The sequence below is a fragment of the Aptenodytes patagonicus genome, chromosome 2, assembly GCF_965638725.1.
Source record: "Aptenodytes patagonicus chromosome 2, bAptPat1.pri.cur, whole genome shotgun sequence".
Taxonomy (NCBI): domain Eukaryota; kingdom Metazoa; phylum Chordata; class Aves; order Sphenisciformes; family Spheniscidae; genus Aptenodytes; species Aptenodytes patagonicus.
Genome location: NC_134950.1, coordinates 98,882,272 through 98,954,360, shown reverse-complemented (window position 1 = coordinate 98,954,360; position 72,089 = coordinate 98,882,272).

The following is a 72,089-nucleotide window of genomic DNA, read 5'->3' as shown; positions in this document are numbered from 1 at the left end:
TTCTCCGCGTTGAGGAACCCCAGACCCGCGCTCCTGAGGACAGGAGTTACCGCGGCTGATCCTCCTACCCAGGCAAGGCGAGGGCGAGATTTCCCACCCTTTCCATCCCCTTTTCAAAACCAGCCCGGCAGCAGCATCTGGCGCTGGTGCGGTGAGAAGTGCCTTCAGCTGCCCGGTCCCCCGGTGCTTTCCGCAAGCCCTTGCTCGGGGGAAATCGCCGGGGAAGCCAAGGGGAGTTCTGCTGGCGTGTGGGGGATTTGTCCCTCCTGCGCCGTTTTGGCCAAAGCAGGTATAATTTACGGGGAGAGCTGATCTTACACGGTTTCGCTCTTCCCGGATCCTACGTTATCGAAGAGGGAAAGGCGAGTAACCTCTCCCGAAGCAATACCGGACGCCAGTCCGGGCATTTCACTCCTCCGGCTCTCGCCAGGACGCCTCCGGCGTGCTGAGAGCCGAAGGACGCCTTGCGTTTCGGCACGCCAGCCCCTTCCCTCTCTACGCCCGGGCTGCCCCCCCCCGCCCGACCCTTTAAAGTTGCCCCGAGAAGAGCAACGCGACGTTTCGGAGGGAGGTCAGCACCCCTCCGTCCTCCCTCCTCCTCGGCCCGCGAGCCAAACTTGCTGCCGAGCGGCCGGGGCCGGGACCCGCTTTCCTGGCTGCGGGGCGGCATCCCCGCCCATCCCCGCCGCCTCCCGCCTCGGGAGGGGAGGCGGGCGCGCAGGGGACACCCCCCCCCCCCCCTTCCCCGGCTCCCCGAGACCACCCCACCGGCCCCGGGCCACCCGGTCCCGCCGTGCAGCCAGGCCCCAGCGCCAGGCTGGAAACAGCTCAACAGCTTTATTGTTATTATCGTTATTATTGTTATTATTACTATTAACCCGCTCGCAGACTGCTCTGTGCGGAATCGCCGCCCCCCGTGCCCGCGGCGAGGAGGGAAAGCCACCCGAGAAACGCGTGGGGCTGCCCGGGAGCCGATGCCTTCCTCGAATCGGGCTGGGCGTTTCCAAAGGTTTTGTTCTACACGTGCCGGTATTTTTATTAAATCGTCGATGCAAGAAGGTGCCCGAGAGAGAAAATCTTTGGCTAAAGAGAGAGAAAGAGACCTCCTCCCCTTTCATTAGCTTTTTAATTTTTTTTTTTCTTTTTATTTTCTGGAGCTGCCTTAGTCAGGCATTTGGCAGATTTAACGTTGCAAAGGAGACAAAGAAAAAAAAAGTAATTACATTTTTGGAAAACAAACAATAATTACACGATACAATCGGTATAACAGTAAGTGAAACACAGCAGCGGGAGTTAGAAACAATATTCTAGCCATGGAGATGGGCTCCGCCGCTGACTCAGCGGTTTTGAATACTCCAAATTATCCTTACATCGGATTTCTGTAGCGTAGTTCAGCTGCAGACTATTGGCTTTTAAATTAAAACGTATCTCGCTGATTAGGCACGTATTAGTGCCTAAAAAAAAAGAAAAAAAGAAGGAAGCAGGTTTCCCAAGGTAAAAATAATTCTGGTGGATCAGGAATATTTCATGAGCCCCGCTTCCCTTTTTGTGTGTAAAGCGGGGGAGCCGCGTTCGCAGGGGCAGCCCCCGCTCCCCGGTTATTGATGCCTTTGGCGGGGGCAGGAGGGGAGCGGCTCCCTCGCATCTGAATTGCTGCAGCACCTGCCACCTGGAGAAGTTGTGACTTCACATGCCCCGCGGCTGTGACTTCACGTTGGGGCGCATTATTCCATCACCGAGCGGTGTTGACATAAACACCCCCTTCCCCCCTGATCTTCTAGCCCCCCCTCCCCCCGTTTGCCCGACTTTCGCACGAATATTTGGGATGATCGCTAGGATGGCAGAAAAGTTGTGGGTGTCTATTTGGTTTTTTTCTAATTAACTATTTTTTCCCTATTTTTTTCCGATTGACTCAATTTTATTTTAACTGAGAGTCCTTAGGATTAGTTGTAATGATATGAATGGTTGAGGTGGGAAGGGCTCAAGGCTGGAAAATGCTCTCTCCTCGGAAGAAAATATCAGACATCCCACAGAAATAACCGTGCAGAGTGTAGGTCTTATGCAGATGGAAAGAAATCATAGGGCTGTCGGTGTAATGTGAGGCGTAAGTGAAATCTAGCGTTTGTTCAATCAAACCTTCATTCTGCTTCCCATTAACTGCCAAATCAAAAAGAAAAGGAAAAAAAAAGACAAAAAAGGAGGAGACGAGGGGAAAGAAAAAAAAAAAGACTTTGATTGCTCCAAAATGCTGATTCTCACTACTAAAACACGTGTATCCCGGGGAGAAAAGTTTTGAGCTGTGCCACTGCTCAGCCCCGGTTCTGCTCTCGGGACTCCTGAATTCCCAGGGAACAGGCGCACGAGCGACGACAGCAGCAGCAAATACGAGGCTCCTCGTCGCCTGCTCCTTTGAAAACAAACCCCATCTATTTTTGGTCAGGCAACCCCAGACAGAAGTGGCAACTAAAGCTTTAAACCCTTTGGAAATTCCTTTCTGATTTAAAGAGAGAGCCAGGGGGCTTTCGTCCTCTCCCCGCTGTTGGTTGCGAGGAAGGGCAACAAAAGAGGTAAAATGCCTTCTCCAACCAACTGGCTCAGCGTTTCATATGCATCAAAGGGAAAGCAAGAGCTAATCCGAAAATGACCACTTTAATGTACACGAACCCATGGCTACAGCAGCAGGACCGAGGGGGATTTTGAACTCTCCACCACAACAAAACCCTACACTTAATGTCATAATAACAGATATTAAACAAAGGGGAATGAAAGGATCTCACGCTGGTTTTTCTGCATTCTTGAGTCTAATTAAAAATATACAGAAAGAAGACATAGTTTGGGTCAAAATGGCATGAGAGCCGCCTTGTGCCAGTGAAGGGGTTGCAATTATCAGCTTAGAGGCCAGATCCGAGAGGTCTTATTCGCTCTTCAGCTCCAGGGGAGCCGAAAGCCGGCGCAGGGGCGAGGGTGGGACGGATGCACGCCCGGCCAGGGCTGGAAGGGCTGGGAGAAGGGGGCTGAGGGGCCCTCATCCTCTCCTTTCCCCTTCCCCCAGACAGCAAAGGGGGACTAAAACAAATACAGCAGAGCCCTGCAAGCCTTTTTTTTGGAGGCCACTTGGACAGCCCTTCTATTCAAATAGAGCCGAGGTGTTTACTTGGTGTCAGGTTGTGACTTGGCTTCTGCCTTTGGGGCTGGTGCCACCAGCTGGGAGGGGAAGCCTTCGGTGAGCAACAAGTGCCCTGCATGACAATACCTCCCCGGGGAGAAAATACCTTGCACAGAAGGGACCTTCTCCAAAACTGGAGACCAGAAGCTGGAGCCAGACAAATTTAAATGCGAGATAAGGCACATGCAGGCGATTAACCATTTGAATAAGCTACTGAGGGCAGCGCAGCGGGTCCGTTCCTTTCTGTATTTTGGCAGAGGAGTGGATGTCAGCACAGAAGATGTGACTGAGTCTAATCCAAGTGTCTGGGCTCAATATAGAGGTAACGCGGTAAAACACAACGGCCTGCAGTATGAGAGAGGTCAGATGAAGCCTTCACAGCCATGACTCGTGAATTACTTCAGGACTTTGTGATTTGGCCCCTTATAAATATCCATAGTGGTGTTTTGCTGGTATTGACGTTTGGCTGGTATTACTGCTATTTAACAGTAGGCAAACTGTCTTTTCCTTGGCTCATATGGAAGACAGCCTCTTTTAATGCTTGTTTATTTTATTTCCAGAGGAGCCAGACTTGGCTAGGTGTCAAGAAGACAGGTCTTCTGTGAAGAGTCATCAGTGTCACTGCTCTCCATAAACCCTTTTCCATCTTTGCAGGAGACTTCCTCGGTGCCTGCAGGCATCTTGAGCTGCACCCAAGGTATTCCCATCCACCAGTGCGGCAAGCGATGGGAAGGGGTTCCTTCAGCCAAAGCAGTTGAGGAGACCTACGGATGATCTCCACCGGTCCCCACCCCAGAGAAGGGACATAATTGGGGTGGCAGTCAAAATGGAGAGAGAGGGGAGCAGTGCTTCTCCCATCCCATGGCAATTACAGGGAGCAAAGTACACCTGAGCTCAATGTCCCATTTATCCCCCATCAACTGGTCTGATGGACCAACTCTGAGTGCCTCAAGGTATTGAACATATACAGACACAGCAGAGAGCACGCCCCACTCTTGCTACCAGCAGGACATGGATGGCCTGATGCATCCTTCTTTCTTAGGTGCTGTCTGTGCCTTGTCCTCAGAGGCTTCAGCTGCCCAGGCCGCCCTGGCCTTAGAGTCTGTCTCACAGAGAGAAGAAGGGTCTTTCCACCTTGCCTGGTGAGACCTTCCTAACCTGAGGGCCTTTCCAAGAGGCCCAGGAAACCTTCCCCCATAATTGTAGGGTGCTCAGCTCAGGTCTGCATGTGCAGTGCAATTATCGTTTACCAACACGGTGACTCCTACTAACCCCGCCGCACAGCTGCCTCACTGGAGCTAAAGGTTAAGTATTAATTACTGCCCGTAAATCCAAGAGGTCTTCTCCAGGCAACATCACTAACACTTCTGAGGCTGGTTTTATGCTGAGTTTTTGAGGAAAAGCTGTCAAACGGAGGTTTCAGCTAACATCACTCCTCAGCCTGTAAAATCGTGTAGGTGGGAGAAGAATATCTGATATTTGAGGGCTTGAGCTGGGGCTCTCCACCTTCTGTTTTCTTTATGGCTTTGGAGTGACACCTATGCAGTGGTGTTTGAAACATTTATGTGCTGTTTTCAGCGAACACCTGCAGAGCGATCCCACCACCCTTTGCAGGGAGCGCTGGCAGGACCGGAGAGGGAGGGACGCCATAGCTCGTTTTCCCACTTGCAGGTGTAGGTTTGCGCTACTTAATCCCACAGTGGTCTTTAGCTAGTACCCCCGGGGGAGCTGAACACCCATGTTTGGCATCGCTGGGGTACTCCCCACACATTCCCTGGAATGGACGCAGCTCTGCATCCCTCCAGGGCGTGCAGGCTCCTGCAGCGGGTTGATCAAAGATAAGTTGCCAGGGCAAAGGGAGAAGCCCTACTTCAGACAGGGCTTCAAGCATCCCCTGTGCTGCGAGGCAGCCCCGACACATGATGGCTTTCTTTGTGTAGAGTGCCCAAGAGATTTAGGAGCTGAGCAGGAAGCTATGAGGGTGCCCACAGTGCCCTGCCTGTCTCCTAAAGACAGTCTTTAAGTGAAGCTCACAGCCTAGAACACTCATTTTGGAGAGGCTGAGGTGTATTTCCTTAGTCCCCTTTGCGTGAGGCACAGTGTGGCGGTGTGGGTGCAGTTCTCATCAGGATGAGTACATTAAAAATAGCAACAGGCAGATGGATTTGAAAATAAAAGCAATTCAGTGCAGCAGCAGCTTTGTACACAATTAATTCCTTGAGAGAGTGACTTAAGTAGCTACCCTATTGTAAAGCCAGTTGGACTCTCGAGTTAAAAACAACAGGAGGAATTTGAATCTAATAATAAAATTATCATCATCATCACCTTAAAGGAAATGGTAAATAAGAGCCGGAAGGAGCTTGACCATCTTTCCCAGGCTAATAAAATAATATTCTGGTTAATTTTGCTCATATCTGATTAACATTGTGTCTAATTGCCATGCTGGTTGCAGTTCTGTTGCCAGCATAATTTTGAAGCATTTTACAGTTTTTTTGTAAAAATTTGCCCTCATGTGAGTCTTGGTTTATACATTATTCACTGGGAAGTGTAAATTTTCTTAACCAACATTATACACAATGATTAGCTAAGCCATAAGAATAAAGGCTGACATATTTAGGGCCCAAACTCGTCAACATTTCACTTTTATTAGCCTGAACACTCATGGCATGTTCTGCACAGGCACATTTTTAGTGTGGCTGCTCATTCACCTCTTGGCCAGCTTGATGGCTTGGTGGGTGTGCTGGGATGGGGATGGAGGTGATGGCAGTGGGGAGTCTGGGAACCAGACGGGGATCTGGGAGACCTACACTCTCTTCTGTTACTTCTGTCATAGGGAATAGGTAGGAGGAGATGGGATCATAACAAGGTACACAAGTACCATGCCTCTGTTGTCTGAGGAATATAATTGATTTTAACTGATTAGCACAGGCTCCTGTACTAAGATTGTCCCCAACACACGTGGCTGTCTGGTGTAAGATTAAGTTGCAAAACATGACTTGCAAGCTGTTGACACTTCAGAGAAACGAAAGGCACTGTGTGCCTTCTGTAATCTACAGTTTGTTCTTCACATTTTCCCAGTATAGAGATACTGGGATTAAATTCATGACTCTGTGCCCAGTTCTTCTGCACTGAGAGCAATGGGAAACAGCTAGGTGTCTCTCTGCACTTTCAGGTACTTCAGTGCCTTAAAAATCTGATCCCTGTGTGTCTATGTCCTTATCTTAAGATCAGCCTAACTGACTTGGAAGCAGGTGAAAATTTTACCAAAATTACTCACTGGCCTGTTTCTAAGTATAAGTTAGAAAATAAAGACAAAAAGTGTACTTTGAGTCTATGCTGTTCAAGCTTACACTTGTCAGGGGAGCATCTAATAATGCCAGAGAGCTGGATCCTGCAGATGATGATACATGGGACAGTCTGCACCCGTTGAGTTTGGGGGGATTCCTCACTTTAGGAAAGCCGCTCCCAGGCCTCGGCATTTGGAGATCTGGACAAAGAGGTTGAGCTGCTGAGGCATCGTGTCATTCCTTGCACTCTTATCAACAGATCCTTCTCTTCTGGTTTTACCGACAAAATTCATAAGAAGGAAAAATTCTCAAGGAAAGGAAGCAAACCCCACAACCCTGCTTCTAAATCACGCCAAGGTTTGAATGCAAAGTGATGGGAAAGTCACATTTTAAGCTGTGCCTCTGTCCTGGATTCACCCCGTTGAGCGAGAAAGCAGTACTGTCACTTCAGATTCCCTCCTCGCTGTCGCCCTGGCAGAGTCCAGGGTGGGAATGGTTGCATGCATCTACTGCTGCGTTTCTTCCGCGGCTGTGTCACATTTCTCTGGCTGCTCCTCAAAGGGGTTGTTTGTCCCTAAACTCAACGGCCTCCCTCAGACCCAGAATCTTGCTGGCAGAACGCATCCTGGCGGCCTTTTCCGTAGGGTCTTCTGAGTGATGGACAGACCTGTGGCTCCTCAACTGTTGCCCTTCGTCCTGTCCCTAAGTGCCTCCTGTGAACTTCCACAAAAGGACTCTGAACATAGCTGAGCAGCATGATATGTCTTGGCATCCCTGCCTAGGCCTCTTCAAAATGTGCTTCCCCTTGTTCATAGCAATCAGGCTATTTCCGATGATGGTTCAGCAATGCCTCCCAGGCAAGTGAGGGCATGATGAGTCCTTCTCCAAATTTTGTTCTGAGTGAGTCAGATAAGTCAGCTAGGCAAGGAGAGGCTCTGCAAGTCAGGGGAGAGCAGTGGCTTGCAGTGTTTACCTGCCCCTTACAGCCCTGCTTGGAGAGAGAAAATTGCTTCTGGAGCCATGCACCCGGGAGCCTCCGTGCTGCTGGGGTGCAGGGGCGTATTGCCAACACCCCGGCACCTGAGGCCCTAACTTGTGGAGCACAAGGTGGCCAAGCTCTGTAATTGCTCCTGTTTCCTTCCCAGTCTGTCTCCCAGGAAATTAGCCAGGCGGCTCCACTGATGTCGGGGGGGGGGGGTCTCGCTACCGGGAGACTTTGCTACTTTTTGGTTTTACCTAAAACTGATTGTAGGGTGGGTGATACAAATATCTGTCTTCTCTTAAATGCGTCTGTCTAGATCTCTCCGTGTTGGTCTAAGGTTATATTCTGGTGTCCCTGCCCCTAGGACTTTTGACATCTTGGGGCTAGGAGGTTGGCAGGCTCTGAATTTAGTGATTTTCATGGGTCCCTTGACTGTGAAAGTAGAGCTGTGGCTGCATCTAGCTGTACCTTCTGCAACAGTGTCGATACTGGAGATACAGCGATGTGTTAGTAAGAGTGTGAGGAAATCCAGAAGTGACTCCTCTGCCAATTATCGTGAAGTGGCCACCAAGTTAGGAAGGAGTTTTTACTCTAAAAAAGTAATTTCTCTTTCCACTGTTACTTGGTGTTTCAGTCAATCCATTCATTTTTCAACAGGAATCCTGTTAAGATTGGGCTTTATTTTATCCACTGTTAAGCACAGGACAGGATATTGTATGAAATGAAGACAGGGAAAAAAGGATGGGGTTTTCCATGATTATTTACTTTTGAGGCAGCAGAAGGCACACATATCCTCTCCTCTCCTAAAAAAAAGATCCTCTAGCTAGGCGTTTTGCGTAGTGATTGGGCAGAGATTTTAGGCAATTAAAGTGTCCACCAAGATACTTGATTAACCCCAACCACAGCTGAGCATGCTTCTCCTCCTCCTCCTCACATTGTAATAATACATCTTAGACAGGAGAGCTGATAAACTTCACCAGTGCTGGGGCTTACAAAGACAGAAGCAATTTCCCTGGGAAATGTATGGCCCGCAGACCCCCCTCAGAAGGCTTACCCCTAAATTAGCCTCTATTTGGGCAGTTCTTGTTAGCAGGAAAAGGCCTTGGGATCAGGCCGTCTGGGATCTAGGGCGAGGAGCAGCCTTGAAGGGAGGAAGCGGGAGCTTTTGCTGTTTTGCTTGTCAGTAGAGCAGTTCCAGCAGGAACGAAAGCCATATGAGCGCTGTGCATTTACAGCGCACGATACCTCCATCTCAGGCTTGTAGGACAGTGCTGATGTTAGTCCTTTAGTGAGAGGGGAATCAAAGCACCGAGTTGTTAAAGGAGTTGTTCAAGGCCAAACATCCCGCCCCACACAGAGCTGGAAAGAAATGCAAGCCTCTTGCCTTTCAAACTCTGGTGTAAACCACTTTTCTCTGCTCCCCCCTGTAGAGCGGTATAGGATTTCCAGTGCACTGGGGGAAATAAGCATGGTACAGATGTACAGAATAAAAGGAAGACACGAAAGAGTTTGCACTAGGGTGTGAATTTTCAGGAAGCAAACTACAAGTGCCTTGTCATTGTTTTTTTAGTTTATTGGGTGCAAAGGAGGATTTGGCCTGTATAGATGGAATAATGAATAAAATTTGCTTTAACTAAATCCCGCTAACGTGCCAGTCTTGTGTGCTTGTATTGCTGATATCAGAAGGTAGACTATAGTTATAAACTAGACATGCAGAAGTTAAATATAAGGATATTGCAAATGCAAAAGGTGTGAATAGAGGTTTCCCATTCAACTTTAATTCCTGCTTGATGTGTGAATTTGCAGTGCCTAAATGGTGGTGGTGGGTGTTTCTTTTGCACTGTTTGCTTTTTAAAGATGCAATTCAAATGGGATTGTAAAATCTCCTGTGTTTTATCCCAAATTCACCTAGTAGCAAAAGAAAGTAAGAATATGCAAGGAAACAGGTACCACCTGTGAGGCTTGCATTAACTGAACCTTGTGAAGCACTGGTCACCCGCGTTGCAGAAGGCACGGGTCCAGCCTTGCGGTCAGTGCCAGCGCTGCCCCTGAGAGGGCTGCAGGTGAGGAGCCTCCTGCACGCCAAAGTGCTGCTCCCTTTGTGAAGGGCTGGCGTGGCGTTCGGCAGCCTTGGCCCCCTTGTGCGAGCCACGGATTAGGTTGTCTGTGAGGGTCTCCTACCTCTCTCTATTGCTCAAATGAAACTCTTTGCAGAGCATGAGAAACCTTCAGTTTACACAGCCTGGGCTGGCTCCTTCAGTCTGCAGCAGCCACCGCTGCCATTCCCCAGCCCCGTCTGCTGCCTGGGCTACAGTAAATGCTTTATTAACGCCAGGATAAATTAAAATGCCTGCACAACCCAGGAGAAAACCTGCCTATATTTACCGTCTCCCCTGCTGCAGTAGGCGGCTCTGTCTCGCCTCCGCTCTGCCCTGCCGACGGGGCCATGTCCCCTCAGTCCCGGCGCAGGGCCCTGGGGCCGGGAGCCAAACCCAGCCGCAGCTACGACCCCGTCACCGCAAGTGAACCTGGTGGGGTTCAAGGGGACCCCCCCCACCCCCCGAAAGTTAACTCCGCAGCATTATCGTAAAAAGTATATGTGCATAAGGGGCTATTCTCTCAGCTGCGTTTATGTGGCTCTCCTGTTCATGCTAATAGCAGCGATGTTTGTATGTCCCGCGGTGGGAACAAACCTCTTAGTGAATAATGTAGTGTTAAATTCTGGGTAAGACATCAAAGTGTCAGTAAAACCAGCGCTATAAGATTACCTCTGGCAGCTCCAGCTTGTGACCAAGCTATTTTTAATATTATAAAATCTGTTGCTCCCCTCCCATGAATAGGCATACTGTATTTTGCTCTTTCAAGTCAGAACATGCTTTTGTGAATTTCTTTCTCTTCAGATTTCTCTTTTTTTGGATACTTCAATACTCTCCCCTGTCCTCTCAGGAGGACAGTAAAATTGAGAGTTCAAGGTTTCAGGGAAATTCAGACACTTATATTTTAATTCGTGATAGAGACCCTAATACTATGCTTTGAAGGCGGGCTGGGCGTTTGATGGAAACCAAGAGAAACTGTGTGCCTAGGTATGCTTGTACATATGGTACCTACAAATATCACATGCTTATTGATCTGGGGTCCCAGCAGTACCTAAGCATATGGAGAGTATAAGAACCATGAGAAAAGGCCATGGGAACAGGAAAAGGCCCTTTTAATTCCACCTTCCTACTTTTCCATCCTCCTCCCCCATCCCCTCCTTCTTCAGCGACAAAACTAGGTGTCTGTGGAACTCATTTACATGCTTTGCTTCCATTGCCTACTCCCCTAATTTTTTCCATATGTTTATTGCCCTTTGTGTGCAATAATCCTGCCTGTGTTCCCTATTTGCTCATAATTTCCTAATCTTTCAGGTTCTACCTCCTGTTTTTGTTTTTTTTTTTTTTCTTTTTGAACCTGCTCACCCATGTGTGATCTCTGTGAAATTTCTGCTTAAAGCAAAGTTAGCAGCAGCCACCAGTGCTACCTGGAGCCTTGGCAAAGTGGGGCTCCTAAAGCAGTCCCTTGTTCAGAGGTACTACGCCAAGACTGCAGACAGGATGGGACATACTGGGAGATCCAGTTAGTACGAGGCCTGCTTCAGCGAGTCAACGCTCCCCTTCTCCTCTGCTGTTTCGGGAGCCATGGCTTTCTAGAACGGGCCCATAAGGAGAGGAAATATCAAGACACCTCTCAGTATGTGGCTTGGTTTAACAAAATGCTGGCTGTGCACAGCAGCTCCGACTTGACAGAAAAATGCTCAGAGTCTGAGAGTATAATTTTGAGCCTGAGATTTGTTTTTGAAAGTATTAACTGCGCTGTTTGCAATAAAACCATGGTACTTGCCACTGCTGCAGTTCTTTTACGCCCTGATACTCATCAATGAACTTTTGTTTATGGGCAGGGACTGGGCAGCATCTACGCTGCATCTTGTGGATCCCACTCAAACCAGATGCGTTGATGGAGACCCTACAAGCATGATCCCAGCCACAAGACTTTCAAATGCTTGGGCATCTAGATGCCCCATGGGAGTTTTGCCTGAGCAGGACCTTTTGGATTTTCAATGAAACTGGCAGCTTTGTGCCCCTACACAAAATCTGGTGCATCCAGAAGTCCCAGACAGAAGCACGGGAATGCGGTACGTGATAGTGGGCACTCTGCAGCAAACACAACTTTGAGTGTTCAGCCCACCTATGGCAAGGCACGAGCTGCCCGCGAGGCTGGTGGGTGGATTTCAGGGTGTGATACACCTCTGTGGCTCTCACACCTGGCTTGAGCTGCTAAGCCCTCACAAGTCTGTGACATGTCTCAGCAGCCACAAAGTTCAGCAGGCAAAGAGCTGCTGCTGAGTTTAGTTAGCAATGCCTGTAACTCACGGCTGGTAGAAGAACATCAATTAATGTTTTTATTTTTTGTTAACTATGGTAAAACAAACAATAAATTTGGTGTGTGTGAACGCATGTAAGGGAGCATGTTAGCAAATTACCAGTTGGTTTCTTAGATATGATCCTTGGTTTTCTTCCCAATGACGCAAGAGTGCAAGTCTTTGTGGTTTTTTTTTTCTTGTTATCTTCAGTGACTCTATTTCCCTTTGGATGGAGGTGATTGCCTCAGTGATGGCTGAATTCTTTATGCAGAAGCACTTAAACTTGTCCTTAGCTTTAAACTTGGGAGTTATCTGTTTGACTGTGGGGTCAGCCCCATGGATTCTGGATGTGTACGCATGCCATCACTTGTCACAGTGTTGGGTAACCTTTTCATAGATGTCTCATATCTATACCTGTATCTACATCTCTATCAAGATCTAGATCTATTCAGTGTGTCAGTCCCAAAGATGCAGTATTATACACAAATAGATAAATGAATAGACACAGGCACATATATATAAAACCAAAGCATACAAATGTAATTTGTTGGAGAATTCTGGCTGTAAAAAGTCTTACAGAAACCTAGATATGCTTAAATACCGAGTATCAGTATCTCCCAAGGCATATTCTGTGAGCAATCCACGTCATTGTTTCTGACTGCTGTGCAGCGCAGATGTCTTTAGTAGTGAAGCAGAGTTCCACCAGGCTCAGTTCCCTCTGGGCAGGTCTTTGCTGTAGCTGTAGTCATGAAGGCCAGTGACCAGTGCACCGTGCGCTGGTACTGGCATTCACTGGTGGCTGCACAACCCAGTTCACCTCTCGTTATCTCATGCTCCTGAAAGGTATCAGGTGCTAAATTTCCCAAATACAGAATCCCCTGGAATTATTAACAAAAGTCATTATTGGCACACTTGTACTCAAAACAAGATGTTGATTTCTGACATTGCACCTATTCCATCTTCTTGATTCTCTAGAGAAACTGGGGGATTGAATAGCCTGAACCTGCTTGGCAAAGGAATAGCAGAGGCGGGGACAGAGAATTGCTGTCCCCCCCGACCTTTCTCCCTCTTGATTGAAGCTGATTGAAGCTTCAGTTAGCTGGCAGCTTGGTGGCACTGTCTGGGGGTGCCCAGCCAGGGAAGGAGCGTGGGGGTGGATGGAGGACACCCACAGGGGAAGCGAGACTTGGCTCTGGAAGGAAGGAAGGGAGAGACCGCAGCAAAGAGGTGCCCGAGGTGCACGTGAGCGTGTGAGAACCACCACATTGCTGGAGGTGAGAGAAACCACCCAGGTGAAATGCCAGCCCTGCAGAAGTCCAGGGGAGTTTTGTCTTTCCCTTCATTGGAGCCAGGGTCCCAGTCCTTGCTCTCAGCACAACCATAGATATTTATATCTGAACCGTGCTTCATGTTTTCTTACCTGGGATGGAAATGTATCCTCCTTGACCATTGCTATGTGGCTTCTATTGAGAATAGTCTCCACGGCATTACTATGGGTTTTGGTTCAGGGACTGTGCCTCTGTAATAGTCCCATTGCCTCTGACTTGAGTTTAAATCCCTGTGAGGAGAAGGAAGGTGTTTTGTGATCACCTTGATGTTGAGCTTTGCCTTCTAGTACATGATGGCAGCTTCCACCAGAGGCATCATGTGTGCCTGGGGACTTATCCTTTGGGGGTGCCTTTTGTTAAAAGGGGCCCAAGCAGTGCACACATGTAAAAGCAAATACCATGGGTGTGTAAGACATGGGGAGAAATGTGCTTTCCTGGGTAGTGGAAAGGGATGAGGGGGGTGTGTGGGGCACATCTTGCTTTTGCGAAGCCAGCGGGGATGAGCCTGGTTCCTGTTTGTGTAACACCACAAATTTTGGCTGGGCTGGGCCCCTGCCACCCGCCACTCCTCACAGCTGGTGTTACACATCTGCGAGCCCTGTATCAGCATCTGCTTCTCCATTTTTGGGAGCAGAGGCCATCCCCTTCCCCTGAAGAGCAAGGCTGTCCCTCCTGCCATCCTGCCCTTCTCCTGGGGCAGGGCACGCCAGGGCTATGCTGGGGCATGGGGCATCGCCTCGTGGGACACAGTCTGCCCTGGCCGCTGTTCCTGCCCCTGCCTCCGCTCCCCAAATTTTCTGCTTAGCACAAAGGCCCACATGCTAGGGTTGCCTATGAGTTATGGGGAGCTGCCGGACCAACCCTCTCTTCCCTCCTCACCCCCTGTGGTGGAACAATTAAACCCACCATTATGTTTTCTTGTTTCCCCGCAGTTTTCCTGATTTACACAGGGGAAAAATCTGACCTGCTCTTCAGATACTTGTCTGCAAACCCACCTTGGTAATTTTTCCTTTGTTTTATTTAACATGGCAAATTGAAGCTGAGGTTTTCACCCTTCTGGTTTTTTAACAGTTACTGATTTTACCATGTTTGGTTTGGCAGTTAAAAAAAAAAAAATCAACAGAAGGATTACATTTCAATGGCACAACACCCTAATCCTCAGGCAAATGATTTGTCCAAGCTTAATATGAAGTACTTAGGATGTATTGTTTGATGTAAACACTAGTTCTAATAAAATGGTGCCTGAGGTACAGTTCTTCAACTTGTAATACCCTATTTGTGTTGGCCTGTACACATTGGATTTGAAAGCATTATGATAAAATATATCCTCTTCAGCCTGCTAAAAAAAGAAAAAAAGTCACAGCATAGGGCCTACTCTCCAAGGAAGGACACCGAGCGTAGCGAGGAGTCTCCCGCATGCACTGCAAACGAGGAAAGGGTCGACCAGAATTACGCCCCGTCATTCACGGAGTGCATCTAGGACAGAAATCATCTCTCTCTGGGCAGCGCATCAGTCTTGGTCTGTTCTCAAGCATCCTGGGGAAAGCGACTTCCCTGCCCCACAGCTCGGTACCAGTATTTTGGAGTCCGTTTGAAGTTCTTCCCGGCCTTTTCCTGAGTCACCCCATCTATTTGAAATTACTTGTGTTTGGCAATATGAATATGCTCCAGGTGTAACCAAGAGTCTTACTAAAATGCTGGACTTCAAAGAATCTGTTAGGGGAACTGGACGTCTAACTAGGGAGGGGGCAAGTGTGCGGGGCCAGAAACACAGCACAGCAGGCATCCCTGCGCAAGTCGAGCCCCGTCGAAGAGCAGCCAGCTTAGCACCAGCAGGCAAAAATGCTTGGCATGTCAACACGTTACATTTGTCTTACCACTCCATTAATACACGAGTGACAGAAAGTCACTTCCAGCCACCTCCCCTGCTGCTTATACTACCTGGGTTCCTGTGAAAAGTTTTCACAGGAATAAGAGGAAACCCACGGTTCTGGCAGCGTTACGGCAGAGTGGGCTCCACTACTGCCTGAGTGCCTTTTGCAAGGGGGTAAATACCAACATTTTGGGTAGGCTTCCTCGCTCTCACCCAGCTATGGCTTGTTTGAAATAATGCCGTCTTTTTGTCAACCTCTGAAGTCCTTTTACAAAATAAACAGGCTAACAAGGGTAATGATAAATGGGGCAAGGATACCCTGTTCATGGAGATTCTCTGTAGCAGAAATGAAGATTGAGAGAAAAGTGATTTAAAAGACAAAAGGAGGTGAGGAAATGCTCAGAGACTTGCCCACGTACAAGAAGGAGGGAAAAAATTTACCGGCACGGATGCTAGAGGCTAAGCGCACCTATTATCAGCTTGTACAACATGTTGAGTTGCTCCCCATTAAACAGTGCAAGCGGAGGATGCTTTAGTCAAGAAAATATGGAAGTGGGCTTCACATGGCTCTGCAGTAGACATTCCCAAATTGTTACAAAAAGGTCCTTCTGCAAACTCTGCTTTCTTCTCACCTCCTGGAGGGCAGCTCTGCTCAGCTCTGGGGTCTCTCCTGCTGCTGCTTGTGCCCCACTCCTGTCCCTGCTCCCACTCCCAGTGGGTTGTCCATCACCAGAGCTAGCCTGGATGTAGAGAGTTGCTTTTGTGCCTCTTGGAGGAATGTTTTCCTTCATTGCAATTGTGGTGGGTTGACCCTGGCTGGATGCCAGGTGCCCACCAAAGCCGCTCTATCACTCCCCCTCCTCAGCTGGACAGGGGAGAGAAAGTATAATGAAAGGCTCGTGGGTCCAGATAAGGACAGGGAGAGATCACTCACCAATTACCATCACAGGCAAAACAGACTCGACTTGGGGAAATTAGTTTAATTTATTACCAATCAAATCAGAGTAGGATAACGACAAATAAAACCTGCTCCAGCATGGGCTCCTCTCTCCACAGGTCCACAGGTCCTGCCAGGACCCTGCTCCAGCACGAGCTTCCCAAGGGGTCACAGCCTCCTTTGGGCATCCACCTGCTCTGGCGTGGAGTCCTCCATGGGCTGCAGGTGGATATCTGCTCCACCATGGACCTCCACGGGCTGCAGGGGAATCTCTGCTCTGGCACCTGGAGCACCTCCTCCCTCTCCTTCTTCACTGACCTTGGTGCCTGCAGAGTTGTTTCTCTCACATATTCTCACTCTTCTCTTCCACTGTAATTGCACATTACCCCCCCCCTTCTTAAATATGTTATCGCAGAGGCTCTACCACTGTCACTGATGGTCTTGGCCTTGGCCAGCAGTGGGTCCGTCTTGGAGCCGGCTGGCATTGGCTCTATCAGACACGGGGAAAGCTTCTAGCAGCTTCTAACAGAAGCCACCCCTGCAGCTCCCCCGCTACCAAAACCTGGCCATGCAAACCCAATACAGTAATCTCAAAGCATCCAGGAAGCAGGACCTTTTGACACTGCCAGAATAGTTCCTCCAGGTATGGACCTGCCTTGACCAAGCAAGAAGGGACCCAGGGCATCCTGAAGGAGGGTGCTGAGCCAAGTCATGGTGGCTGGGAGGGAATAGCTTAATGCTGCAGCTGATACGATGCCACTGGGAAGCAGCTACAGTGGTTCCCAAGTAAGCTTTCCATGTGCAGTGCAGTTTATTTAGGGATAGAGATGTTGCTTTCACTTTACTAATGATAACCCTGCCCCACAGGGCCAACAGACACCTCTGCCATTTTGGGGTCCCCTTTTCTCCTCAACCTTTCTCCTGTTTCTAGTATTGCACAGCAAGCAACGTGGGACCCACATTTCGGCTCATTAGGGAGTGGCTCGCATCTTTCAGCCCCTTGGAAAGCGAAGCTGAGAGTTATTCCAACCTGCCTTGCAGTCTGTGTGAGGCACCAGTGATGAGGGACAGAGGGACCTCGCTTGACACGGAGGTTTCAGGTATGCAGGAGAGGAGCGGTACCACACACCTTTGTAACGTTTCTGTTTTCCCCAAGGAGATACAGAAGCATTAGTTGTGTAATGAGAAAACGTTTGGCTTTCTTGCTCAATGCCTTGAGTTATCTCATGGGACAAGCTCATGAAATTGGAGCATGATCAGATATTTCAGTTGCCTGGGCTTGGTATCTACTGTCGCACACAGCAGGCCATGAGAGGCTGGGTAAGTTAGCTAAGACTTTGTAGAGAGCACAGTAGGAAAAGCCAGCCGGTCCTTCTGGGTGTCCCTGCACCTGATAACATGTTAAAAGGGGCCTGACTTGTCCTAACTAAAATGTGTGGGCTGACACAGTTGAAAAAAGAAAAGGCTCTTCTTCTAAAAGAAGAGCTAACCTTTCCCCCCACTTTAGGCTGACCCCTGTGGAAACTGAACAGATTTCTGTTGGGGAGGGGCTGGTGAGCTGAAAAATGCAAATAGCATTCATCCCTCCTCCCCTTTTTGGAGCTTGGTTTCACAATCAGCTTTCCAGTGAAAATAGGGAAGTGTCTGTGTGAAAATTCAAGAAGCAACAACAACAGAAGATGGTTTTCTACCCTTTCCCCAGAAGACGTCACTCAAGTCACGACCGGTCCCTGATGCTGCTCTCAGCTTTCAATTTTGCCTGTTGCAGCTACTCATAAGCAAGCCTTTTTGGAGGTCCTTTTTTTCAATCATGTGGCGTGACCAATTATTTGCTGGTTTCAGGAGGAATTAGGCAGAGTGTTTTGGGAAGGTGACCAGGCATCAGCATTTCCTAAACTGTCTGGAGACACCCTGTCCCTGCTCCGGCAGGGCAACAGAAGCCGTTATTGCTGCCGGTTGGGGCCACCATACCCGCAGAGCCTGGGCACTCCTGGAGCGACCCTGGGCAACACCACCAGGCTTAGCTCCAAAACCCTGCCTAGGCGGCGTGGGGACCCCCGCGTGCTGGTGGCCGTGCAGCCACCGCCACCACTTTTTGCTCCAGCGACCACGTGCCCATGGCTGGAGGTTCTGCTCCCGAGCCTGTTGCCAGCTCACCATGACCTGGGGCGGATTGCAATCTCTGTATATCCGCTTAGTCATTTTTAAAACCAGCACAGCAATGCTTAGCCCCAAACCTAGTAGGGAATTACACACGGAGGCTGATCAGATAAAAACTGTGCCTTCCACTCCAGGAGCAGGGGCTGAAATTACACCCTGTAATTATAATGTAGTTAACCTGTGACTGTGCTTTATATATTTTTTTTTTCCCTTCAAGCCAATTATTACTAAAACTGTAAACTCAGTATGACTGAGTTGTTTATCACTGCCCTGAGAGGAAATCATCATTTGGCTTCACACTGCTCAGAAACCAGGTACACTACTTACCTTATATTTACACTGCCATTAAGATAACATTATTATTAATACTGCTATTTTTCCTGTGTTAGCACAATATTGTTGGTATTAATAATACTTAATTCAGGTCCTCAGTTCCTTAGGAAGAATCACAGCCCATGGTTATTATTAAGCTTGCAACTGGGTAATAAGCAGTTTGTCCCAGCAAAATTACGGTCTTTACAGCGAGGCGACCATGGGAGCCTCGCCTCCTTGCTGAAGCTGATTGAAAAATATTCCCCTGGGCTCAATGAGCTTTGGATCTGGCTCCCTGTGACTGAAAAGAGCCAGGAGGGAACACAGATCTACAGCCTTGCTATCACCAGGGTTTCAGCAGCCCCAGGTGGGGCTGCTGGTGTCACCTGTGATTGTGGCCAACGTGCCACAGCAAAGGTGGGTCCTAGCGAGGGGCTGACAACAAGGAGGGCAGACTTTGCCATTGTTAACTCATGGGATGGTGGGTGGGAAAGGGAAAAGCAAAGCGCGCTGTCAGGGCTTGTGGTGGCTCCTGAAAGGCTCTCCCTGGCATCAGAGCAGCACATCTGAGAGGCCGCTATGATGGGCTGATGGACGTGTTCCTGTCACATGCAGTCCCTGCGCATGTTCACGTGAAGCAGTGTCTACTGCGTCGGAAAAGTAGGGTTTGGCACTGGGAAAAAAACAGTTTGGCTTGATCCCTCAAAATATTCCTCGTGAGTTATCCTTTGAATCTGCTCTTTGACAGATTATCTTATCTGCAGCGGTGTAAACCTTACTCTGGTCCTGCAGGAGTTTCTGTGGAGTACTTTTCTCTTGGCTGACTTTAAAAATGACAACAGATTACTGGGGGTGCTCTAAGTTCCCAAGCAAGGAGACCAGGATGTCTTCAACTGGACCACACTGGGAGGTATGCCTGTGTATACAGAAATCTTACATTACAATTTATCCCCCAGGTAACCTAAGAAAAGGAGCCTTCTCCTCCCCCCCCCCATTTTTTTTGAACTCCTCAGTCTGCAGAGAAAGGGGTCTGCTGCCAGCTAAATAATCTACATGACAGAAGTTTATGAAAACATTAATTTTTGCTAATTCATATTTTTTCAGCCTTTCTAAACATAACATTTTTTCCCCAAACAACTCCACTTGAAATCTCCTGTAATGAATCAGAGATACCCTTTCCTCTATGCCATCAGATACAAAACCACATTTTTCTCTTCCATGCCCTTAAAAACCTATCTATTTTACCCTCGGTAGCTATTTGCTTGCCCGTGCTTCCTGGTACAGAAACCAGCTTTGGCTTCACAGCCATTTTCACTCCAAAATGCCCAGGCTGAGCACAGGGTTTTGCACAGGGTTTATTAATAAAATGCTCCTCTCCCGCCACTGTGCTGACTCCTTGCAAACCCAGCAGTGGGCAGAATGTGATCAAGGAAGATTGCATCGATAGATGCATCTTTCCAGAAAGCTTCCACGTAGTTAACAACATTTGTAGCCTTAAGTTGGAGTGCACTTTAGAGGCGGTGTGGGTCTATTGCTTTCTGCTTTTCATGTGAATCTTAACTGGGCTGACTTTCGGTATCACAAACTTCATCAATGACAAAAAAGAAAAAAAAGAAGTGTTTTTTTTTAAAAATAAGAACTGCATTTTTTTTTAACGTGTGGAGAAAGAACAGACTGTCATGCTGTCATCAGCCAAATTGCCCCATTTCTTTGTTCACGGAATAACTTCTGCGTGCCTAAACCTCTGGCAGCACAAGAAATAGAGGTCAAATCACTGTCCTCTGGCTCAGGTTGGCAAGCTGCGACTTCCACAAGTAGCCACTTTGCGGTCAAAAGGATTTACTCATCTGAGTAGCTGCTCTTCGTGGTGTGGGCGGAGGAGGCACGAGCAACCTGGCCTACTGCAAATGTCACCAACCAGCCTTCTCGCTATTGGAGCTGGAGAGATCCAGCAGCTGGCTCAGCCTCTCTGCCAGCATCCGCCGGTTACGTTGAGCTCATTAAGAAAATATTGATAGCGCAGAAGTTTACGCAATATTTGATCCAGCTCCCTTCCTTTGAAGCTGCACAGACCTCGAACAGCTTGCTAGAGCAGGAGAGGGGAGCATGCGCATGCATATGAGAGAGAGAGAGAGAGGGGGAAATCAAACGCTCTGAATTAAGAAATCTTGCCAAAAATCTCTGGGTCGGGTTTGGGCTGAGAATGCAAGCATCAGATAAAAATAACAAGTCACACGGTAGAGGACAGAGCGCAGGGCTCCTCTCTCGCCCGGGGCCGCGCATGCCCCCTGAGCAGCGCCGTGGCGAGGGGAGCCCAGCAGCCTCCTCCAGCAGAAGGCTGGAGTAAAGAGGGTCTGTGTTTGATGTATGAGCTTTGGCTTGCCATTGTGAGTCACCCCAGAACTAGCTGTAGGCAAAACAAAAATCTTTTGTGATTAATTAGAAAAACTGGACAATTATGAATTGACTGCACACAGCCAGTGTACGGTAATATAAATAGTAATGAAGCTGGCTGGATGCGATGAACACACTGTGTTTATGTGAGATCGCAGAAGAAAGGATCCGATTTAGGTGGTGTCAGTTTAAATAACATAATTTCTGCTCTCTGACTCTTTGTTTGGTCTTTACCCAGGATTAGATCTGAAACTTTAAAACTGAGTTTTAGTTGTCTTATCTAAATGCCTGGTTGTTCTTTTGATGTCTGCCCAAAACATACGCTTCTTTTCAACGACCATCTAAAATTATTATGTTACGATGAATGAATAAGTCTAGCAGTGCTGTAAGTGGTGTGCAGTTATTGTTGCTCCTTTGTGTTTGTCAGTAGCCCTTCCACAGGGTCTGACAGGCTCCATCCATGCACAGGGATCGGAAGATTATTTGAATTCCCCAGGTTCTTGGTAGTTTTCAGAGAGGGAGGGGAAAAAAAAGAAAGATCTATAGGCGACTCTCTGCAGCACAATGGATAATTATATTCACAATGTTCTACATCACTCTTCATTTAGCTGCCACCTAATTAAAAAAATATATCGGCGATAAGATGACGTCAGTCCTAGAATTTGCCTCCGATTTCGGGGGAGCGGCGCGCCTCGCCCGAATACGGGCTTTTTAGTAACAGGAGGGAAATCGGTATGCTTAATTTGGGGCGATCTGCCCGCTCATCCCCTTCGGCCGTGCTTGCTTTCGCCGCGCGAAAACAAGTGAATTCTTTCCTGCCTGTAGGTGGACGAGCAGGTTGCCGTGCGGCTACGCGCCGTGACAATCACGACAGCCGATTAAATCGCATCATCTCCCCCCGCCCCGCTCCGCCAAGGGAGGCGCAAACCGCCCTCCCGACCCCGGCAGGGGTTTGCTCCTCGCCGGGTGATGACCCCGGTCCCCGGCGAGGCCGCTGCCCGCGCCCATCGCCCTCCCGCCCGGCCCCGCTTTGTTCTCCGCTGCCACCGGCGGGGGCCGCCAGCGCCGCCGCCCGCCCTCGGGGGGCCGGTCCCGGTCGCGACGTGGTCCCGACCCCCCGCCGCCGGGCCGGGAGCCGCCCCGGGGGCTGCTGCCGCTCGGCACGGCCCACCCGCCGGCACGGGAGTCCCCCCGCGCCGCGCCGCGCAGCGCCGCGCAGGGAGCAACCCGCGAAACCGGGCGTGTTGGCGGGAGCACCTCGACCGCTCTCTGAAGGGAGAAATGGGGGGAAGGAAGGCAGCCTCCCGCCGGGTTTATTGCTAAAACGGTCCGGGGACCCACACACGCACCCCTCCACCCCCCCGCCCCCCAACCTGTTTGCCACCTTCGCACCTGAGGTTTTTTTCCCCTGGCCGTTTCGTTTCACAGGGAAGATTTTAATCCTAGTGCTTCATACTCGCAAACATAGCCAGGCTAAAACCATGCCTGGCGGTTTTTGTGTTACATCTCTACCAAGCACGCACAAGTACCTATGGATGCATTTCTAGGGAGAGCTCCTGGAGGAGAAATACTCCACTCTTCCAAGTCAAGAAATAGTGGTGGTGATGTACGCACGGTCTTTAATTAGCACTGTAACCCTGCAACAAAAAATACAGCACTGTAAGATGAAGGCGTGTCTCTGCTGCAGTTTGCTGCACTTTTACTGCCCCTGAGACAAAGAGCAAAGGTACGATGGGGCAGGTGTGAGAGGCAAGACAATAATAAACATTTCTTTAAGATTACTGTCGATCTTTCAGTAGATACTGTTGGCAGAAGATGTAGATAACACCATGCAAAACAGAGTGAATGGCTCATGATGGTATTAAGTGTTCTCAGATAGTGTTCATTTTGGGGAAAGGGTGGCTTTTTTCACACTTTGGACCCTGTCAGAATAAACGGAGCACTGATTAAAGGCTTTGAGTACAGCTGCAAACTGCTGCAAATAACAGCACAAGAACTGCGGGCCTTATGCGGTGAAGTGTCCCACATACATGCAGAGATGTGCAGGGTGAGACTGAGCTGTATTTTTTGCTGATACATTGGCTCTAATGCTAAATTTAATGAAATTGTGCAGTGGCCCAGACCATTAATGTAATGTTCCAGTCTCATAAGGTCTTAATCATGCACATCTTTGAACACTTACGGAATCACAGCCTAAAACTTTGGCTGAAGAATCACTCTGGGACTCCATCAGGCCGTATTCCTTTTGAATTCCAGCTGGAAGCGTAGGGGAACAAGGACAGCAATATTAACCACATTATCTTTTCTTGCATCTCTACCAACTCATCTCGCCTAAAAGAAAACCTGGGTCTTTATCCTGCAAATCCTCCACGCACAAAATTTTCATTGCAGTCGATGATATCTGACTTAGCAATTGATTTTCTCATTATTGTTCCCATGTCAATAATTTCCCCAGTCTGAGTCAGAGTACATCTGCATTGCAACGAGGAGTCTAACCTCAACGCAAGTACCATGTGTTAGTTTTTAATCTAGTGAGCTGGAGTGTCCCTAACTGCTAAGGTGTGGCAGCAAGGGCATCAACCTCCCAACCACATGCCCTGCACCTACTGCGTTTGAAAGGCCTCTGTAAAGCACCTGACACTGTATTCTCATTTCTCTTCGCACGCTGTATTCTGATTGCAGCATGAGCAACCCCCATGCAGTTCACTCTGCATGATGTGTCAGGTTTCTGGTGTGCTCCCCCAGCTGGATACCTCAAAAAGCTCCCCCTAGCAATGCTCTGCGGCCACTCTTCCTGCAGGACTCTGGGCTAACCGTGTCCCTCTCTGCCCTTCCTTCCCTGAGCAACTCAATCCTTCAGAAATCTCTAAGCAGATCACTCAAAGTGATTTACAATGCACTTGGTATTTTTGTGGGTGTAGCTGTGCAGAGCTCGCTTCAGCCTGTGCATCTCATGTCCATGACATGGCCAACAGTAAGAGCACTGTCCCTGATCCGTGCCTGGGATGTGCTTGCCCAACGGTGGGCCAGATCCAATAGGCTGCCATAATGTTTCCTTCTCAGGATCCTTTTTCTAAAAAACGTATGTTTTGCTTTTTGTTATATGTCGTATTATAAGGGAGTCCTTTAAAATAATAATAGCTAAATTCTCTGGCTTTTCCCCCCAGGTAGCAATAGTTGATCACTGCTGCTGTCCCTTTTGCCTGGGAATGATATAAGTTCTGTTTCAGGCCTTGAAACATCACGCTGCTACTTCTGCCACCTGAGCTGATGCCTTTTACCAACCTTTGGAGGATGCCACTCTTTGTATCTTCGACAGAGAGGAGCTCTGCTAAGCTTGTGCCCTGAGCTCCTGCACTGAGCCAGGGAGAGGATGACTATGTCCTTGCCACAAGGCAGGGGTCAGTGTCTGTTCACTCCTGTTAAACCATACCTCTGAAAAGGGGGAAAAAAATCTGAAAGCAAACCTGACAAGATAGCAGCAACCTCTTCCCGCTGCCCCCAAAACACGTGCTCAAATGAATGCAGATGTTGTGCATGTGGGGAGGGGATGGGGGAGAAAACCAGAACCCCCTCCATGCCGAGAGGCTGTTCAGCTTCACAGGGCTTGGGTTAGCGACCACGTCCTGAGGACTTCTGGGACTTCCCCGTCATGTGCTCTGTTCCTCATTTCCAGCATCTGTTCAGCAGCACCTGGCATCTGTGTCGCCTTCGCATTTTGTTTCTTGTCCTCAGTAGCGGTGTGGGCATGTGTCGCTTCTGCCAGCACAGGAGCCATGCCAGCTGCTTTTGGATGTCCTCAAGGTACATCCGGCAGCTCCAGGTCCTCCTGCAGGCCTTCCTGTAATGCAGGGTTCTCATATTTGACTTTGGCACAGCCACAATAGTCGTAAGTATGTCAGGTTCCCAGATACTTACTCGCTGAAATCTCTCCTATTTAGATAGTAGCTATTTGGCAACTTTGGATGTTGCTGTTGTCCTGGCATAACCTTCTTCTGTAACTATACCTCAGGATTAATTGTATTTGCTCAAGAAGTTGGCAGGATTGTGGTTTGCCTTCTGCCTACTTGCCCCAAACTGGTAAGCCTAATAAAGTGTTGTGAGGTGTGTTATGATATTCTAACGAGGACAAATATCAACCTTTTCAATCAACCAAGACTTTTTGTTATCAAGTTCTTTATCATTTGCCATCTGCCAGGCTGTTTGACGTTGCATAGCATAGGCTTGGCACGGTGCTCCTGACTGATAAATTAAAGAGAACTGGTCAGATGAACCACTTATAATCTATGCTAGTTATTTCTAACTTAACTGGAAATGCATGTGGAGCAAACCAGGATTTATAATTTGTTAATCCTTTGCTATGTGCTGTGCAACACCTTATCAAAACACCCAAAACTGAGCCAGAAGAAGACAGCAAATAAGAGGCAGCTTACTCGGTGACCTTTCTGGTTTAACTACCATAGTTATCCATCAGTCATGTACCAAAAATTTTCAGGAATATCTTGTTGTTTCACTGAATCTGTTGTATGTTGCTCCCACTATTTATTACAGAATCACTCACTCGGTTATCTTGTCTCCGGTGGGCGCACTGCTATCTACAAAGGAACATCTCCAGCTCTGTTTTTATGCCTCAGCTGAACACTGAAGGCTATGACTAAGATTTCTGACTGTTTTAGGATGACATGCTATTTGGTGCCTTTATCTTCTGTTAGCCAAGGAAAGATTTCTATCTGGAGGTACCTAGACCCTGTCTGCTGGCTGCTCATCTGGAGCCACGCTCTCAAAATCCAGTCAGGTTGGGTCAAGTTCTGAGTTTGCCCCAGCACAGATGCAAGTTGACTTTGTTTCAGATAGGACATGAGGAAGTGCAGGGCTAACATTTGCTTCATATTAGTCTTCTGAAATTCCTTCCTCCCTTTATATTGAGCATGAGCTCATTTTGCAATTTTCTGGACAGATTTGTGCAGTTTGGGCAGAATATGATAAATAGTGTCCTTAATATGATTTTCAGTGTTTTATGGACTTACTCATTGTTACCATGGTTTATTTCTGCCCATATTCATGAATCCAAGAGTTTCATCAGCAGGTTCTTTTTTTTTTTTCTCCTTTTTTTTTCTTCTCAGTTTTCAATGGGACTGCAGTCCTATTGTGCCTTGCTGACAAACAGCCTTCCAAACCAGGTGAGGTTGTATCACCTTCTTTGTTACTCTCCAGATGTTTCATCAGGGATGTTTCTGTGACTCTTTTGCTTAATTCCCAGAAGCTTTTCACTTGCCAGGCATCCTAGCGGCACTCTGAATTATTCCAAAGATGCTCTGAATAGAGCACTTAACTGAAGCCAATTAGAGGATGAATTTGCTTAGGTATGTTAACTTGCCTGTGAATGTATAGGAGACTGCCTTGTTTTGGTATCTTTCCATTATATAATCTACAACTTGCTCAGATCCTGTCAAATTCCTTTTCCACTCAATACCTGCTTTATAAGTTAATGGCCTAATTTAGCTTTTCCTCTTCTTATGTTTTCAGTTCCATACTCATGCTCATTCCTTTTTCTACATCTTGTGACTATTTTTTACCTCAATTCAAAGGATCATCCGAAACTGTGATGTGTTCAGCTCATCTGAAACCTCCAAGACCTGAAACATGGTGTTTCTATACTTGGGCTGAAAATCCTTTACGTTGACCGTATAGATCGTTTGCTATATAGATTAGAACAGTATGGATCTAGTGTCTAGGTATTACTCCAATGCAAATAATCATAATTACCAGTTTGCCCATCTCCAAAGGAAGCCACTTGCCCACATACCATACCTACCATTAAGGGAAGAAGCAATGGTATGTTTTTCCTGTAGCAAATCAGATTGGCTAAAGGCATTTGCCGGCCTCCAGTAGTGGAATACTCCTCTTTAGTGCAGCTTGGGCATGAGTTCCTCTGCTGTTCTTTGCCAGTTCTAGATAGAAGGATGCAAACGGTTTAATTTGGTCCTCTTTTGCCAACAATTAGTTTACTCTGGGCAGAAGGCAGTAAGAGAGTGTCACTCTGAAGAGAGATCAGGAACTAATCATGCCTCCAATCTCCTGGTATGGGGCAGGGTTGGAGATTACGTTTTATTACATGACAGGGGTCAGGAACCCACAGCAGCCAGGACTAATGTTACGGGAGGGAGACAGTTAGTTCAGATTACCGCTCTTCCTGGCTGACGTCGGTAATTAGGTCATCCAAACTTCTTGCCATTGACTCCAGCCAAAAAGAGGGAAGTGGAGCCCTGATGTTTGCAATGGAAAATCTTAATATCCGCTGGTGTTCAAAATATTAATGGCTAAGGTTTGGTGTTGAGCCTCAGCATTAGGGAGGATAAAGTGAAGAGTGGTAGGGAGCAGTGTGCTGGAAGTTAGAGATGCTGTATGGCCTCAGTTCTGCTCACCCTAAGGTTAAGCTTGAGCTTAAGATTTCATCGACTTCAATAGGATCTGAACTATTTGTATATAATCTGAAATCAAGATGGGCAGAAGTACACATGGAGTCAAGAGCATCATACTTCAGTCTGGGTCTGTATTACCAGGTTTGGGAGCATTTTCCAGTCCCTTGTCTGAGTGAACTCCCTTGCCCTGTTATGCCCTCGGACCAGTGTGCTAATAGAAATTACTCCGTAAAACTGCTTTTCTGAATTTGGTGGTAGTTTCTACAGCACTCACAGATAGCATCAGGAACATGTTTTGCCAGCACCTTCACAGTGCAAAGGGCAATTGAATACAATCAATCTCTGGGAGCTCGCTGGGGAAGGAGGTGGTCACTCCAGTGGAGGTGAAGCTGATGCAATTCTTGCATCCACTAAGCACAGTATCAAGATAAGAAGGAAACATATTTTGTTTTCTGCCTTCTATGTGGTTATGAAGAGGCAACCACAACCCATACTGTATAAAGTTGAAAGGCAAAAAAGAAAAGTCCAAAGCAGTCATGTACAATGACTGAATTGTAAAAAGGATACTCCTCCCCCAGTCCAGTGTCTTTCCTTCCCACATCACCTTTGCTATAGCCTCCAGGAGTAAGGAGTGTCATGGTTGAGAGATTGTAAAGATTTCTCCCTTTTAGAAGACAAGTTTATGAATTAAGGCACTTATTCTGGGCCTTCTCTCTGCTCTGCCCTAGGCTCCTCGTGTGCCTCTGAGTCAGTGACTGACATTTTTGGTTAGGAGGACATACCTAACTCCTACTACTTGCAAAATTTACATTCTGAAACACCTTACTGAGCTGCCACCTGACTTGGAGACAACTGAAACCTGAAAGCACCCAAGGATGCATTTAGTACAGCTACTGCAGGTTGGAGACCTCAGTGCATGCAAGGTACTGCCCTGCAGGAGCACGGGGCTTCAAAGCAGCCCCGGGACTCGTCCGAGGGGCTGCTCAACCCACTTCAGGCCGCTGCAGCTGTGCAACCAGCAGCCTCTGCAGGGAGGGCTGAGTAATCCTATGTGAGCCTGCTGTGCAGAAAAAACCTTTGATTTTGGTGGTTAAGGCCCTTACGCACCAAGAAGTCAGCTTCTGGGTGCCCCTCCAACACATACGTTGGAATCATAGAATCATTAAGGTTGGAAAAGACCTCCAAGATCATCGAGTCCAACCGTCGACCCAACACCACCATGCCCACTAAACCATGTCCCTAAGCGCCACATCTACACGTCTTTTAAATACTTCCAGGGATGGTGACTCAACCACTTCCCTGGGCAGCCTCTTCCAATGTTTAACCACTCTTTCAGTAAAGACATTTTTCCTCACGTCCAATCTCCATGGCGCAACTTGAGGCCATTTCCTCTCATCCTATTGCTAGTTACTTGGGAGAAGAGACCGACACCCACCTCGCTACAACCTCCTTTCAGGTAGTTGTAGAGGGCAATAAGGTCTCCCCTGAGCCTCCTTTTCTCCAGACTAAACAGTCCCAGTTCCCTCAGCCGCTCCTCATAAGACTTGTTCTCCAGACCCCTCACCAGCCTCGTTGCCCTTCTCTGGACACGCTCCAGCACCTCAATGTCCTTCTTGTAGTGAGGGGCCCAAAACTGAACACAGTATTCGAGGTGCGGCCTCACCAGTGCCGAGTACAGGGGCACGATCACTTCCCTACTCCTGCTGGCCACACTATTTCTGATACTGGCCAGGATGCCACTGGCCTTCTTGGCCGCCTGGGCACACTGCCGGCTCATGTTCAGCCGGCTGTCAACCAACACCCCCAGGTCCTTTTCCGCCAGGCAGCTTTCCAGCCACTCTTCCCCAAGCCTGTAGCGCTGCATGGGGTTGTTGTGGCCGAAGTGCAGGACCCAGCACTTGGCCTTGTTGAATCTCATACCGTTGGCCTCGGCCCATCAATCCAGCCTGTCCAGGTCCCTCTGCAGAGCCTTCCTACCCTTGAGCAGATCAACACTCCTGCCCAACTTGGTGTCATCTGCAAACTTACTGAGGGTGCACTCGATCCCCTCATCCAGATCATTGATAAAGATATTGAACAAGACCAGCCCCAGTACTGAGCCCTGGGGAACACCGCTCGTGACCGGCCGCCAACTGGATGTAACTCCATTCACCACAACTCTCTGGGCCCGGCCGTCCAGCCAGTTTTTTATCCAGCGCAGAGTCCACCTGTCTAAGCCGTGAGCCGCCAGCTTCTCTAGGAGAATGCTGTGGGAGACGGTGTCAAAGGCCTTACTGAAGTCCACGCAGACCACATCCACAGCCTTTCCCTCATCCACTAGGCGGGTCACCTGGTCATAGAAGGAGATCAGGTTGGTCAAGCAGGACCTGCCTCTCATGAACCCGTGCTGGCTGGGCCTGATGCCCTGGTTGTCCCGCACATGCCTTATGAGCGCCCTCAAGATGAACTGCGCCATAATCTTCCCCGGCACCGAGGTCAGGCTGACAGGTTGGAGGAACAACTCGAATCCCTGAAGGTCTGACCAGCTCGGTGTGCTGTTATTAAGGATGACAGGTAGCAGCTGTTTTGGGGCAGAGTATAGGAAAAGAGGTGAATCCGGAGTGAGCCTTTGCCTGCTCTGCTCTCCCCTAGCCATTGCTGTCTGTCCTTTAAAGCATTGGGTGGACACCTCGGAGCAGGGCCACGGGGGCTGCATCCCTTACAGTGTGGTGGCTGCCCAGTCTTTCTGCTCTCTGGTCTGATCATTTGCGCAATTCGGCCGGCAGTGCCAGTGCCGTCTCTGAGGGCCTCTGCCTCTGCATCTGCCTTGCATCGGTCAGTGGAAAGTCCTGAAACCCTTGCCTTTGCGGTGCCTAATTTCATTTGTGGGTCTTGCCAGCAGTTCTCTGCGCTGCCTTCTCCCTCTGCAAAATGAGGTCATGGTACTCCCCTATGCTGGCATGAATGTCAAACAAACAAAAAATTGCAAAATGCAAATATTAGAGCAATGGAAAGCGTTTAGATACCTCAAAGAGATGGCCCAAGTGGTATGTATACCCTGTTATGTCATGCTCTATTTTCTCTGGAAAAAAAGGGAGGACACAAACCATTGTTTACAAATTGGCAGTCAGATCACTCGCTTGCATAGTGCTGTTAAATCCAAAAGTTACACCACAAGTGGGTGTGGCCCAATATTCTCTAACAAATTTATTAATGATGCCTGACAGGCTGTCTATATTTGAGGATGTTCAGTTATTAGTCAGAAAATTAAACTTACAGCTGTGTTACCCATGTGAAAAGAATACAGAAAAGTACATCTAAAAGGAACTATAAAGAACACAAAAATCAATATTGCAGGGGTAATGGCATGCTTGCTAATACACAGTTGCTGGGAAAAGTTGGCTAGTTTTCTGAAAACTAATTTCTTATTGTTTGTTTATCAGTTTAACTAAACTCAATTGAGTTGCCTTTGGTTTGGGATGATAAGACTGAAATCCATCAAGAAAAGTATATGTACTGTTTTTATGTTATTACTCAATTTGCTTCTCCCCTTATTCCATAGAAATATTTAACTCCACGAGTCCCACCTTCCCCCCTGTGAAGACAATGGTAATTTTGCCCTGGAGCAGCCTCCAGCCTAGTGAAGCCTCCAGCCATGGCTGCACGGGCTCCTTCCACTCCCAGTGCTCAAGTGCCACCGGCTTCGGTGGGAACAGGGGGATTTCAGTGCCCCTAAGGAACCGCGCCCCAGTTTCTGAAAAGCTGAAAAATGCAGACAATAAGTAGATGATGCAGAGGATGTTATTGTCTGCATGTTTGCCATCCGAGGGTCGATGCTGACACTTCACCTTATCCCACTGAAATCTCTTGGAGATACAGTGGATTTCTAAAGCGGTGGGCAAAGCACGCTTGCTTCTGGTAAAACAGAAGAGGCCAATGTGTAGGGCTTTTACTGCCTCAATTTCCCAAGGAATTTCTAATGAGTCAGAGTTAACTCTAGTGTTTAAAAGTAAAATATGGTTATGGCTCTCAAATGCAAGCTACATTTAACAACCATATATTGATTTTTTTTCCCTTGTATTTTTATTTCCGTGAACATTTCTGTTTTCTTAATTAGTAGCCTTTTAAAGAGAGATTTAACATTTTCATTATCAGAGGGTAACTTATGAAACAGCTGTATGGAGAGAGAGGGAGAGACAGAGAGGGTGGGAGAAAAAAAGAGCGTCGGTGAAAGACTTTCTATCTGTACTTCAAGGGGAAATGTGCGTGCACATGCACGCATATGCACACGCATACAGACAAGCTGACCCTGACATTACAATTAAGACAAAATAGCAGTGGCGAAGCTGGTGACAAAACTCTGCAATTTTCAATTGCACAGTCACCCTGTAACGGGAAGAACTGTTTACCCCATGTTCCTTATTAAACTGAAGTATTTTATTTAATGAGCATGACTCATGCAAGGTGTTCCCATAAATCATCAGCTGGTTTACAAACTCAATAACTAGGCTTCCTGCTATAACTAGGCTGTGCACACCTTAAATTATTAACACGCCAGGGCCTTAAGGCAGATCTTTGATGATGATGATATAAACACTGTGAGGACAAGGTGCTCTCTCAGCAAAAGATTATTGACTCTAATTACCATTTACCACAGGAAAAAGAAAAGAAAAGACAATAAAATATGAGGGAGAATTTAAATCTCAGATTTAATTTTATGAGGAGTTTTAAACCCCCAAACTTTTTGTTGTTGTTTTTGCCGCCGCTGCTGTTGGCTGCTGCTGTTGCATGATACTCTATAGTTGGCTAATCTTGAAAGCATGACAGTTGTTAAGAAGAAAAGAAACAAAAAAATAAAACATGAGTGAATGTTCAGTTGATGCTATGTACATTCTTTGAAATGGATGGAAAAAGGCCAGAGGGAACAGAAAATGATAATACATTGGAAAGAATCCCAGCCTTAATTGTTTTCATGTATGTAATGTAATAAAAAGGTTAAAGCACTAATACGCCTGACTACCATCATTTGGTTTGTAAACCAGAACTGCAGGTCAGCCTTTAAAAAAGGAATAGTATACTCTTATTTTACCCAACCCTCATTATAAGAATGCTGGAAGTAATGGTATAGGGGTTGAAATACAGTTAACAGGAGAGCTTTATTTTTATTTCTGTCCAGATGAAAGAGCAGAGACAGTCCCATGTACAACGCACACTTCATTTCTGTGAGTGCAAACTCCATTAGAGAGTGGCACAGCGAGGAAGCAGAAGCTGGATTTGGCGCAGTCACATCCTAACAGATGAAAATAAACCATGCCCTTCACTACAAGAGGAAATGGCTTTCGTTTTAAAGGCATGTTGACAATGTTGTTGCTTTTTCAACCTAATTTTTGAACCTGTGCTTTTATTAATGTAAACAGCAACTTCTTACATTTTTAATGATCCTTCCATGATGTCAGATACCAAAGGTACTTGGCAGATGGTATGATGAAGGTTCGCTTTATGCCCACTGCTGAAATAAACCATTTGGGGTTGGAATAATGCTATCATCTTGCCCTATTATGATAATAGGACCATGTGTGTAACTTTATCGGGAAGAATTTTCTCCTTCCCAACTCCAGTGCACCAAAATCCTCCAAATTCTTAATTTTAATTGTTTTATCTGTTGGTCATTTATGGGTGGAAACAATGGTGTCCCTAAGTTTACTACTTATTTGTCACTGCTTTGCAGCTACTAATGGACTTCGTGTGCACTGGTTCTGTGACTTATACATAGCAATGCAGTTGAGACCAAACTCTGTGCAAAAATGGAGGCAATATGTTACTATTTCTCCTCAAAAAGGGTTGGAGCTGTGATTTTATTTTTCTTTTAAAAACTAGCATCTCCATTAGCACCAGTGGGTCACAGCTGGAGTACTGGTTCAATATTAAGCGTTAGGGATATGCACCACGCAGTGAGCCACTAATACCATGTTCTGCAGTATTGAAGCTTTCCTTGGAGGTCCTCTGTCCAAGCTCTGATCAGTCCCACTTCTACTTAGCATGTGATATATGGCACAATCAGAGCCAAAGGTTGTAAGCTACAGGCAGTGTAGCTAAACACATGGGTGTTTTAGTGTGGAAAGCTTTTAAGTACTGGTGCTGCTTCTATCTTCCTAGCAAGCGATGTTGTTCTGGGAAATACAGATGTATTTTGCTAAGAACATTTTCCCTCAGCGTTGCATATGACAGAAAGATAAGTGCATGATGCATGATATTCAGCAATAGTGGGTCCTTAGGTTTATGCGTGCCATTTAATCTGGCTGTTAATGTCCTATATTTGTATGAGTACTGAGAAAAATGAGTTTAATGCAGTGCTTTCACGCTCTCTGAGGTTTATTCTCCCAGTAATGAATGGGAGATTTACATGAGTAACTCTTGTTAATATTATTGGGAGTTAGGAAAGCTACACAGCGCACATTGTATGTAAAATATATATAATGTAAAAAACTGTGCATGAACATGTATGTGTGAGGGAGATGAAAAGAGAAAGATAACTGAAAGTGTTCACACATAATAAAGTAAAAAAAAAAAAAAAATCAACATTTCTTTGTCCCCACAACTCCATTAACAAGGGTTATGGTTAATTTTAACTATACAAGTCAGGAATTCTGAGTTTCCATAGAAACCCAACTCTGTTCCTCTTTGTGCATGTATTTTCTACCTTATATTTACTTGTTCACAGAACATAAATACAGTCGTATGGCACAAGTGCTCTCTAGTAATAGAAATGAGTGCGCTTCCATTGCTGTGTCTCAGGACCACACTGTGGGCTGAATACGTAACTCTGGTCTTATGTGGGACAAGATTCATTTCAACAGAGTTCCTACAGAGTGAAACTGCAACGATGAAGCTGTGAATCTGGCCCTGCCCTTGTGTTTATGGTGGTGTTGTGTGATTTACCTCACATTGTGTCATGTTGCCTGCTAATGGCATCTTGAGAAAGTCGCAAAGTGACAAAACCAAGTTCTGTGTTGTGCTGGAACAGGAGCTATGTCAATCAGAGACAAGAAATAACCAACTAATTATCGCCTGGGATGTACAGAAAACAGAGCCGGCCTCTGACGGAGCTGCCAAAGTTGCTGTAAGCAGAGAGGCAGTCTGCTGAAAGCACAGAGAGTGAAGGGTAACAAGTTGCATGAAGGCAGTTGAAGAAAAGCTGATCCCCAGGCGTGTTCTGGGCCTCTTGTGTTAGCAGTTTATTTACGCAAGGAATGCCTGAAAGAAGACTTCCCTGCAGCAAAGAACCTTACCCAGGCCTGCAGAGGCAGCCACTAAGCTCATTTCTAAGCTTCAGCCCCATTGCTGCACTACCTCCTTCCTGCTGCCGAAGCAACCTGGCATGTACTGCCTAGGTTTTGTGTTCCCAGCTGACTCCACATCTGCTCTGGTTGGGGTGGGAAGAACACGCCATCTGTTTTCTCATGTTCTTTGGTAGCAGCACATCGTCTCCTTCCCACCTTCTGCCCCATGCAAGTCTCTCCATACAGACACGCACCTGCCAGCTCTCCCCCAAACCTGAGACTATTACCAGCTAGAGATGTAGCAACACCTTCAGAACGAAAGCTATACCATCCCAAACCAATGGACAAGAATAGCAGCACAGTTTCATTTTGTCTCCTTTCCCCCCATCCAAAAAAGTGTTGGAACCATCATCCTGCCTGTTTCAGAGAAAGCCATTTGCAGGCAGCCAACAGAATTGAGCCCGGGGGCAAGGAGACCCTCTGCCTCAGAGGTCCGATGGCCAGGCTGCACCACGTGCAGGGAGCGTGACACGGTCTGTGTCACTCCGTGGTGAGCTGAGGGATTTGCTCTGGGTGAGATGAGAATTTGAGATAGAAGGTGAGAGCTTGAGTTCAAATCTAAACTAGAGTCCTGAGTTTTCATGGCAAGACAGACCAGCCTTTGTCACCCTTTGTGTCCCTAAGTTGTGTGGAATGGCTTGATTGTAGTAAATGGATGCCCATACTTACCATGCAACTGCTTCTGGAGCAGTCTAACCATAGCTTTGACTTACGCATTAGGGCAACCCCAGAAATGGTCACAGCCATGCCAGAGAGGAAAAGCAAAATAAAGACAGGTGGTGATACAAACAGAAGAAATGGCATTACCATGAAAAGCAGATTAATCAGGGCAGTGACGGAGATAAATCTCTCATTTCCATTTTTGCATGCAGACATGCTCCAGTGTTGTTCTTTCTGTCAATAGTTTACAATCTATAACCCAGGTTATTCTTGGGTTTTGTGTTTTTTCTTTGTGTGGAGAGTGGTCGGTTGCTTCCCCATAGCTGACTGACTTTGAGAGCAAGGTTGTTCTTTGAAGCTGTTGAAAGTTTTGCAACACAGGAAGACCTTGTAGATGCAAACCATCCAGCAGAGCACATGTGGCTATCACAGGCTCAGTTTAGCCACAAGACTGGTGATGGCTCCCACTTTACTTAGAAAGGTACACACCACTGTCTTGAGAGAGTGAAGAGGCGTTCTAGAAACTAGCACACACGCATCTGCACATATAGCAATAAATGCATTTAAATCTGCCCATCACCATAAATGATTCCAGGAAGAATACCTCTCTTCTGGTGGGGAAAAAAAGGACACACCTTTCCAGATGGAGATCAATAGGCTCAGCATGAGGAGCAGGACATCCTGAACTTCCAAATATGTGCGCATTTGTGAAACTGAGAGCCACCGAGTCTTAAGATGGCTGATTTCACCTCCCAGCCTACACCTGGAGGAAGTGTTTTCAGGTTTGCATTCTAGCTCTTTTGTTAAACGTGTAATAAACACTGTCATAACTTGTAATACAAGAATGTACTGGAAAGTAACAATTTTAACTGCTATTCTCACTTTTTCCTCCCATCTATTTAAATATAATAGTGTTTTTTAAACAAAAAAAAAAAGGAAGGAGAAGTATTAGGAGTTCTGGGCAACTTGTACAGCATGACTGTGTGTGTGTGAATGATATGGAAATTTTAATCTCTACTACTAGTTTGTTGCTGCTCTGGGAGGAAGCAACAACAACAAAAAACTGCCTGTAAGTACTTGTTGAAATAATGGCCCCAGCAAACCAGATGTTGGCCAGATGAGCAGTCTTTTTGTATGTCTTCATGGTCCCCTTGCTAATATTTGATTTCTGTGCAAAAATTAAACCTCGCTTAGTGCCTGCCTACAAGCTGGCAAGCCTCCAGTTTATTAGGACATTTTGACACTCTAATATTTTAAACAAAAGTCTCAAAAGCATTTGCTGTGCCTTTTCTTTAAAGTATTCTTAGGCAAACAACAACAACAACAACAACAAAAATTCAAGGGGCCAATCTCGCTGGAGTTGGCTCATGGGGAAGGTCCTGCTGAGGAGAAAGTGTATGTTATACTCAGATGTGTCGTGTAGAGCTATGGATGCGGTCTCACACTCTGTGCAGGAGATGCCCACTGAATTAGGGATGCCCACTGAATTAGGTGTTAAGGCATCACTGAAGACTGTTGACTTGCTACCAATCTCATCCATTAAGTGCCTTTTAGTGAAGCACGCCAAGTAGTAAACTAGTCATGATAACTTGACTCTTTAGCTCTTGCCAGAGAAATCTAATTCTTATGCAGTAACACAGAAAGCATTTTTATGAAGAAGACTTTGCAAGTCAAAATACCACTGTTTTTGTGACTCTGGATATCCCAAGGGTAAAAATCAAATGAGTCATTAAGTTCCTGAAAAGCAATATATTCATGTGGGTTTAAATATGTTCACAAAGCAAGCCTTTCCCTCTGTCATGACTCTCTCCCATTATGAGAAGTTCAGGGTCCTTCTCTGACAGTAAAGCTGCCACATCTGGGAGATGAATTGAGCGAACATGATGCAGTATCTCCTACTGTCTTCCAAGGCTTCCTCCTGAGTGTGTCACAGGATGTGTCACAAGACAACAGGGAAAATTCATCCAAGGAAATACTATGTCCCTACAGGTATTTTCTGGCTGGCATTATTGTATATTGATGGAAACTGGGGCTCTGATTCATTGCATGTATTTACATGAGTGTGACTGGGTCAAAGTCAATGGAGTCAATGGTTTAACGCTGGTGCATGGCCTCTGGCTTTGGGAGATAACCCTGAGACTTTGGGGTCTGATTTTTTCCAAACAATAGAGAACCCTCTGTTCAATTTATGGTGAATGGAAACTGATGCTTTCATGTTACTAGAAATTAGGCCTCTTGGTGTCTCAAGCAAAACACTAAAACAACAAGTCCCTAAAACACTAAAGCATCTTCTTAGTTCTTCTGAACAATTTGGCATCAGAATAATCATTGGGCCCAAACCAAAGCCTACACTTGGAAACTGTGCTAAATGCTGGGAGAGGTTCCATTTTAAGTCCTATTCAAGCAAAGAATTGATCTAATCTCTTAAAATAAGATCACGATGAGCTATTCACCGAAGAGACATTTGACCACTTCATTTCAGCAGACTTGTCAAGTGTTTGTATCCCAAAGTAAACTGCCCTTGTATACTTCATGGCTGGGGACGATGGGGTGATTGCATCAAGTCCTGATGCTGGCTCACCTGTATGTTTATCTGAAAGTTCACAAACTCTGGCTGTGGCCAGTTTAACTCCCATGCGTCTAAGTACCAAATGAAGTTTTCAAGTGATGTTTGGATGCCTAATGCAACTTAGTAGACTCATACCTGTATGTTGCCCATGGTGCTTTTCCAAATTAATGACAAAATTTCTGGATTTATCCACTCTATGTGAAAACCAGTCCTTCTCCGTGGCCTTATTATATGATAAAACCTTGCTTCTTAAGGGTTTTGTATGTAAAGTAGCACAGACTTAATATAGCATGTGCTTTATTTTGAGCAGACTCTACATTATAATGCAGCAGTGTAATAGAACTCTTCTGGTTGACAAACGCTCTGGTGTAAATGATTTAATTTACTAGCTGAAGCATGAGTCTACATATTATTGTACTGATCAGTCATTGCATACTAAAATCACTCATCCTTAATGTAATGATTTGGTATCCCTACAGAGAATTTGAGTCATCAGAAAGTCATTAGATACAGTAAAAAATGAAAATTACTATTACACAGCAGTAAACACTATTAACTGTTAGTTAAAACAGCATTTAATTTAGCAATGCAACAGTTTACAAATTTCTGCAGTTTACTTAGTTCTCATGTAATTGTGACTACAAAGCTAATGCTTCCAGTGCCGATAGCATGACAGAAATATGGAGTGGGGGAATATGATCAACTATCTCAGCTCAAAGTGGAGCAGCTACACATTGTTACAGTGCATCATTTTAACCTTTATCTTACTGGTTCAGCCATACGAAGTAGAAGCCATGACTGACTGTAGAGAAGGCAGGAAAGAACAGTACGGTTCTTTAAGGCATCCAGGCACCGAACTGTCCCTCCGCATCAGGGATGGTATGTTATTTATTCTCCTGTGGTAAATGGAAAGTTTGCAAAAAGCGTAGAGGAAAGTAGAACGCAACAGAGTTCAGAGCTCTGTTATGGTCTTCAAGCTTAGGGTGTATAGTACCTGGGCGCCTGTGGTGGCTGGTTCACATTGCTTCTAAGGAGCAAGATAATATTCTTAGGCAATGCTGAGGCTCCTGAACACCTCTTAATACAAGCACACACCTTCTTGTGTCCATGATCTGAATGCAAAATGAAGGGGTCCCATGTCCCTGGGAGTTTGATTTCATCAAATGGGACATTTTGAGTAAGGCCATGGCAGATTTAATTTGGGGGACAAAGTCTGAAAAAGGGCCGTTCAGAGTTTGTGTGTGACATACAAGATTCACACAGGTTTAATATCCTCTTGGTGCATCCAACATGGCTGACACTTCCACCATGACTGTCTCCTCTCATGCCTACAGCTAAATGTTATGAAATTGCTGTAAACATGGACTAGTGTACAGCAAGTGTGGCTTGCTGGGATAATGTGTAGTGTGTGGTGGGGAATGTTTATCCAGCTTTTACTCCCTGTTAGGCATAGGTCTAACATACATGTGGGGATGTAAGCATATATTTGCTGAGGGATGTATTTAACCCAGTGTCAGTAGCAGCTAAAAACCTGACAGGTGTTTGCTTAGCAATAAAACACTCCTTTGAAGTATCATCTGTTTTTACATGTGGATAATTGAAGTACAGTTTCTACAGGAAAACAACATTTGCTTTTCTTTAGGTTCTGGCATATTGGTCCTGACAAACCTTGTGGGATGTCACCCCTCCGACAAAAGGCAGTGGTGCTGGTACAAGGGGACATGTGACTCAGTGGGCACTCTCTCCTCACCACGTGGTTTTGGAGCTGAAGCCCCTAACCAGAGAGTTCCCCCTGTACCCACTCAACCAGCGGGTAGCTACCTTAAGGGAAGGGGAATCCCAAGCCAGGTGTGATTTCTAAAGCTAGAGCTGTCACAACCCTTCAAATAATTTTTTTAAACAGGTGTTATTAACCATTTGGTGAAGGCGCTTTCCTCTGGTACAGCTAGGCCCATTTCATGTTTGGGTTTAAGTGGAAATTAAAGGACATTTGCAGTAGGTGAACACAACCTGTGCAAAAATCACACTTTTTACTGGTAAGGTGTCCTCTTGCAGACAAGGCCCATGATAAAGCTCTCGTCTTGTCTTGTCTTGTCTTGTCTTGTCTTGTCTTGTCTTGTCTTGTCTTGTCTTGTCTTCTCTTCTCTTCTCTTCTCTTCTCTTCTCTTCTCTTCTCTTCTCTTCTCTTCTCTTCTCTTCTCTTCTCTTCTCTTCTTCCCTTATTCCCCCTTTTCCTTTTCCTTTTCCTTTTCCTTTTCCTTTTCCTTTTCCTTTTCCTTTTCCTTTTCCTTTTCCTTTTCCTTTTCCTTTTCCTTTTCCTTTTCTTTTTCCTTCTCCTTCTCCTCCTTCTCCTTCAGCGTCTCCTTTTCTCCTTTTCCTTTTCCCCTTTCCCTCTTTTTTTTCTTTTTCTTTTTCTTTTTCTTTTTCTTTTTCTTTTTCTTTTTCTTTTTCTTTTTCTTTTTCTTTTTCTTTTTCTTTTTCTTTTTCTTTTTCTTTCTTTTTCTTTTTCTTTTTCTTTTTTTTTCTTTCTCCTTTTCCTTTTCCTTTTCCTTTTCCTTTTCCTTTTCCTTTTCTTTTTCTTTTTTTCTTTTTCTTTTTTTTCTTTTTCTTTTTCTTTTTCTTCTTTTTTTTCATATGTGAAACTTGTGGCAAACCTCTGAGCAGAAACCGTATCTCCCAAGTCCAAGATTAGCTCCTTAACCACAGGACTGTGGTTCCTTTCATGTTGTTTTGCTTTTGTCACACACTGTTGTATAAATGTCGGGGGCCAGTTTTATTTCTTCCAACTGTAATCCACACAGGTTGCATAATGGACTGTCTTCTGCCGTCCTGTAATTCCGCTGAAGTTGCTGGAATAACACCAGAGGTGAATCTGATCCTTCCCTTTGCGTATGCATGTATATTCTTTGTGGGTTCTGTGTATCTATAAGTATTGATTTGATATGCAGAGGATCAAATGCATGTGCCTAGACTTCGCTGATAAGATAGAATTGTGGGAATTCTCTCATTTTCATATGTTTGAATGAAGAATTGGCTGGAAGAGCATTTTTTGTTGGTATCTCATCAATGTCTGGTGATACTTTTTGGTTAGCAAGAATTACATCTGCTGTGTACATAACAGGAAACTAATTCTTCTTATGAAACAACAGTACATGGTTATAGATTTTGAGTTTTGTACTGTTACATTTACTGACCACATAATTGCATATTTAGTCCTATTACACTAGATCCTGAAATGTTATTGTGCTGGTTTTGGCTGGGATAGAGTTAATTTTCTTCATAGTAGCTAGTATGGGGCTATGTTTTGGATTTGTGACCAAAACAGTGTTGATAATAGAGGGATGTTTTAGTTACTGCTGAGCAGTGCTTACACACAGTCAAGGCCTTTTCTGCTCCTCACACCACCCCACCAGCGAGTAGGCTGGGGGTACACAAGAAGTTGGGAGGGGTCACGGCTGGGACAGCTGACCCCAGCTGACCAAAGGGATATTCCATACCATATGATGTCATGCTCAGCACATAAAGCTGGGGGAAGAAGAAGGGAGGGGGCGACGTTTGGAGCGATGGCGTTTGTCTTCCCAAGCAACTGTTACGCGTGATGGAGCCCTGCTTTCCTGGAGACGGCTGAACACCTGCCTGCCGAGGGGAAGCAGTGAATGAATTCCTTGTTTTGCTTTGCTTGTGTGCATGGCTTTTGCTTTACCTATTGAACTGTCTTTATCTCAACCCACGAGTTTTCTCACTTTTACCCTTCCGATTCTCTCCCCCATCCCACTGTGGGGGAGTGAGCGAGTGGCTGTTTGGTGCTTAGTTGCCGGCTGGGGTTAAACCATGACAGTTATGGTGCAGGGTATAATTACATCATTTACTCTTGAAGAAACCCTCAAGATATAATATAAATAATAGGATTGCAGATTCATAGAAATTAGAGATGGGAAAAGAGCCTATTAGGTCATCTGCAACCCAGTGAGAAAAATTATAAACAGTTTGCTGGAGTGTGTCTTTTCATAGGCATTGATTGCCCTTTCTACCTCCTTGTGCTAGAATTCCCCCAAATCCCTGCAGAAGAGTTGCTTGCCAGCGTGGGAGAGAGACTGTGAACCGGTGTCTTTGCTTTGGCTGACAGCTATGCAGGAGAACTGGCGAAAGCACACCCGTTTCCCCTGGAGGTGGAAAGTCTGCCCAGAAACCCATGCAAGGGTGTCTTCTCTTCACCAGAGACGTCAAACCTAGGGGCCGCATTGGTCACTGGCAGACGCAGGGATGAGGGCTGTTATATGTCCTGGGCTACTCTGCACAGGACCTGTGCTGAGGTTTATGCTGGCCACATCATTCAGCTCACCTTTCATTTAGACCCTGGTCTTTCCCTCTATGTAGTTATTTAATTGGAGTGTAACTAGCAATTATAAAGTAGCCACAAATATGAACAGCAGCTCTTATCCGAAATAGCTATCTCCCCTTCAGCCCTCTTTTCATTCATAATGGACAGCAGCCTTCTAAGAGGTGCAAAGACTGGAGACATGGCCATGAACTGATCCAGAAGTTGTCCGTGTCGCTTCTCAGTTTGGTATCCCCTTCCATCACTCTCTGCTCTCTCCTCATAAGCACAGCTCCCTCTGTCCTATGTTTTCTCATTTACTGCTTTTCTTCTTTCTTCTTTTCCCTTCGCTTTCTTGTCACTCTTAGAGTAGCTGGTTCTCCTTTTTCTTCCCTCCTCCTCCCTTTCCTATGCACAGGAGAGCCCAGCCTCAACAAGAGAGTGTGTGGGTAAAACCACCTTCTGAACACGCTCACCCACAGGGCATCTAGACGCGAGTAGAAAGAAGATAATTGTAATTGGAGTTTTATGGCTTCAGCCTGCTTCGCAGGTACGTGAGGGAGAAGGTACCACCACCATCCCTCTGCATCCTCCGTCCATGTCTCTAGAGAGGTCTCTGATGACATGTTTTTCAGTCCCGTGCTGTTTCCATTAGCTTTCACATGCTGCTAGTCTGCTAGTGGGTTCGTTACTTACGGTCTCTCCTTCCCACTGCCCAGATGAGTGTGAGCCCCGGCAGGCTCTGTGGCACCTGACCTGGTGGAAAGCGGTTGTGTCATGATGCAGCACCCCTGGGGACGTCTGCAGAGGCTGTGCCTTGGGGAAACGAATCCTTTTCCCAGCACAAAACCAGCGGTGAACCGGGGGCTCTCACGGCGCATCCCTGCCCACCTCTGCATGCTGGGGTGGTGGTGGGGCTGATGACGCCTCTCCCTCTTCATCCTTTCTGGGAGTCAGAGCCCGACCTGCTGCAGAGCTTCATGATTTTGTTCACTTCAGGGGATCTCTGCTGGGGATCTGGCCCTTTCTTACTTGATCGTGAACCAGCGGCACAGCATTCCTGAAGGATGACTGCAGTGATGAGGCAATTAATTACAAAGCTGACTTAACTGCCTGCTCAGGTTTAAACAAGTTTACATCACTAACATTCCCTCGGTAATTGCTTTTAAAGGAGCAGAATGAGCTGCAAAGAAAAAACTGTCGGGGCAGATGTGACTATGCGAAAAGGCAAGGGTGGCAGGGGCAGGGAAAGCTGGGAAAGAGCAAGGACTCCGTTCTCCATGAGCAGGGCAGCACAAGGGAGATTTGGCGGTTTTCGGTTCAATGTCAGTGGTTGTGCTGTGAACCGGGAAGCTGATTCTGTGAAGGACGGGGTCTGGCTTGGTATGACAAACCAGGATGACCCTCCTTGAAATCCCGATAGGCCTGGTATCATACCAATAACTGAGAATAACTGCGAAGATGCTTTGGGAAGACTGCTTCTTCCTGATGTGAAGAGCCAGGTGAGCGTGACTCTAAAGAGCTCCATGGAGTCAAGAGTCATCACCGCTAATAACGGACGACTACATGCAAACATGGAAACATGCAGAGGTGCCCCTCACCTGTGGCAGTCACCCCTTTTAATATTTCTGACCTTTTTGCTGCCACAAAATGGTTTAGGCTGAAATGCATGTGTGACAGACTCAGTTAATAGTGATCTTTTACAAAAAAGGAGCAGGAGCAAAACATCCTAGCAAGAAAAAAGGCATTTGGAGGCATAGGCAGCATGGGAAAGGGCATCTTTCAAATTATTTTATGCCATTGTAACCAGTATCTTCTGCTGCTATCCTTTGGACTTTCTAACCTGTGCTGAAAGCTTGTCTTTAATTAGTGTTTCTGTGGAGCCTTTACAACAGTGACTAAGCCCTCTTTAGCCTGCAAAAGTTGATCACTTCACTGAGAGCTGCATGTCTGTATCTGAGCAAAGTTAGGCCCCTGTAAAAAAAAAAAAATTACTTTGCACCAACATCTGCCCTTAGTGGTTTTCAGAGGTGGACTAAAGAGGTGGACTAAAGAGAATTGTTCCAGATATCCAAATGTAACAAAGAGCAAGTTAGGTCCATGCCATCCATTAAGATTAGAGTGCACTGTAATTCTGATTTCAGGCTTTATCTTTATTTAAACCCTATCCATAGATGTATCTAATAAACACTAGTGGAAACTAATTTACATTCTAAAATCTATTAATTTAATCATACTCATTATATATGTCAACCAATAAATAGCAAGTAAAGCAAGCAGAGTGAAACAAAAAAATGAGCTAACCAATCTAACTTAAATAATGACAAACACTTCAATCTATAACAAAAAATCACGTGAGTTAACACTTTAACAGCATTTGCCATTTCATCCAATAAACATACAATGCATCCCAGTCTATTAGGTTTTTCATACTTGGTGTGACGAAAATGTGGGATGAATAAAAACAAGTCCTTAGGGGCAAAATTCAACCACGCATGGAAAGGCTGGATAAAAATCTTCCCCATTCGTTCAGTCCTATGGAAGGAGGAACTAGAAGAGCCACTGGATAGAAAATGTGTGTTTCTCTGAGGCAAAGAGGGATGGTAGAACCATGGGGCCTGGGAACGAGTCCAGACACGATGTGTCAACACCTTGATATGGAGGATGCTGTGTTGCTGTTGTGGCCCATGAGACTGGAAGAGCAGCTGTTTCAAAACTTTGCAGCCCACCTGCGGGGAGGAACATCTACTCTGCAGTGCTTTCAAATGCAGACATAAACTGGGAGATTTCACCCCAGAGAAAGGACAACCTGGTACTTGGGGCAGAGGACGAGACATTAGCAAATCTGGGTTTTGTTCCTTTTACCCTTTGAGTCTCTTTCTGGTGAGAAATGTCACTAGGCTAAAGCTTTTTCTAGAGCCTAAACTTAGTTGCAGAGCTAGTGGTTTTGGTGCTACCACTCCAGAGAGGCAAAAGTGACTGTTACCGCACAACAAAGGTAGCAGCGTTGGTAGCGAGGACATGGGTCAGATAGGACTGGCAAACCTGGCCTCTTTTGAAGAAACTCTCTGATGGTGGAGTGCCTTGCATGAAAGAATGTCGAGAGTTTATAGTTAACACTTACGTATATTTAAAGATCATACCTTTCAAACACTCCAGCCCTGCTTCCCAAAGCAGTGGTGACCCCTTTGGCCTCTGCAGGCAACTCCACATCCTTAAACAGCAGCATCAGCTCCATGTGTCATAGACAAGGCGCAGTCCATAGTGCATCCACTGATAGTTAAGAAAAGGACTTTGCTCCCAAGGGTTATACAGCCCTTGGACTTCTTTCCAGAGCTGTGTCTATGGTTTAGAGAATTTCTCATTATTTCTCTCTGAGCCTCTCACTCCAATTTCCTTCTGTTTCCAAAAATCAAACAAGTCCTGAGTGCTATGACTCCTCCCTGAGGGAGGAGATTTATTGTTTTGGCAAGAACCACCCACTGGCCAAGCACTTGCACAGGTCAGTTCCTGAGTGTTAAAGCCTATAAATAAGTTTGTTTAGAGATTTGGTGATGCCCCTGGGAAACTTTACATCAACACATCTGTGTAGAGGCAGCTCCAGGCCTATGTTTCTCCCCTTCCTTTTATTTTTAGAGACTTATTCCTAAGAAGAGCAGACTTCTTTCTTGAGGCCATATTTTTTAAAGTGGTCCTATCTCCGCATCCAAGTGTGAAACTATAATAACAACAACAACAACAACAACAACTAATGATGATGATAAGAGTAATACCTTTCACTTATGTGTTTCTCATTGCTATGATTTGCATTACATCAGAAATGTACAATAGGGGCTCCCTGCCAAGCAGATAACCAGTGTTGACCTGAAGAAGTTACGCTCCAAGACATAAGCAAGCTCCAAATAAAAATACACATGCAAAATTATATACACTCACATATATGGACTCAATCTGATTCATCCAAAGAGATGAAAGCAGTTGGCAAACAGCAATTAACTAATTTTCATGCAATAGATAAGCATCATCTTTCTATCTGATGGATGAGCAAGACAAGTTAAATGACTTGCCCAAGGTTACACAATGCATCAGGGCAGAGCTTGGAAGCAGTATAAAGGAGTCTTCATTCCCTGATCTAACCTTCCTCTTCTTGACTTTCATCTGAATTTTCAGTGTACAGGAGAACAGACTTTCAGAAATGTGCACACACATATACATACACTTGTAAACCTGGAAGATAAAAAGACATTAAGGTTGGGCTCTACGTGCATATGGTTAGCAAACTCCCCTTGAAGATCTGTACATTCTCCACGGCCTCTTAGCTTGCTTAGTTTAAAAGGCTGGAGCCAATTCGCATTTGATTTTGAGTAACAAATTTTCTGTTCCAACAGAAATTAGATCCGTGTCTCTCTTGATGTTATAGTTCTCAGTTTTAATGTCACTGCATTTTGGCTTTGGGTAAAGAAGGAGCAAGAGTTACTAGTGAACTGCGAAGGGATGCTTTTCTTAACAGCAGAGAGATTGTAACCATCTAAGTATCTTCCCTTTTTTGGTGTCTACCTGAGAGGGAAGCACTCACTATTAATCTCATAACAGTAAATTACAGAGAATTCTCTCACTTCTGTAACGTTATCTACTCAAAGATCTTTCGGAATATCATGCACTAATTCAGTATGACAGCACTGCTATAAAGATATATGGGGCTTCTCCACATTTTACAGAGGAAAAAATTATAGAAGGAAATTTGAAGGCCTGCTTGTTAGCAACAGTGCTGTGTGAATGATATGTGTGGGTGTAAAGAGCCAGGCATATAAACGTAATAGTCCACTTCCAGGGACAAATTGGAATATGCATATAAGGCAAACTATTGTACCCAATAGCTGTGAAATTTAATATCACACAAGTAAGTGACTTACCCAAGATCTCAAAGGAAATCTGTGGCAGAATCGGGAAAGCGTCCCGCTCTTGTTCTTGAGCCACAAAACCACTCTTCCCTTTGAACCTCCAATCAGTCTTTTCTTTGATTTAAGGTTGACTGAGATGAGCTGATTAAGTTTCCATGTATCATCTGGAAGCTTCAGAACAGGCTTGTTTTGCTAGACATTCCCATCAGCCCCCATAGTTTCAGGCCTTTTGATTATAAAATGCTTTTTACGTTAGTCTTCATGGAAACTCCCTTTTTCTTTTGTTTTAATCATTTACAAGCTGGAGCCTTGCCAATTTATGTAACATGGTCTCATCCTACTCATTATTTCATCACACTCCTGCCAGATCTTTATTAAATATATTTCTTCCCCCCCTTTAGTAAAAAAGGGATGGGTGCCTGGGAACCTGGATATGCAAAATGAGTGGGAATTTAGATACTTTTTTTTTCTCCGGGTTTTTCACCCTCTTTCTTTCCAGACTCAGAAATATCAGTGAGAAGGGTTATCTTCCCCAGTTGTGGGAGAGCAGTGCCTGTCAAGTTTAGGTGGGTTATTAGAGAGGGGGGCGGGGGTCTTACCCTCCCAAACTCCATGGTTCCCACTAAGAGGGAGCCAAGCCACAGACTTTGAGATCTTATTCATGGTCCTAGCACACACAGAATCTGTAAAATTTGCTCTATAGGTCAATGGAGTGGGATTTTAGCTTTTTTAAATACCTCCCAAGCCTAAATACCTCCCAAGCCTTTTGTACCTGCAGTTCAGGTACTCCTGGTTTTCCCATCTCCTTTCACCGCTTTGGCACTTTCCTTTCCTTCCCAACTCATCTCTTATTTTTAAGGCGTATGCCTTGCTAACTGAAAAAGCTATGTAACTCCCTGTGATTTTTCACCACCCACATTCACGCCGTTCAATGCCATGAGTACAACATCTATAATGTGATACTGAGAACTATGCCCAAGACATCCTCAAGGGACATAGTGGTGCTCTTGACTTGGCCAGACAGTTCAGGGAGCAAGGGCACTGGACACAGCTGAATCCTGCTGGTGAAGCTTGGCCATGGCTGTTGTCTATCTGTAAGGTTTTGTTTGAGGACTCCTTTTGTCTTATAAAGACCCATCTTGTGAGGAAGTAGTCACAGGAGGTTAGTCCAGGGCTGTAGGCTGTGTTGCTCATACTTGATAAAGCCACACTTCTCTTTTTGGGGTTTTTTTTAGACTCAACCAAAGCCATCAAGAGACATGTGATTCCATACTCCACAGAGCGATTCCCAGACCAGTCAACTTCCTGATGATCATGTCCTCGAGCAGATCACAGGTCCCAGGCTGTCCCTCTAACTGCCCCACCATCCTCTCCATTCAGAGCCAAACATATGCGGCTGCTGTGGGATCCTGTAACAACTCCCTGCCAACAGCTGCTGGCAAGTGATGGGCCCATTAGCCTTTCCCAGACATTTTTCTCTGCTGTGGCCCTTGTCCATGAGAGGCTTTTTCCCCCTGTGCTTGCCTCCCATGGGCGTAAACTGTTTTGCTTGTTCCCAGGATGAGAGGTTTCTGATGTATTTTGCGTATATTTTGAACCATGACCTTTTGTACAGTTACACTAACTTGTGGTTTCCTATGCGTGCGAGGATCTCCTTACCCCCAGTGGTTTTCCTAACCTTTTATTGGTGATAACTATCAGCTTTTCGTGGTTTGAAGAGAACAGGGGCTCCCATTACTTAAACTTTCTGCTGTGCTGCAAACATTTTAACAAGCAACTCGCACAAACTTTTTTCCCTTACTTCATGAACACCGTTTTAGTGTTCAGAAGGGGACTTGGCAGCAGGGAATCCAGCCATGCCTTATTAGTGTAAGTGTTGACTGCACATTGTATGAGATCTTCTTGAAAAACATGCCATGTGTACGTATATACAGCATGGTGGTGTACTTGTGTCATTGGAAATGTGCTGTCAGTTGAGATGAGGACCCTGGGTCGGTGTTTCAGCGGTATTCTCCTTGGGATCCCCTCCAACCCTCACACATGCCTTATTTCAGTGCATTTCAAGTACAAACACGACTGCTCTTCAGAAGTACTTTTATGAGCCTTGGGGGTAAGTCATCTCTGGCAGGGATGATTTAGCAGTATGCCTTTGAGAAGGTGAACTCCATCAGAGGCAGGGAAATCACCCCAAACCTCTCATGAAAGTGGTGGCAGACCTTTTAACGCAGATCCCAAGAGCCTCACCCCTCTCCAGCACAGCCCCAGGCAGAACTAGGGGATGCACTTCAGGTCTCTACAGCCCACATCATACCGGAGACTTGTAAAAGTAATATAAAATGTGTTGTGTGCTAGAGGTAAGCGCCCATCACTGCCAATTGAAAGCATCAAAACCTGGATGCTTGAACTGTGTTCAGGAGGACAGGGCAGGCTTGTGTTTAGCCCGAATGGCAGGAAGGCAATGGGGGGACCATGCCAAAAAAACATGAATATATGCTCATATCCTAACAGAGAGTGGGATGAAACCATCTCAAAGACCTTTGGCTTCAAGAAAGTGCTCACTGGAGGCTGAAAATGGTGCCAGCAGGCCAGTGAGAGCTGTGAACAAAACCTCAGTTAAAATACAATTGGGATACTCAAAGGTCTGTAATGAAACACAGGTCAATTGGCTGGAGGGAGGGGAGTGAACGTAGGGCCCCAGTGTTGTCAGAAACTGTGCTGAAATTATCGTCAAACTGGTACCATATCAGACTTGGCTTCTGTCTCAGTTCAGAAGTGGCTCAAGAAATAAGAAAATGTATTGGGATAGCAAAGGTACCACTGCTCTTCGTTTTCACTTGCCTTCTACTTGGCTTTATGGTAATTGCTGAATTTGTGCTCTAATTTTGTCTTAATTCGTGGAATTAATGGTGTGGAAAATGTGAATTTCTGAGGATATGCAGCAAACTTACATAGGAAGCAACTTTTTCAGGAGCTGTAGTTATTGCAGGGTAATTTATTACTTTGGCTCAGACCTGATAGTAACCTTGCTTGTGGCTTTAACATCTTCAAAGTACTTTGCAAATAGGAATCCCAATAGTGAGCCATGTAATAGAAATACCTTTCAACCATCTCGGTGTCTGGGAGGGCAGGAACATCAAGACTGGCCTCACAGTTTGTGTTTTCAAAGATGGCTTTTACTTTTTGGTGCTCAGCTTTTGGATGCCAAGCTCACAGGCCAGCTCTTTGGCTGTACTGAGCAACCATGAGAGCCGCTGAGTTTCTGCCAGGATGCCGAGTGTGGTGTCCCATTACAAACACAGGCCATTTATTAAAGCTGAACAGCCTCTAAATAAGGGTATTTTATGGGATATATTTGAATATTTAAGCCTATATAACTTCTCCAAACTAATGTTGAGAGTCAGTTTTCTTTCCTCATGTGGTCTCACGAGGAACTGGCAGCCAGTCCTGGGAGAGGGACAGGAGTGGGATGATCAAACCCCAGGTTCCCAGGGGTGACAAGGGGCAGGAGAGCCCACTGGGACAAGCACGGACACCCCAGTGCATGAGTAAAGGAGCAGCAGTTGCGTGGGCAAAGCTGGCTGGAGGGTGTCTTCCCAAGCCAGCTCTGCATCGGCCAGTTTATCAAACTGAATCAAATTGCTTCCAGCACAGCCTTAGGGGAGAAGTGGTTGTTCGAATGGGGGGAGACATAGAAGAGAGACCTCGGTACTATGGAGCTGGGCTTATTTTAGCTACAGACCCATCCTGAAACCACAGCTCTGGTCTGTCCTGTCCCCTTTGCTGTAGCATCCCAGAGCCTACGATCTCAGTGCATGCTCGGTGCTTGCTCTTTGACAAGTGGTAGTCTGCAAAAAATCACCTTGTAATTTTAATACTTACATCTTTGTTTCACAGCGGGGCTCTAGAGGTTTGTAGCCATCTTTCAGGAGGCTCCAGATCAAGTTGTAGTTGTTAGTTACGCTATGCAATGGAGCAGCACTCACACAAAACCAACATGGCAGCTGGTGCTGGGGTTTCATAGACACATAACAGCCCAAATGCCAAAAAGACGAGGGGAAAAAAAAATCTATTTAAGCAATTTTTTCCTCTCTATAGGAACTTAGTCTGTCAGCAGCATAAACACTTGCAATCATGCACTTCCTAGGATGCATGTGCTATCGAAAAGGGAGGTGTTAATTGCTGTGCTAATTACAACATGATTGCTTTGCACTTGTTTTGCACTTGCAGGTGATTAAATTTTTAACGAAGCATATTACTTGGCACTGTTAGCACAGTTAACACATTTCTCTCTCTCTATCTCCCCTCCCCCCTCTCTCTTTTTTTTTTATGCCTTGGGAGAAGTCCCGTGCCGCAGACCCTTCGCTGGCTGCGATGTGCTGTTGTGCTTGGAACAAGCCTCTGTTTAGGCTGTCGGTAGCAGTACCCCGGCTTCCTGCTCGGAAAGAGCAGCAGCCTGTTATCATCAGGCTCAGCATGACGGCGCCGGCCAGATGCGAATGCAGAACCCACCAAGGTATTAGCTAAAAATTAGGCAAGGCTGTTGATGCCAGTCTCCCAGATTTCATTTAAAAACTACGCCAGCTCGAGCCAGTCAGGCGGCAGCGGCGGAGGGTGTGCAGGAAGGTGGAGAAATGACAGCAAGTTCCCCGTGATTTATTTCTGCTTTGCTGAGCGGGTTCCCAGCTGAACGAGATCAGGGGAAACTTGCATCTGTTCGACGGGCAGGCTCGTATCTCTCCGATAAGGCAGCAATTACACGGCCCAGCGAGGCTGCATGACCAAAGGAAAGCTGGGTGAACCATCCCGTTGGATTTATTGATGGGCATACATGGCTTTACCGTTCTGCCTGCTTCCTTTGCAAGTTTCCTGCAAGCTTGTTGATTCTGATGGGTTTGAGCTCATCAATCCCAAATGAACGACGATCTATGCTCAGTGGATGTTGTTCATCCTGGTGGACTGTTTTAGAATTGCTTGGCTCTGCGGGTCTTTGCCTTTGGAGACTGTCTAATCTATTTGTTATGGCAATGGAAACTTTTTGAGGCTCTTGGGGTCAGGCTGTATGAATGGACTGGGTGGTTGCTAGTATTATGCATAAAAAAGGGGTGTGATCTAGTCCTGGAAAGGGCTCTTCACAAGAAGAGGCCAAAAGGTGCCTACTGTTTCTGTTAGGGACAATATAAGTAAAAGGAGGGAAACTGGGTGGACAATGAGAAATACTGAAATGGTTAGAAAAGATGATCTCATTTAGCCAGTTTTTCAAAATTCATGAGCAAGAGTCGCTCAATAAGGAAGCACAAAAGGAAAAAAGAAGATTTGAAACCGATAAGGAAATATTTTTAGACAACACTTAATTAACCCCGGGAACTTATTGCCACAAAATACCACTGAGCCCAAGAGATTAGCAGGATCCAAAATGGACTAGACATTTGTATGGATAATGAGAACTACATTAGACTAGATTAAAAAAAATATAAGGGATGCAAACTCTCCTGCTTCGCAGCGTTGGGAAACAGCTAACTGATGAGGAGTAAGAAGAAACTTCCCCTATGGGCAGATCATCCCGTGATGGTTCATTAGAGGGTTTCTTGCGCTGTCCTGTGAGGCAGCTGGTCTCGGCTGCTGGCAGGGACAGGCACCGAGCGCGGCAGAACAATGGCCTGATCCAGCACCCGGCCATTCCTTTGTTCCCGTGTGGCATTGTTCTGCATCAGGGCTGGGCCAGGGATACCTCTTACAAATAGAAGGGGGGAAACCAAAAAGATTACAAGGAGACTACGTGAATACTCCTGACATAAATCTTTGCCTCTCGTGCACGCACGCACCCAGTGAATTAATAGGAACAAAGGAAAAAGTCGCTGCTGGGATTGTTTACATAATATGAATTAAAAAGCGCCTGGGAACACCTTCAGCATGAATTAGCTGAATTTATTTTGACTAAATGTTTGTGAACCGTTTTTAGCTGCATGTGCTGAATTTTACCACGTCCAGGCACACTCAAGCATACCTTGATGAGGAGTGAAGTCCTGAAGGATTGGGACAGCAGGTCTGGTCCCTGAGGAGCTGGGAAATAAGACTGAGGGGTGGCACCCACAATGGCAGAGCGCCCTGTGCCCTGCAGCTGATTTGTCTTTAGCATTAAGTGTTAAAATAAAATGCAGGCTTATAAATTGCTGGGAGGTGATAGCCTTACCATACTGTCATGACTTGGCAAGTTCAGTCTAGAAGTTCATGGACACTGACCCTTACATATTAAATACAGATAATGTAAATAGATTTGCCCATTGGCATTAAGGGGCTAAACTTAAGTACCTAAGCCTCACACTTTTTGTGCCATGTAATTGTTCACGTGTTGCGCTGTTCACATAATTGGAGGAATAACAGGCCAAGGGGGAATGAAAATGACAACGGGAATATGTTTTCTGCAAAGCTGGAGAGTTTGCATTAACAATTTACGATGCCGGCGAGGCTCTCTTTATTGTTTCATTAATTCTTTTGGCCGACAAATCACGGGCCTTCACCTTTCCCACCATTTTGGCCACATGGCCCTGCAGGCAGGTACATCACACAGGAGCAAAAAGTGAGCAGTGGGAGAAAACCCTGCGTGCCCGAGCCTTGCCCTGGGGGAGGCAGTGTGTGTGTGTCCCCTCCGCAGGGGCTGAAGAGGTGGGGAGCAAGGAGGGGGTGGCTGCAAAGCCCTGGGAACTCCAGCAAAATGTCTTCAATCGCAGGATCGGTTTTTGCTTGACTTTTCTGTGCCAACTTTAATAGATGTGAATTGATATCGCTTTTAACTGGCAGGTTTCATTATCTGCAATTTCATTAAGAGCGATATCTGCTAAAGGACCACTGACTGGTTTTTTTATTTTTTGCTTAATGGGTTCAATTATATCCGTAGCAAACCTTGCCATTTTTTCCCCCACCAAACTTCATATTCTAGTCTATTACTCACTGTCTGTCTGGCCCCCATCGTGCTTTCACTGCAGATGTCATAACAGAAAAGAGATGAACAGGCAGCTCTTACTTCCCGATAAATTAATGTGCTGCAGTCTAATCCATATCCCAAATGATAAAGTTAACAACAGTTTGCAAGCCTGTCACATAATCTAAAAAATTCAGATGGATATTTTTCCCCCTTGTGTGGGAGGAAAAAGCTGTTTCGGGGATGAACAGTTATTAATACGTTTAAGCTGCAGCAGAATGTCATGGAAATGGCACAATTAATTCATCTGCCGCCTCAATCCAGTGGCAAAGCACTTTTATTGGGAGCAACCTGTTCGGCAGGCTGCCGGCCGCGGAGCGGTTCCCGGGGCTGCTGCAGCCTGTCCTCCCTCCTTCGGCTGCTTGCTCCAGCTGGGCTCAGGCCCCGCTCAGCTGCCAGCCTTTCGGGGAGAATTTCTGCCATGCTCTTCGGGGTCAGTCACCTGCGGCTCTCCCACACTCCCCAGCATGTGGTTACCTGGACGTGGAAACGGGGGCTTGGTGAAGCCTGCTCTAAATCTGCCGTGCCGCTCCAGAAACAGCCGCGTGCGGCAGCCTCAGCAGCACGCGTCTGCTTGCAAGAGGCAAATTAATTTGCAGACCTGAATGATGGATATCCCTAGACCTGCCACTGTGCGACAGGCGAGGAGGGATGCAGTTCCCGGCGTCTGCCTCCTGTAAGGTTTCACTGGGGAAAAAGGTGCGCAGAGCCTCTCTGTTCACACAGAGCAGCTCAGGTATGTGGAGCGAGCATCCAAGGGATGGATCCTCAGCTGAGGGGAACTGGATTAGCTCCTTAAAAATTCATGGAGTTAAGCCAGCTTACACCAGCTGACGATCAGGCGCTTACTGCATAAGTGCCTGCAGGACCTAAATGTGCAAAAAGGGTTTGTTTGGATAAACTCTTCAAAAATGGGAAATTACCCTCATTTCTCAGTCTGGAATTCTTACAAGAAGAGCATTTCCTGTAAGACTTTCCCTGAGTCTTTCTCCAACTATACCAGACATAACGGGAAAAGGCTTTTATCCTAATATTTTTCAGTGATTTTTAACCACAATGCAGATGGGCAGAGGAATGAGGGAAAAAAAATAAAGGCAATAATGAAAACTTTGCAAGCTTTCTGTGCTGCAAAGTCATCAGCTGAGGTATAATGGCATGGAAAGGGCGTCAGGGATGGAGAAATCTTTATAGCAAAGCTAAGTTGCATATCCTTGATTTCAGTGCTTTGTTTTGCTCTTCTTGCCAGTTCTACGGTTTGTTTTTTTTTTTTTTTTTGCTGATGGTAGGCATGGATGACATGAGACTTACACCTAAAATTTGCATTGCTGGTGTTAAACTGTAGCTCCCTTTTACTTCAACCTGCAACCCCACTTCGAAATCTAGGCTAAGCACACTTTCAAGGTGCAAATATGTGGTGGGTAAGGAGAGAGGGGAGGTGGTTGGTGTTGGGGTGTTAGCTGCAGTTACTGAGCTGGTGGACTGAGAAAACCAGAAGAAAATGAGACAGCAGCTTGCTGCGGGACTCGCTTGGGAAGCTGGAGGAATACCGCAGCGGGCAACAGATTTTTCAGTGTGCTGGCTCCTGCGTGGAGCAGGCATGCCATGCTGCAGCCTGCACAGCCAGCTGCTGAGCGTGTGGGCAGCGTGGGCCAAAACAGCCTCCTCCAAGCCTGCTTGAGGTTCTTCCTTCACTTCAGAGTCACCTTTGCTGGATGTGGGGAAGGTAAGGCCACGCGCAGGCTCTACCCCTCTCGCTCCCATTTTGGCATGTCTGGCATCAGTGCTACTCTCACGCTCCCTCAGCATGGGAGTTTCTATCCAAAGAGTGGATGGGAGGCAGAGGTGGGGGGGGCAGGTGTCCCTTAAGCAAAGTCCTACCCATGAATGACCAACAAATGTCTCCGTCGCTCAGAGCAGAATGAATTCAACAGGGACTGAGCAAGTATAAATGCAGAAAATATCTCATCACTGTGGGACATATACCTAAATCTAATACAATGAAAACCACAGGCGCTGACTTTAAGGACGTTTCCCTCTTTAGGAGACACTGACAGAGGCAACCCGTCGTTCAGGAGTTTAATGGTCCCTGGATAAGGACCTTGCAAACAGCCCCTTTTCCTCTTGGGTGGTTCTGATGCCAAACAGGGGAAGGCAAAGCTTATTCCTGAGGCTGACCTATTTCTGTGGAGCAGCTGCAAGCCAGGGTAATAATTCACTTATCTGGTGAGAAACCCACAGCAGCACCTTACAGACAGGCACCGTCTCGCAGAGCTCTGCTTCAGCAGCCTGTGTGTGGGCACTGATGGCCTGCTTCAGCAACCCGCCTCAGCTGCCCGCAGTGCCCGAGATGGTGGTCTGTCCAAACAATGGGGTGGTGTGGACTACTGAAACCTTTGCTTGAAATTTTACCTGGTGGTGACTTTTACAGAAAGCCTTACAAAATACCCAGGACTGCAAAACTAACAAAAACTAGAATATAGCAGACTATCGTGGGGAAAGTCTGTCATTAAAACATCTTCAAAGCATGACAATGTCTTCACCAAGGAGTCATCCGAGAGAGCATTTTCCGATGCCTTGCAGTTTGAAGATGGCAATGGCTGAGGGGTGAGCAGCGTCCCCACAGTCACACCTTGCAGCCTTGCTAGGTGGAGGGTGGTGGAGCACAGGCCAGCCCTGGTGCCCAAATGCTGCTGATCAGCTGCAGCAATGTCACTAGGTCTGGTATCATGACGAAAGCATGATGCTGGAAGGAGAGATCTGTGCAGCTCCGTACAAGGCCACTTAGCTCTTTAGTCAGATGCCACTATGCTGCATTGCTGTCTTGGTTGGTTTCCTCATAAACCTCACGAGGGATGCTCCTGAGGTCAGAGCAGGTAACAGTTCTTCCTCCTTCAGGGCCTGGGTGGGAGAGCGGGGAGGTAGAGACCCGTGGTCTATGTACTCCTGGAGGCTGCAGTGAGTAAGCCGTTCCTACTGACCAGGGCATGCACGCAAGCAAGGGACCTACTCAAGCCTACTGAGAGATCTCATTGCTACCACCACATAACTCATGTTGGTTCCCACTTATTAGCAAATCTTTCCCATATCAGGAATGAGGTAACTCTCACTCACCCAGTTAGCCGTGTCTTCCAGGAGCCTTCCAGGCAAAGAGTGAGGTTCTCCACTTGGCAGGTCTGTGCTATTTTAATATTTTTGCTGAGCTTTCCCTGGCTAAAAATTACCTTACCCCAGGGGACTCCTGTGCCCGAGGCACTGCGTAGCTGCTGGGGATGCCAGCTGAGCTCTGGCAGAGGGTTAAAATTAACTCCTCTTGTGGGTTTGGTGACCTATGAAGAAGAAAGTGGGTGTATCTGAAAAGACTGTGGAGCTCATTATATTTTATATTTCAAGACCCATATTACGATTTATTCAGGACACACTTCTACTTCTTCCCTGTCTTTTGTAAAAAACAGCCCCACAATGGCTATAGAGTAAGAAAATGTCAGAAGTTCTGGCCATGCTCATTTTACTAAGTACTTTGGGTGAAGACATTCCCAAACTACCTTGGAATCATCTCACATAGACCAGCTGATCTTCAGCTCCATCCCTCTTGCCCAGATGAATCCTTTCAGGCATTGTGGGATACCAGGACCTAATAGGCAGGGAAAAGCACTCTGCTGTCTTTTCCCTTTCTGTGTTAGAGCATTTCTCCCTTCTGAAGACAAGCAGAGTGGGGTACTACACAGGCCACCTAGGTCATTAGGGTATTAGGATTTTGTGGTATGCTCATGTCCTGTACTTATGCGTAACATGGGTTTGGTAGTGATGGATTTTCTCTATGTTCTTGATCATTAAAAAAACCAGGAAATTCAGGATTAAAAACGTCTTCTGTTCCCCCACGCATACCTCTTTGTGGATGGCATTGCTGTTTGGTAAATCTCAGTATTTAGAGTGGATCCAGTTGTCAGCGCTGAAGTCACAAAAACCAAAGCAGAGCTGACTGCTTCAGACAGGTGATGAATAAGCAATGGCCAAAGTTAAAAAGCTACAAGTTGCCAGACTGATGGGAAGATATTACATGTAGGGTCCATAACTGTTGAATGTGAGTGCATTAAATAACACAATCAGCCATTGTGAGGATTTCATAAAGACGGGCATGTTGCAAAAGAAGGGTTGCTTTGGTGTTCGTCTTTTGCATAGAAATCCTTTATGAATACAAAACACAATTAAACAAATAGTTCCATGAGCACCAGAAATAATGAAGCCTGGTTTCCAATAGCTCCTTCCTGTGTGGATCCTCTGTTGGCTGAGACAGATCTCATTAGCTTTTCCCTCAGTTGGCACTAGTAAGTTCTTGCATCTTCCTGTCCACCTTTTTTCATAAAACTTATAGGGACACTTTTATTCTACCTCTTGGCTTGGTTGATCCCAGACAACAGGTTCAAAAGCGACTGGGCAATATTAGGGAACAGATAGGTCAAACCACGGGGTGCCCCCATGTGTCCATAGGAAATCAGAGCTGTGGACTGACCATTGCTGGGGATGCCCTTACCAGACTTTATCGTTGCTGCACCGTGCCGTGGCTCTGCACTCTCCTGTGCCATCCCAGAGCAAATGGGGTGTTCAGTGGTGAGGAAAGCTTAGAACATGCCCCTGTCCTGTTGTTGCACATAAAGTGAACGTGTCTTTGTACATTGATGGCATTCATACTGTCAACATTTCTGAGACGTTTAGAAAAGTCCTCAGTGTGGAGGCTAGCCTGGAGATAGGTATCCCTTTAGGTTGATTTTTCAGGAGCATAAGGTGATATTTCCACCCCCTCATCTCCCACTGACCAAAAGCCACAATGCAGATATTACCCAGGGGGTTCAGGCTGGCTGGCCTTTTGCCTGCAGGACCCCACGCGGAAGAACCTTTCCATAACAAATTCACATCACGCTCCAGCAGAGGAGAAAGAAGTAGGTTTCCTTTGTTTCTTGAAACCAATAGGAGGGGCATGCCTACATCAGAGGACAAATCAGAGAAATGTTATCACCATGTTCCAGTATTTAAAGGGTGGCTACAAAGAAGATGGAGACTCCCTTTTTAAAAGGAGTCACATGGAAAAGATGAGGGGTAATGTGTACAAGTTACTTCTGGGGAGATTCCAACTGGACACAAGAGGAAAATTTTTCACAATGAGAACAATCAGCCATTGGAATAATCTCCCCAGGGAAGTGGTGGATTCCCCAGCATTGGACGCTTTTAAGATTCAGCTGGACAGGGTGCTGAGCCATCTTGTCTAGGCTGTGCTTTTGCCAAGAAAGGTTGGACCAGATGATCCTTGAGGTCCCTTCCAACCTGGCGTTCTATGATTCTATGAAACCCATTTTGCGAGCTGTCCACAGGGTACTTCTCCAAATGTAGGAGGCTGCTGATCTACATAGGTTCTTCATCTGCAGCAGCCCTGGAGGAGCCCTTAGAGATCCTCTGGGGGCTCTGAAGGTTGCCTAGATTTCTCAGGATGGGAACTCAGGAAGATAAGCCAGCCTTTTAATCTTATTTTTTTAATTAAAGAGGTTGATGACACAAGCTATTCTGATTGCTGGTGATGAGTTGTGGGCCAGTAAAAGATTGGATTCAAATTTGAGTCCTTTATAGCTCAGACCTATCTTTCTGGTCTCTGAAACGGCGCGTGCATTTTTATTTCTCACTTTCTTTAGGCACATAAAAGCATTTCACTCTGGAACACACCAAGTACAATGTGATGAGACCACATTGTTTCATCAGATGGAAACCTGTGTAATCTCAAGTGATCCCCGTTGAAGTTAAAACAGACACAGAAGACCATATTTTCATTAACTTGTGAATATACACATATTTTACAATGGTAGTTTGAGTTTGGAAGCGGGTGCCCATCTGCAAAGTAGGGACATCTTGTTAGCAGATGTTATTTGTCTGAGAGGTTGCACTTATTCTAATGACTGTACTTTTATTTTTTTTACATTTGCAAGACACTGAACAAACATAAAGACACAGCTACTACTCTACAAGCAGCAAATTGTTTTCTAGTTGAAAATATCGTATAAAGACAAATCGTTCTTTTTACTTTGCAGACAGATTTGCCCACAAAAGTGTGGGGGGGCAAGGTGATATTGGGAACCTGTTTATGTAAGTAGCTGTTTCCTAGTATTCTAGGGAATTCATGAATGCAAAGCATATAGATAAAATCCTACTCTGTGTGGGTGCATTTGTTGAGCAAAGTTGTCAGATGTCTGTTAAAAGGAAATAACACTTGTATAGCAGGTTTTCACAGATGTAGTGTGTGAAAATTATTATTAAAGCATTTCTAAGATATTTCCAGCAGAATGAATAGGGTTTTATTTGTGAAATTATTATTTTGTGGCCAAAACACAGAGAAAGTCGGAATTTGCGTTCAGCCGTATATGCAGTTTTCCTTTTGTGAGACTTCTAGGTTGTCCACTGTGAAGAAAAATATTTCAAGATGTTTGTCTTGATAGTTGAGTGCACTAATCCAGGGAAGTAAATGAAGAACCCCCTCAATGATATGGAACCACTGTGGTCACTCCTGATGGAAATTGATTCTGTCTGTTTCCACTTTGCTGTTTCAGGCTAAACCCAGTCCTTCTCCCGTGTGGCTCAGGCTGCTGAAACACTTCTTTCCTATGTCAGATGGAGGAAGGAGACAGCCTACAGACGACACCAGAGGCAGGAGTGGTTCAGGAGAGCTCTCTGTATTCTGCCCATCTTTTGTTTCCCAAGGAAATGGGAAGATGAACAGGACACGTGGCTGAAACTCCTCCTCTGATGAAGAGCAGCAGTTGGGTATTTTCCTGATTTAAAGCTAAGCAAATGAGCTCTTTACATTGCTGAAATCTACCTTCAAACAGGTAATGCAGGGCACTGTTGGCAGAATACATGCTTTGAGCTCTTGGGCTACAATAACCTTTGGGGGACCTTCTGGGCATGGATCAGGAGATGCCTATTAAAGCTAGTGGTGCCACCACTCTCATATGCTTTTTTTGCTGTAGCCAAAGTTTTAATTACCACTCCCGTTCATGAAGATGGGTTATTGGCTTAAACTTCAGAGTTTGTTTTTTTTTATTGGGGAGTGGAGGGGGACACATTGGTTTCTATTCCTTTCAGTGGTGAAGAGCGAGCTCTGAAGTTAACCCAAATGCATCCTAAAGATGAAAAGAACAAAGAACACAAAGACCATGGTTTGAAAAAGAACATTTTTTTTCTTTCTTTCCTCTCCTCTTTTTTTTTTTTGGTAAGCCAGTGCTGTGATTTTGCCCTGGTTGATGTTTTTGAATGCTGGAGGTTGGCAAACAGGGGTCAATCTGAATAAATATCTAAAATAAATAAATACAGCAAGCCTGATTAATACCCAAAGCATTTGTATTCCCAGACATACACATAAACCAGCTCCACCCCGATTAATCAGGTCTGACTGTACTGCGTAATACCATTTTTTAATTAAAATTGAGAGCTCTAACTGTCCAGAGTGCTACATGTGTGTTCTCTGAAAAATTACAGCACAAGCAGAGGCCATTTTTTTCCTACTCCTGCTACAAATTTCATACTGAACTTTAAAGGCAATTTCAGGTGCAGCCGAATACTATCCATTATCTTTGCCTGTACTCCTAATCAGAGCAGCACAATCTGCCTCCAAAAACATTTGTTCTGAGTGGCTGCTGTTTCTGAAAGCAGATACTCTTGAAAATGTAGCTGTCAATAGCTCCACTTACCAGTGTTTTCTTACAAAGAAATATTCCAGTTAAGGTTTACTTGGATTTAACTACATGCTTATGATCATGCTGGCGAGGTATAATATTTTTGCCTGTGCGTGTGGAACAAATCAATAAGCTGCTTCTTCCTGACCCTGGTTTTGCTTTTGCTCCTGCCTGTATAAATCAGGAAGATCTCTGCTCAGATGAGTAGTTACACCTGGCTAAAATTGCAGGAGATGAGACTCGATTCCTTTGTTTGAAGTAGAAGCAGGTTTTTGTACAGGGAGAGAATAAACAAGTACTTCATGGTTGCCTTCTCTTTGCGCTCTGTTTTTTCCCTTTTTTATTATTTGAACAAATAAGATTTTACTCATATATTACGCCAAACCAATGACTCCATCTAGCTTCCCACAGCACACTTTTTATAGCAGAGAATACTCCTTTCTTGTCTTGCTGAAGCACATATTTTCACATGATTTGCACTGATAATATAACTCCACTGAGTAGCTTGATAGAATATATCACTTTTCACAGTCTAGCAGTCCCCCTCCTTAAATAATGGAAGTGGTAGACTCCTGGTAGCTTGATTTTAAACATTTTAAATATATATAATGGTTTGCATACTGTGCAGTGATTTGTAAAATGTGAATGCCTACAAAAACCATGGTTACCAAGCATAACATTATCTTATTTTTACTTACACAACCAGTAAAACAGCTGGAGGTCTAAAATCATGGCCTGGCATTAAATGCATTACTACATTTTAACCATGCAGGATGAGGCTGTCCTTTCAATTGGGAGATAGGAAGAGTAAGAAAGTGTAGTGATTACTGGAAAATTAACACCTCCCATTTTAATAGACTGATTATACCAACAGCACTTAAATAGAAACCCTTCAATTGAAAAGAATTGGAATTTTATCTATCTATCTAAAGAGTGAGAAAGGCACAAGTGGCTTTGAGCTACACAAATTGTAGTATCAATCTTCAGAGTCGAAATGGAGTGTTAGTGGAAATGGAGTATTTTACTAATGGAAATTATGTCTTTTGTTTTAAGATCAACCTGTATGACACTGTTTAAATGTCTTTCTTCCTGTTCCTGTCCTTGAAAAAAGATCCATATCAACAGCGCTCCCCTAGTTTCCCTTTTTAACATCCATAATTGTAAGCGACTTGCAATGAATTAAGGTGTAAGCCATAAACCCAGGTCACTGCAGCATGCCCACAAGGTTTAGGACTAGATTTCCTCACCTCAAGTAGCGTTACCAAGCCATATCAGTAAACCTTCACAAAAGTGTTGTCAAAGGAGGACAATTTTGCTACTGCACTTGGTGCCTCAGAAATAGCAACTAAATTGTTCTTCCAAAAATATGCCCTCACGAGCCTTGTTGATATGTTCAAGTTCTCCTGGGATGTAGTTTCAGTGGGGGCTTTTGCCTGGCGGCAGGCCGATGGGAGGCAAGGTGCTGAGCCCCTATGGGGCAAGGGAGTTACCCCACTCCTGAAGAAAACCACCAACGAACAGGACACCTGGAAGATTCCAAGAGAGGACAACATGGCACAGCTCAAAGAAGAAGTTTCTCTTAGTTAAAAAGATGTCCTTAAATGCATTTGTTCATGAAAAGGGCCTCAAAACCCGAACATTTCTCTTAATTTCATCTGCTCTCACACATCATGGTACTTCTTGGCGGAGTGTCCCCTCTTGGATCCAGAAGCGCACTTCACCAAAATCGCCCCAGAGAGTCCCCAGATTCCTCGGATTTCAGGAGTCTGAGGACTATCAGCAACGTGAAGGGGTCACTCGGCACCTGATCAATGTGACTCCAATGTCCGGTCAGCGACGCAGGTGCAGATTGAAAACCGTCAGCACTTCCCAAATCAGCCCCAAGAAGCTGCATACTCTTCCCCCAGGTAGATCTCTTCTTCCAACTATAAGCATATTCATGGCATGCAGTGGCTACAGTGGGAATAAATAGTATTTGGGTGGCTCCTCCAGCTCCAACAAAAGTATAAGGAAGGGTGGCCAGGAGCTGATACGCTGCTTTCTTGCTCTGCCCGCGCTGGGGAACAGTGGGAGATTCGGCGAAACCTTACGCTTGTGACATTAGGAGACCGAGATCTGATTCATCTGCCTGATAAAGCTTTGAACAAGCTACAGGGGGAGTAAAGAGAGTTTGATTCTTGTCTCACAACACAAGTTTTACATCGGTGGTATTACTGGCTGTGTTTACACAGGCCGCCGAGCCAGCTCTCAGACTCCACAAAGTCCATTAAAACCAGGTTGTGCATCCCCCTGCAAAGCCTCCTAGCTTGCTTGCCCGACATGCGCTCAAAGGGCCGTACCAATTGCATGGTCCCCACCTCCCTGAGCGCCAGCACCCTCCAGGCGTGAGCCTGCAGCCCCCAGCCCTAGGGTCCTTGGCGGGAAGGAGAGCCCTTTCCCTCTCCCAGGCTGCCAAACCAAAGGCGGGGAGGGAGGGTGGGCTGTGGTATCGCCTGCCCCAGCTCCTTTGGTGTTGCCCTGGATGACAGTGCAAGTCCATCCTCTGGTGTGGACATGGTCATCCTGGGCACTGAATACCTCCGTGTCACCGTGTGCTTAAGGAGCCAGGGTAGGAGCTTAGCCAGGGTAAACAGCAGCGCTGTGACTCCCCAGGAGCAATGCCGACCTACCCCAGCCGAAAAGGGTCTCTTCTCGGAGACCCGACAGTGCCTTTACTTATGGCACAGACATTGCAAAGGGAAGGTTGTGGCGGCAATGGCACAGCGTCCTGGAGTCAAAAGTGACTTGTTTACTTTGGAGAGGATCAGAGAAGGACACAGATTATACAACCGAAAGGAAGAATGTGGCTAGTTAATAACGCTGGCAAATAACGGAGGAAAAAAATCTGCACTTTTATTCAAAGAAGAAAATGAGCATTGTAGTAAATATGCAGACAATCCACACCAAGTACAAATCTGGTTTCTGTGTGTAAATGTGTGGTCTAGCTGCAATCTTTATGGAAGCTGTTTCAGCTTCAAATGAATGTAGTATTTCTGAAAGAGTTTAAACGAATGTGATCTGTCTGTGAAAAGAAACAATGGATATAGTAAACAAGCAAATATGTTTTCAATAGCTGAGTCAGAAGGATGCTGAATATTTCATCAAAGGAGGATCAAGTGTGGGATTTCTGATGTTACACCTGTCCAGCGCTTGTGTTCGGTGGGTACAGGGACGGGTTTGCAGCTCATGGAGAACGCGTCAGCCCTGCATACTCCAAAGTCAGGGGATGGACACCTGCTTTTAGCAGTTTCCATAAACAAGCAAATATGTTTTCAATAGCTGAGTCAGAAGGATGCTGAATATTTCATCAAAGGAGGACCAAGTGTGGGATTTCTGATGTTACACCTGTCCAGCGCTTGTGTTCGGTGGGTACAGGGACGGGTTTGCAGCTCATGGAGAACACGTCAGCCCTGCATACTCCAAAGTCAGGGGATGGACACCTGCTTTTAGCAGTTTCCAGCCATACCAATGGGAATGTGTTCGAAAGTAGGGATCAGCTGCATGCCTTAAAAATGAAAAGCCTATGCATTCAATGCAGTTCAGATGTGTTTTCACTTTTTAGCACCTGGCCCTTGTCTTTATGACACCCTGCCTCAAAAGCACAAGGTAGCTACCTGCATTACAGAAGAGCTTGGTAAGGCAGCCTGGCTCTCCTGCCCTGGCTATCCCCTTTCAGGTTTTGCCTGTGCCGTGAGTACAGATGGCACACCGCGGGGAGGAAAGCTGCCCTCACATGGGTCAAACTGAACCCGCTGCTACCATTGGTGGTACCTGAGTTTTGTGCTGTTTCCTCTGCTGCCAGCTCCCACCACTTGAGGAAGGGAAGGGCGGGAGAGCAGGACAGCCCCTTGTCCAGCCTGCTCCTTCTGCATCGTTTTTCATGTGGAGGTCGGTGTTGGCTCTGAAGAGCGAGGTGTTTTGCTCCCAGAGCGAGGGTGGCAGTTCAGGCGTAACCGCTGCTCACCTGCCCTCTGTGTCCTGCTGGAGGAGCCAGGGCACCCCCTGCCCCGCAAAATGCACTGCCAGCACCAGGAAATCCTGGGGGCTAGTGCCTTTGGCACAGCTGCATGGGAGGTGAAGTCGGCGCAGCATGCAAAGCACAGCATTTTACTTTTAAAACAGAAAAAAAAGATCCTACAAACACGCACCGTGGTACCGTTAATGTTGCAGGACTTGCTAATTACTTACACATTCCTGACTTACAAGCATGTGATTTTTTGTAGCCTTCGCTTTTCATTGGTGTTATTTTTGCGCTTTTTTTTTTTAGGGTGACAAAGAAGAACCTCAGCTTACTGTCTGCTGCCAATTAGCTGTTTAGTCCTTGACCCACAATTGAAAGGCCTGTGCGACTTAGAAAGTCCCACAGATGTTGCCAGAGGAACATCAACAGCTTCTCTCTCCATACCTAGTGGGGATGCGGATTTACAAACACACTTTGAGGAGTATAGTCTGAGGCTGAGCAGTTGGCTGTATTTAAAAGCTCTGCTCACTGCTCTGTAAATCCAAAAGGTTTCATAGGTTCCTTCTCCTCAAGTTCCCACAGAAGAGCTTGTAAATGCCTTGGACCAAATAGCTGTGCAGTTAATGAACTGTGCACACACAGGCACTATGTCCAGCTATGAATTCACACTTAATAGTTTAACAAAGACATCTGGCTTCATATGTTTTTCATTCTTTTTTAAATAGTGATAGTCTTGTCAATTAAATCCATCTTTAAAATAGATTTTACCAAACATATGTACTGCCCATTGAGATTCATTTAATATTATCTTTTCAACATGCTTTTCCAAGAGAAATAAACAACCCAATATTCTATTATAATAAGTTGATTTTTTTTTTTCAACTTCCGTACGTACCATACATCTGACAGGATACTGTAAAACCTCTGGAGAAATTTTTCTTTTACGGTTAGACAGTGTAAAAATTTTCAGTCTGAAATGCACATAAGGCTAGATTTTCAAAAGCATATGCTGCTGCCTCTATTTGTGGATTTCAACCCAAGGTACCCAAAGTAAGATTTTTCAGGGATGCTGAGCAAACATAACTCCTATGGACTCCAGCCAGAATTTTTCCTGTCCGCCACTGCTGCAAATCAAGCTCTGCATTGCTAAGGGGACCAGAGAGCATTTCTTGAACGGTTTTTACTTCCAATGTTTCCTTACTGTGGAAATAGGCTTAAGTGATACTTGATGGCATTCAGTCACAGATGACACAGCTCATAAAGATGGAAAAAGAAGCAAAATTCAGGTAGTGAAAATTCACCTCAGTGTGTGAGAAAGAGAGGAGAGGGAGGGTTTGTGAGTGAAAGCTTGACTTTTTGAAAAGGAGACAGATGGTTTGCATCTGCTGGCATGAATATTACAAGCTTCAGGTGTCCCAAAATGCTGTGAAAAGCAACATTAGAAATTGGTGGCAAATAATGTGTTCAAAGGTATCCAGGAAAACAATGGCTTTGGTCTCTGCTACAGGTAATTTGGGGAAACCTTCCCAGATTTCTTTTTTTTAAGAAAAAACTCTTTGCTGAGTCTGAGGAGCATGAAGAGAAGCTGGTTCCATTATAAAATGCTACATGTCTGAAAGTATTTTTACTGTTTATTTTCAATATTGCCGGATCATGCCCCCCCTTAGCAGCCCCCCAAACCTGCCCCCCTCCATTCCTTTCTATAACTTTTAATCAGATCCTTCATTTCCCCCAAGCAGGCAGTCCTTAATTGCATCTTACAGACACAGCAATGCAGCACAAGCTGGTCAAAACAGCTGTGGGAAAGTTTCTGCTTTGAAGGAAGTATTACTGGTGAGGATAATTTTGCAGCCAAATCACGTTTTCTTTCATTTGTATTAACACAGTATCTTCTATCTCCTTCCAGCCAGTTTCCATATGTACAAGTAGGCAGCATTTCTTCCTAGTCACATAGTGGTTTCTGCAGTGGCTTTCTACGTTTTCAATTTTGTGAGCCAATGTTCAAATATAGATGTTTATTGCTAAGATTTTGAAGATCATAGCGGGACGTTTGGTACCCAAATATCACTGAAACATCTCTGTGAAGTCACTTAAATTTACTAATATATATTCTTCTATGGGATACAGGGCAAAACATTCACAAAAATAGAAGTTCACAAATCTTAATTTAGACTTTTCAAAAACTTACGACACCCAGTGACTCTCACTTGGGGCAAAGAAAATACCGAGTCCAACACACTTGCAAGGCAACCTATGGGCATATTTCACTGTGGTCTTGGTCAGGGTTCCCCGATCTATCCCTAATACCGTTTTTTTAAAGTGTTGCTACTGGCTGACTTGTGGCTAAATGGGGTCTTATGACAGTTCATTCCAGTTAGCCTTGGAAACCTGTTTGACCTGAGCTCAACCACCAAGCTCGAGGTGGCATTGGCTTGTATTTGCTGCATTATGAATCTGCCCCAGAAGATATGCAGAGTACGTTTGTAAGCATTTTCCCAGCAAACAATGCGAGATGTGATTATCCTCTCATGCCGGCTTTACTGTGGTGTAAGTCTGTTTACTTGCATGGGGTTATTTGTCATTTACATGGCTACATGAGAGTATACAGCAAGACCCTAAGGGTTAAGGGTTCATGAGAGAACGCAGAATAAACTGCTTACATTGAATCACAGGAGTGTGATTGCTGAGCTAGTTTGCAAAGCATCCTTTCTTAGCAAAACTGATTTTTTTCTCTCTATGAAATAATTTCCTATAGCAGAACTGTGATATGTAAAGAAATGTATTTCGTAATTTGTGTTTATTAAAATGTACTTTTCACATTTCTTTTACGTTTCTGTTATTAGATCTTTTATTGGATGTTAATGGATGTTATTCAGCTCTCAAGGGATCTTGGACATTTTCTCAAGTAACTTATTGAAATCGCTGAATTCTGCAGATCCTGTTTTGTTCTAATGATGCTCACTTCTTATTGTTCTTTTTCACTTTTTATCATGTAGCATTGTAAGTACATTAAGTTAGTAATGAAAAATGAAACCACAGGAGTCCACTGTATTCTAGATAATGACTGATACGTCTTTTCACTTGTCTGTGTTACATTATAGTGTCATAACTTTCCTTTATATCCAATAATATTTTTCATTATTGCACCATCCACAGCACAGAACTGTAGGGGTTTGTTCAGATTCTAGCAATATTTTCCTTAAGTAAATCCATATCTAATAACAGCATTTATTTTCTCTTTCTTTTTCTTGCTGTGTAGTGGAAGGTAATGCACTGATTTCTCTTAGACCTCATATTGGTTTTACAGGTGCTCAAAGATGTCATCAACAGATATTAAAGAAGATACATCAGAAAATAGAAGAGGCCAAGGTGCGGTGCCGCTCAGGAGCTACAAAAGCTTTAGCTCTGTGCCCTGGTGTCAAGGGGATTAAATGTGAATTTGGCAGTAAAGAATGGATGGGGGGGTCAGTGTCTTTGAGCCGAGATCCTCCCCAGGTGAGTGTGTGGAGGCTGCCCAGGTGACAGGCACAGCTGCCTCCCATCTAGTGCAATCAGCTGCTGTAGATAAGGTAGAACCTGTGGCTAGTTAGTGGCTTTTTTTCCCTCCCTTTCCTTTTATATCCCTTTCACTTCCTTCGGGTCTGTTTGTTGGTTGGTTTGTGCCTTGGTGTAGGACTGTTGCTTCCTTCTCCTTGGTGGTGCCACTGCTTGCCTGGGCTACCTTTGCTTTGGTGGCTTGCAGCAGAACTGAGCTGAACTCTGCAGCAGAGCTCTGTGGTGGCTTTAGGGTGCGCTTGTATCTTGAATGTATCATTTCTGGAAACAAACATGGTGCGTGTTATTGTCTGTCTGGAGGACTCTTGCAGTTACTGGAGAGGGCAGGAGTCCATAAACCGTTCAGAGCCCTTGAAGTCTCGGGGGCTCCTTCCTGTCCCACAGCTGTGTGTTAAAAGATGTTGTGGTGGGAACACAGGGATGTCCTTCAGAGGTGGGCTTGCTGGAGCTTTGAAGCCATGTGGTGAGTAACTTTAATTTCTTGTATTGGGTGGCTGTGTTGGGTGTTCCTGCACAGATAGCGCGTGACGGCTGCATGTTTCCTCCTGCAGGGATGAACTGCAGAAAATATAAAATGTGCATCCAGGGAACCTCCTGCCTTCCCCAAAGTGGAGCTGTGGAAAGGATGAATTTCTCTGAGAACTAAAAATGCATTTAGTGGTTGCAGTAACTAAAGTAAGCCCCTTGCTTAACATACTCACTCTCAACTGTTTTTATTTCTGGTAATCTCCATTCCCCCTTAACCGAATTTTATATTGTGAAGTGGAAAACTCTGGAACTGCTTTTAAAGGTGTTTCTGTGGCCCAGCAATACAGGTTGTCCCTTCAGGGATTCGTCATTCCCTGGGGCCTGTCTCTTGCCCCTGTGGGGATAATGGGGACTCTGCTGTGGAGGTAGGAGCTGTGGGATTTAATTTCTTCGAGTCTGAAAGGCACTGAACCCAACTTCCACTTTTAGGTAATCATTAGGCTACTAAATAGGAGCTTTAAAAAAACCAACCCCTCATGCCTCCCTTTTCACCAGAGTTTAACTGAACAGGCCCCCCTCCCAGCCCTACGGCAGCTTCTAGCAGCAGGGTGGTGGGTTGGAGCAGGGGTGATGTGTGTGTACCGGAGGTAACTGGTGGCCTCGGTTCCTGGTCAGCAGGCTGCGCATCGGCACAAGAAGCAAGCTGGGGGGACAGGAGGTCCCACACAAAGTTTATTGCCTTTGCTCACTGTACATTGGCATGTCTTGTTTCTCTCTCTCTCTTTCTGCCAGTGGCTTATTTTGCAAAGGGGTGGCTCGAAGCAGAGGGCAGCTGTTGACGGCTTAAGACTTCTGCTTGTTGGGCACAGGGCGCAAGGACCCAACTGTAGTTTACATAAGTACCTGCCATTGTGTATGGTTATGTAAAGTAGGGATGAATATCTAAACCCAGGATCAAAAGCCTCCTACACATGAATGAATCCGTTAAGGGGGAAAGAAAACAAGGCAGAGCCGTGCCAGTGAAAGCACGGATCGCTTCACATTTTGGTTTGTGGAAGAGCTGAAAGTAAAGACAAACAGTGAAAACATATGGTATTTCTCAACCACCAGGTCAGTGGGGAAAGTAATCACGGAAAAAAGATTCCTGTCCTCCCCTCCATGCACACAGGCAAAGAAAAATCCACTTAACTGCAGGGAGATGCCAGGCAGGATTTTGAGGATGGTTTTAATGAAAGAGAAGGAGGAACTATTGTTTAATGGGCAGTGACTCAAACTGCCTAAGCACACCACATGTGCTGCAGGTGGCAGCCAAAAGGATGAGTGGTCTGTTATGCCTCTCCTGTGGCAGGCTCAGCTCCAGTCCTGCTGGACAAATGAAAAAGATGAGTTAATTACTTGAAGGGGGGAAAACCATCCTCCTCCTCTGAAAGTGTATTTTTGGAATGCTTCCACTGACTTCAGATGGTTTGGGGATCAAAACTGCTGTGCTCAGAAAAAGTCCTTTGCGTGCTCATTGCAGCAGGTGTGGGTTATCTGTTTCATCTCAGAGAGGTGGTGTGGGAGACAGCCTGATGCGAGGGGTCGGTGTCTGCTCCTGCCACCGATCAGACTGAGAGCTGCGGGATGCGTTTTTACTGCACACAGCTATTTATTCCTCCTCCTGCAGAGGGGTTGCAGGCATAGTCAGTGGTAGTGGTGCAAAACCTTCGCAAAATCTTTGCTCCAAGTGATGTGTGTGTGCCCGACTCTGCTCTGCAACCTGGGTAGTGGCTCCCCACATGCCTGGGGGTGACTCTTGCACATTTGCAGATGGGAAAAAAACCTACTGTTGGTGCACTTTGTTTAGAGGGAATGAACACCTGAGAATTGCATATAAAGGAGGAGCTTTATGACTCTGTAAACCAAAGTGGATGTAGGATGTGCTGGTGACTTCTTTTTACAGTGCTGGGTAGTGATGGATTATAGTTGAGCCTCCCCAGTGCTGGCTATGGGCCACACAGAGCAGGTAGAATATCGGGGTAGTTCTCGTTATGAGGTGAGCGTGTCCTTTCTCACTGCTATCCTCCCTGACCAGCTGCCTTCGCTCTCCAACCTGACTTACATCTCCATCTCCTCCTTGAGTTGCCACCCTACGCAAAACTCCCCCAGAAGCACTTTTCTTCCTGTACCTCCCCTGAGGAGCTTCACCTCCTGACACCAATGGAGACTTTAGCTGTGGGAAAGCTAGGATTTCTGTATGTTTGCTGCGAGGGCCAGAAGCCATCCAGCTTACTAAACTTTCCAATACAGCCCCTCTAATAGCATTTATACACAGTAAAATTCCTTATTACAAATGAGGATTTTAA